Here is a 72,089-nt window from a genome sequence, read left to right on the forward strand (position 1 = left end):
CAATAATGCAAGGACCGACAAAATTCTGTAGAAGTGATAATATGGTGAGGGTGAGCAAAGAGTAACAAGACCATAAAATATTCTGATGATAAGATCAAATCAAAACAACAAACCCTTCACCGCTTAATCACTCGGTCACAGTTAATGTTCCCTAAAAGTAATAATTGCCAATGTTAAAATGAAGTTTGAAATCATTATGACAACAAATTTCCGAATTAAGGCAATAAATCAAGCCAATTGATTTTCAAAAAATTTCCATAAAGAACCTCCACATCGAAATAAACTCCACTAAAAACAATTTCAATCACTAAATAATTCGAAATATTAGTGGATAGGGCAAATTACTATATTTTGCTTATTTCGAACTTCAAACTTCTCAGCAAGATATATTCACCATAAAATAAATATGCATGTCTTAATTATGTCTAAAACAGAGTGTAACAATGCAATAAAATGCAATCACATGCAAAATAATATGTTGACGAGTGAGGTGTTATCTACGATGTTGGCAACATCTTCCAGCAACACTTCAGGATTCTCAAAAAATTTTATTTTCAGATAGCCATTAAATTCATTATTACAGAAGTGGTAGCCTGCACACTAAAGGAACGATCTTCAACGGACCCCTTTAGGTAGCTTTTTCCATTTGCTTCTGATTTTCAATCAAATTTGATGATTGCGATTATCTCTTTTAACCATTTTGTTATTTTGAGTTTCTGAATTTGCGAAATCACTTTTCACTTGGGACAGGATCATGGAATACACGAACATCCCTCCACTACTTCGTGATTTAGTCAGAACTCTTCTTCAATTAAATCTCATTAAACTGTAAAACAATTTGCAAAGAATCCTGAGTGAAAACTGGTCAATGATTACAAAGTATCAAAAACTTCACAAAACAGAGTGTATGCATGAATGCAACATGCCTAATGATCCTAAAGATGCACATGCATGAAAAGGTGTTGTCGCAGGGTGTTGACAACACTCCAGACAACATCTCAGTTCTGTCTATAATGCACACAAACTGAGAGACTTCCTTAGACTGGAAAATCTCTCGAAATCCAAAGCTTTGGTGAAAATATCATCTAATTGGTTATCAGTTCTAATAAACTCAATACAGATCATGCCTTTCTCGACCAAATCTCTAATGAAGTGATGTCAAATGTCAATGTGTTTGGTTCGAGAGTGTTGTACTGGATTTTTAGATATATAAATGATGCTTGAATTATCACAGTACACATTCAACTAAGCATGATATCTAGCCCAGTAGCACAAAAAACAAGATACTTCCAATTATGCTTCTATAGAGGGTGTTGTCAACACCTTCGACAACATCTTCCCTCGACAGTTTTTCACTTGACCTCATTGGTGTACGCATGTGTTTACAATTTTCATTCAAATACTTTTTCACAAGATTTCTAGCATACTGTATTTGACACACAAAGATTTCACCATGCATTTGTTTCACTTGCAACCCCAAGAAATAATTCAATTCACCAACTATACTCATCTCAAAAGTAGACGACATGCACTTCACAAATTCATCAACAAGTTTTTCACAAGAAGCACAAAAGATTATGTCATCCATATAAACTTGGCAAATAAGAATATTACCTTGAGACTTTTGCACAAACAATGTCTTAACAATCTCACCTCTTTTGAATCCAAGATTGAGCAAGTATTTGGTTAATTTTCCATACCATGCACGTGGTGCTTACTGTAATCCATACAGTGCCAAAATTTTTGGGTTCACTTTTTTTGACCCAAAGAACAAAAATCTTACCCATGAAAACGTGGAGCACATGCAAATTAGTCCAGCCATCTTTCGATAATCCACATTTTCTTTCCTTCGGGTTTGCATATCTCCATGCACATCTACAATGACCTCACTGTCTTCATCCTCATTTTCAGCAGTGGATTGTTCAATTTTTTTGTTTCTGAAAATTCTGTATGAGGTGTTGTCACAGGTGTTGTAACACCTTGGACAACATCTAAATTTTCAGAATTTTCAAACAGATCATAAACTTCATCTTCGACAGTTTTCTTCTTCAGATCTCCAAAGTCATCAAAAACAACATGAATAGACTTAAAAATTGTTCGAGTTCTTAAGTTAAACATCATGTAAGCTTGAATATCCAAAGAATAACCTAAGAACAAACCCTTGTCACTTTTATCATCAAACTTTGCAAAATGATCAATATCATTCAAAACGTAACATACACAGCCAAAAACATGAAAGTACTTAAGGTTCGGCCTCTTTCCCATGAGAGTTTCATAAGAAGTCATAGTAGAACCATTCCTCAAATATACTCTATTTGAAATGTGACGTGCTGTGATTAAGGCTTCTGCCCAAAAATATTTTGAGATATTTTCAGAACTTAACATCACTCTAGCCATCTCTTGCAAAGTTATATTCTTCTTTTCAACAAATTCATTCTGTTGTGGGGTTTTGAGAGCAAAAAATTCATGACAAATACCTTTCTTACCACATAAATTCTCAAAAGAAGAGTTTTCGAACTCCTTACCATAATCAGTACGAATTATGGTCACCTTCAAGTTGTGAAGATTCACAATCCTTGTGAGCAAATTCTTAAAAACATCAAATATATCTGATTTTTCTCTCATAAATCTTACCCAAGTATATAGTGAAAAATATCTACACAAACAACAAAATATTTCTTACCTCCACAGCTTTCCACATTCATTGGACCATTCGAGTCCATATGTACAAACTTAAGACAGAGTGTTTTCTCAGATGTTGGCAACATCTGGTGCAACACCTTGGTTTGCTTATTTTTGACATGCCTCACAAACAAATGAAATTCCAGATTTTAAGTTATTCATACCTCTAGCAGCATCAAACTTACTTAAATTCTTCAAAGTCTTGAAGTTTGCATGACCCAACTTTTGATTCCATAGGTTAAATTCATCTACCTTTGAATTTCTACATGCCATCTCCTCTCCAAGTTGATAGAAATTATCAAACGACCTCATACCTGTCATCAAACACATGTTAGAGCTATCAAAAACTTTGCATAATTTCTTATAAAATTGCACATGCAAGTTGTCATCACAAAGTTGACTAATGCTTAATAAATTTGAAGTTAATCCTTCAACATGAAGCACGTTGCAAAGCTTAGGCAGTCCAGCAACTTTAAGTGTGCCTTTTCCTGCAATATTTCCCTTTGAACCTCCTTCATAAGTCACTTTCCCACTCTTTTGTTCAACATAATGTGAGACCTCAATTCTAATCATCTAATATCAGGATAAACAATAATAAAGCATACAAGATTACAAGTAAATGAATTTTTTTTTTAAAACACATGCACGAACACCGTGCACACATCCGTGCACGGGTCCGTGCCTACAATTTCAAGAACACACGGACCCCGGGTCAAATCCGGAAGGGGGTCCGTGCAAAACATCAAAAATAGCCAATTCTCTGCCAGCCTACATGGACCCTTACACATGAAGGGCACGGGGTCCGTGCATGCACAAAAAAACCAAGATTCTGAAATGCGAGGAGGCACAGACCCTTACACAAAAGAGGCACGGGGTCCGTGCTCTGCTACACCAGAAAAACTTCAGCAATTACAGAGCCGAAATCAAGCAATACAACTCCCAAATTTTCATCAAAACAAAATCATGCATTAAATCACAATCTCTCCAAATAAGACATGAAGTTCTAGAGTTGATCAATGCTCAAAAGGATAGAACATGCATCGGTTCTAGCTATTACAATCCGAATACAAAACATAACAAGTTCGATTACATAATCGACTTCTAAAACACCAAGGCCTCACTCTATCAACTCGACCATCTAGCCATGCGATCTTTGACTCGGTCCTGCCCCACCTGTTGCCAAGCACACATACAAAGACAAGACAACAACCAGATAATCCGGTGAGAATAATATTCCCAATAAAAGAGACTAGCATATAATAACACATAAATATATCAAAACATGATATAAAATCAAATTCCACATATTCCTCAAGTAATTCATTCAATTGCGGAATTAAAATGATATGCATGACTTTAAAACTTCTGGATTATCAAACTCAGATAATCAAATGGAATTCTTCTTTCTTTCTTTCTTCGGTTTGGGATCCCAAGGTTAAAATATCCAACGATCACACCGAACTCCCCTTTCGAGGTGGACGAGGTATATTTTAATCCTCTAGACTTTAGGGCATTATAGTGAGTTAATCGACACTTGTAGTAAATCGCCTACCAATGCCACTCAGCTATAATCTCCAGATCGTCTAATTCAAAATGAATAATCAATCGTCTCAATATGAATTCATATTTAATCTCATGCATTCAAATATAAATTCAATCATAAATTCATATAAGCATATAAACATGCAAGTATGTGATTTCTTCTAGGACACTCGAATGAATCCGGATTCGAGTTAATCGTCCTATTCCATTTCAAAGTCATCTTATACCTTCTCGTCGTTTCAAACTCTTCAATCTGAAAATAACAAATCCTCCATCAATATCCAAACAAGTTCATCAATCGATAAAAGAAGACATCGATACTATACCGGCTCGACTCTTATACTTGTAGCGACCCGACCCGGATCCACTACCTAATCAGAGTTAAGAGCATAATTAAGCATGCATTAAATAAAATTGCTGCTGAAGACTAAACACAAGTAGATCGGCAGAATACAACCGGCTAATCAAACTCGATTTATACAACCCAATCGAATTACTTTAAAATCTACAGCTAATCCTGCTGTCTTCAAGGTCACTGGCTACTCCAGGCTCCTGGTGCTCAATCCTGCACCTATACCTGCCCCATCGAATAGGGTATCCAGATACAAAGAAAATACTGGACGTGAGCTCTAAGCTCAATACGAAAGCACGGATAAACATACAAATATGATGCATGCAAATGACCGGGTATCCATATCTGGGATAACTGTATACAAACTGCTCAAAGTGGCGCCTGGGATATAAGCTCATCACATCGGGGTAGCTAACCACTGTGTGCGACCACTCATTCCCGAATCTCGGACGCGGACCACGGAGTCCTTGAGGTATCAGTACCTAAGGGTACTCAATATCAAACGTCCTAACAGGGCTGAGCAACCCTAACTGGCTCATCTCGAAAGATATACAGATGTACAGGCAAAAGATGATATGCAAATTCCGCATAACAATAATAACATGCAAACACATAAATGCAACATATAAGCATGCATATCCGCTGGCAATCTCAGTCAGTACTTACGTACCTTTCTAAGGCAGTCCTAGTAGTCCCACTCTAGGTTCCAAGCCTATCATCAAGTCTACAATGCAAATACCCATGCATCATTCAATAAGCTCTAAAAGCCTTAACTAAGCTATTGCATACTCCTAAATAATTTAAGAAGATCATAGCTATACCTGCGTCCGTCGTCAGCCCACTGATGGCGACTATCCCGTAACTAGAGCACTCCCCTGCTGCAAATCCACAGCCTCGAACACGGCTTTACAACATGAGCACTGCTCTGCTACTATGTCAGACACTGTCTGACTATACTAAAACAAATATCCTACTCCAACTCTAGAATAAGAGTACCCAAAGCCTTAAAATAGGACCACGAGGGCGAAGGAGAGAATTCGGAATTGGCAAGAAATGAATGCCTCGGACCTTATATTTATAGGCATCGATCGGAACCTCCGATCCTCGATCGTAACTTCCGATTCTTGATCGGAACGTCCGATCCTGCCATCAGAGCTTCCGAACATCCTTATCTTCCACATGTCAAAATCTCACTGGTTGACTTCGGATAGGGGTGATCGGAGCTTCCGATCCTGTTCGGAGCTTCCGATCTACCACACGTCATGGATGACGTAATTCGATCGGAGCTTCCGATCACCTTCGGAGCATCCGATCCTAACTTCGGAGCTTCCGATCTGTCTGACCCACCGGACCATTTTTGATCATTTTGGGTCTATTTCCAGGCTCCATTAATCCATTTAGAAGTCTCCTTAATCACGTTTTTACTTAATATAACATGATCACACGATAATTACTCATTATCGTTAATTCTGGATATGGGCCACTACATTCCCACCACCTTAAAAGGATTTCGTCCTCGAAATCTAAGGTAAACCTCGGGACTATAGTATAAATCATTCGTCCAATTCATTAGTAGTTCCGGTTCAAAACATCTGGTCAAATAACCTTCGACAATACCAAACCTCGCTAAACCTGCAAGGTCTGTTCATTCACTGAACCACATCAGAACATAAACTCGATTTATAATTCGCACTGATTTCAAACTCGTACGCTTTTAACAATCACTCTGGAAATCACTGCCTTCTTATCAGCAATCCTACGAGAATCGAGTAACACTACTGACTATCGTCAGTTATCCATCGATAACCGAAACAACATGGCACCTTCGGTCCAAATTGCCGACTGTATCAGCCACACTGCCTACAAATCTTAGCGATGACACTTCTGCTAAGATCGTAACTAGCCATCAGCTATTCTCTAGACATGCACGAACTCCATCGCTGCCCACGATAAGACCAGATACAACACATTGTATTTCACTAGTGTAACGATAACATCGCATCCCTTGACGTTATCGCAAAGCTCTAAACAAATCGATCTAGATTCGACTCTCGGTCAAATCCTAGATATCCCTTTTTCAAGAACTCGTGTGGGTTACTTTTTATCACGAAGGATAAAATTTATCTTCCAAAACAGTACTTTATGCGAATAGAAATGGAAACTACCGGCCACCAGCTCGCAGAGAAATCGCACCACTGCACACGACTCTAACCATCTGAAACCCTCAGACTGATTGCAATAAACCTTGATCCGAATCTCGCTATCGTAGATAGCATCTACTCAATCGTATTAGTCATCCTTCCATGGATAACAACAAAATCCTGACAATTCCTGGCGTTATAGTACGTACTTTCAGTACTCACTTTTCTCAATGAATGTTTCCCAAAGAGTACCAACTAAGTAACCAGATGACAAAATCTTTATACACAATTTTTTGTCTAAATGTATCCTTAGAGGTCGTCGCCTCGAAATTCACTATCATCCTGCTGAAACTCCCAGATGGACCAACACCATCCTCAGCAGTAGTCTATATCAGATGCTTACTTCTATCTCGAAACTAGAAATAGTATCGATGAAAACGATTCCGGTTAATCCTGTTCCAGATAACCAAATCCTTGGCTCCCTAGCGGGGATAACCAAACGGATTCAACTAGATCCCGCACAAAATCTATCAATACTAGCGGCAATCCCGCTATCTCAACCTCTCAATGACACAGCATATCAGAACGCATTGGGATATCAGTGACAACAATCCTGCCAGACTCAGAAACACAAGTCTCAGCTGTTGTCTGATCCCATAAAACAACTAATTCAAACTTGCTAATGTTCATTGAACTCCATAAGCACTTGTCGAATCGCCTCTCAAGAACAAATCTCGAGAAATCTGCTGGAAGCATCCCAAGCAAAACACTCTGACCAACAGTCTTCAAAATTTGTCCACTGACAAACCTGAGACAATCACTGAATCATATTTCCGCAAACTGAATAATTCATTGCTAACACCAAGCAATGCTCAGATCAAAATCCGTCACTGGTAGCCGAAGCAACATTACCAACAACTACGATCACAAGAGCCAACTAATGACCACTTTCGTGATCCGCCGAATCCAAAAGTCTCGATTCCCGCATTCCTGGAGATCCCTTAGCGACTAAAGAATTTCCTAAATGCACGTGAATCGTTATATCAAAACATACCATAATTAAAGTACCATTTCCAGTAATTATTGATTCACTATATCCCATCTGTATCGATTGGAATAATCTGATCAATCAAATCGATATACTGTAGCTCTCGCCATGCCTGATGATATCAACCCTAATCAGACAATAACTGATCAATGAAACTCTCATGGCTCGATCAATATCGATGATCTCACTGCCACACGTCCGCATATCCCAAATACTTGGAATCAAAAGAATCACAGCTGATTCAATCACTCATCTTTGACAGAGTCAGACAACAGTTACAAGTAATCACTAGTGCTAAACCTGCACCAGTCTAGACATACTATCCACTGTCTATATTCATTCAAGATGATCATAAGGACTTGTTCAACCCAAGCCGCAATACAAGTCCGAAAGATTCCAACTATCGTTGAACATGCTTCTGATAACTATATTTCTTGCTAAGACTGCAACAAATCGAGACTGAGGTTACTTGTCGCGGTGTCCCATCTAAAATCACCACCAAGTGTACACTGGCATAAATCACGCTATCCTCACGCCTCAAATAGTCATGTACAATCCTTAGCATCGGATATAATCTATCACTGAAGGAAACCATCAATGCTGAAAACTACTCATCCTCGAGTCAAATGTTTCAGGAATTTCACAAACCCATCTCCTGGATAACCCTTATCACAAGAGTATCCAAATACCGACTAGATCCATTAGTCTAGCAGTATCCAATAGACTAAAACTGTCTGCTCAGAGTACGCACTCGTCAAGGAAAAATCCCTCCAAGGCTGGTCCTTATGACAAAAACTGCAAACCAACATCTCTGACGACAGTCAGACGATATCTAAACCGCTGATACTTAACCAGGCATCTAATCCAATGTCATATCCCGTCGTGACTATTACCAAAACTCTAGACTAGGTAGCCTTCCCACTGTCGATCCTGAAGCACGAGGGCTTCCAGGCATTCTCCGAAGTACGAAAGACTCCCAAAGTAACACTGGCATAGGGTCGCGCTCCATCATGTCTAGTCATGGTCATAGTCCACAACTCCCGGCATATACTCGACTTGGTATCCCGATAAAATCCCATCATCACGAAGTCTCAACCTATGAAGGTCAATCAGACTACTGTCCTAAGGAAACAACTTAGAAGAAAACTCAAAATTCCAAACAAGATCAATATTTCCATGCCCCCAGATGAATTACCTCATCAATGGAACTAACCCAGTCAAACGACTAATTAGGTCAGCCCTAGGAAAACACCTAGACTAACCCCATGTCAATCCGTTACCGCTGGCTTACTCAAAATCCATGAGCTATCCTAGTTGATTACCAATCAACCAATTCCAAGCCAAACTTTATAAAATTACTTGCAATCAATCACGAATTGCTGAATAAGTAACACACGTATCATTACTTCAAGTTATGTACAATTTCCTTTATTACAATCCCATGTAATACATACAGTATTCAAAATACAACAAAATGTACATCCAATAACTTGAACTGATACAGCCAAATTCTGATGATTCATTACAACTGAAATACTGTTTACAACTACAACAATACAGTATTTAAAATCATCGAACTTGTCTTCGTCCCTTGAGCATGAAGCTTTCAATCGACACACGCATCGATACAAGCATACTTCCGTCCAAGTCTCTCTACATGTCCTCCAGCGAAGAACTTCGGAGAAATGGCACGTGATAGCTAACCAGCTATGCTCTGCGTCAGTGCATGTCAGTCGACTTATTCTGCTCACGATCTACCATCAGCGTTCTTCTTGTATCCAAATCATGCTTTTGAACATGAAGTTTTTCGTATGCCTACCAAAAGCATCAATACAAGCATATCGGCAAAACCATGTTCTGCACGAGTTTACAGACCTTACGTTCGAAACCTGTCATGCCTTAGGCACTCAAGGTATTCCCTGGTAAAGGTCTATCTGACAATCTCTCCAACTAAGAGTGGAGAATCTTCAAGGACTGGAACCACATGTATTATTATACACCATTCATTCCAAAAAGCCCTCAGAGGTATCTGACGCTATATACTCGATCTTCCCTTCCAATCTTCCCTAGTTGAAATCCATATATTCTTCGATCAACATCCCAATGCATCGAATGATGAACCGTCCACAACAGTCAGTCTATCTATCGATATGCTACTACTGGTGTTCTCATCACTGCTGCATTCCTTATGGTAAAGACTTATGCCGCAAACCTCGGCAATGAAGAACCAAATCTTCTTTCGCTAGGCCTCAATCAATCCTACAAGGATAATCAAGAAGTCTTATGATCAATTTCCTAAGTCCCTTGCATGCAGCTCTGATACCATAAATGTAGCGACCTGGCCCGGATCCACTACCTAATCAGAGTTAAGAGCATAATTAAGCATGCATTAAATAAAATCGCTGCGGAAGACTAAACACAAGTAGACCGGCAGAATACAACCGGCTAATCAAACTCGATTTATACAACCCAATTGAATTACTTTAAAATCTACAGCTAATCCTGCTGTCTTCAAGGTCACTGGCTACTCCAGGCTCCTGGTGCTCAATCCTGCACCTATACCTGCCCCATCGAATAGGGTATCCAGATACACAGAAAATAGTGGACGTGAGCTCTAAGCTCAATAAGAAAGCACAGATAAACATACAAATATGATGCATGCAAATGACCGGGTATCCATATCTGGGATAACTGTATACAAACTGCTCAAACTGGCACCTCGGATATAAGCTCGTCACATCGGGGTAGCTAACCACTGTGTGCGACCACTCATTCCTGAATCCCGGACGCGGACCACGGAGTCCTCGAGGCATCAGTACCTAAGGGTACTCGATATCAAACGTCCTAACAGGGCTGAGCAACCCTAACTGGCTCATCTCGAAAGATATACAGATGTACAGGCACAAGATGATATGCACATGCCGCATAACAATAATAACATGCAAACACATAAATGCAGCATATAAGCATGCATATCCGCTGGCAATCTCAGTCAGTACTTACGTACCTTTCTAAGGCAGTCCTAGTAGTCCCACTCTAGGTTCCAAGCCTATCATCAAGTCTACAATGCAAATACACATGCATCATTCAATAAGCTCTAAAAGCCTTAACTAAGCTATTGCATACTCCTAAATAATTTAAGGAGACCATAGCTATACCTGCGTTCGTCGTCAGCCCACTGATGGCGACTATCCCGTAACTAGGGCACTCCCCTGCTGCAAATCCATAGCCTCGAACACGGCTCTACAACACGAGCACTGCTCTGCTACTATGTCAGACACTGTCTGACTATACTAAAACAAATATCCTACTCCAACTCTAGAATAAGAGTACCCAAAGCCTTAAAATAGGACCACGAGGGCGAAGGAGAGAATTCGTGTTACGCCTTAAACGCATATAAATCTCGAATTATGAGATTAATGTTTTTAATGCATTAACAAGTCTTATTTCTCTATGTTTTGATGATTAACAAAACTAGGTTAAAATGTTACTAATATTTACATTGAGCTTATTACAGAGTTAAAATTTTCAAAGATGAATTAATAATAAATTCATACTCAAAATCAGAAACAAAATTCGAAAAAGTTTACTACTACGGGATCGGAAGCTCCGATTGGAGATCGGAACCTCCGATCATGATCAGAAGCATCTTCGGAAGCTAAGGGTAGATCGGAAGCTCCGATCTTGGTTCGGAAGCTCCGATCTATTTCAGGGATTTTTTATATTGGTCGGAATGAGGAACGGAAGCTACGAAGGACAGGTTCGGAAGCTCCGATCGTGGTTCGGAAGGTCCGATCAGTTTCTATGTAAAATTATATTGTTCGGAAGCAGATCGGAGGCAACGAAGTGAAGCAGATCGGAAGCACCGAACAGGATCGGACGTTCCGATCCTGAACGGCCGCCTGATAATCTTGTCCGGAAGACTTTTGCCCGACACCATATTTATTGCGCCGATCGGAAGCTCCGAAGTGGATCGGACGTTCCGATCCAGTACACCCGCGTGTCTCAGAATTCAAATTTCGGAAGCTCCGATGCAGGGATCGGAAGTTCCGATCGATGTCAAAATTTCAGCTATAAAAAGAGGCATTCCGAGGCCATTCAAATCATCCCAACATCTTCAAGTCTCTCAATCCTCTCAAGCATCATTCAAGTCATTTGTTGAGAAATTTGTAGCCCCTTTTGAGTGTTCAAAATATATTCACATATCGAGTTGTATTCAGGGTTGTAATATCGAGGGTTGTTAGTTTGTGAGTTGGTTGCTCGGTTTTATAAACACTTGTGTGTGAAGCCAAGTGTATTTTACGAGTGTTGAGGCTATCCTTGGAGCCCTTAAGGCCAAGAGTGTTGAGTTGTATCGGCGCGGTGATCGTGTCAAGTTGTAAGGCTATCCTTGGAGCCATCAAGGCCAAGACGTTCGAAGTGCTAGTGGATCCTTGGTTAATCGACTTAACCAAGAAGGGGAGACGTAGACGATTTATCGTCGAACTTCCATAAACATCTCTTATCCCTTTTACTGCTTTATTTACATTACGCATTTATTTACCGCACTTATTATTTGATTGCTTAAGTCTTCCGCTTGCGTACTTGCATAATCGCTTTAAATTGCTAAAGTTGCCAATAGAACCTAAATCCCCCCCCCCCCCCCATTAGGTTCTAACAAGTGGTATCAGAGCCATTTGAAAATACTTTTCAAAACCTTTTTATGGCAAACCTAGCAAGTGATTATGCTCAAGGGCAATCTACTAATCGTCCTCCTCTTTTCAATGGCATAAACTACGGGTATTGGAAAAATCGTATGTCCCTATATATCCAATCCGTAGACTATGACCTATGGAAAGTGACGGTGAAAGGTCCCTATACACCTATGAAAATAGTTGATGGGGTTGAAATTCCTAAGGGAATGGATGACTTTTCAAAAGAGGATATGAAATTAATTTCGCAAAATGCTAAAGCTATGAATATCTTGCACTGTTCCTTAGATATGAACGAGTACAACCGGATATCGATGTGCTCATCTACTAAAGAGATATGGGACAAGCTAGAGATATGTCACGAAGGCACCAACCAAGTGAAAGAAACAAAGATCGACTTACTCCAACTCAAATACGAAACATTTGAGATGGAATCCAACGAAGATGTTGACACCATGTTCCGAAGGCTTACTCAAATCATCAATGAGTTAGCACAATTGGGAGAACAATATCCTACCAAGCAAGTTTGGAGGAGAGCTCTTCGTGCCCTACCAAAAGAATGGGATGCAAAGAGAACCGCCATCATCGAATCCAACAAAGGGGACACTGCCGCCTATGATCTTGATCAACTACATGGGACCCTAAAAACCCATGAGTTAGAAGTGTCCACAAGAAAAAAATCAAAGAAAGAAGATGTCAAGCACAAAGGGATATCCTTGACTACACAAGTCGAAGAAGATGACGATGATGACATGGCTCTCTTCGCAAGAAAATTCAAGAAATTCATGCGAGGAAACAAATTAAAAAAGGACAAGAAACCAGAGAAAGAAGTGACCTGCTACAACTGTCAACAACAAGGTCACTACGCCAATGAATGCCCACTCAAGAAGAAAGTGGACAAAGGAAAGAAGAAAGCCCTACTAGCTACCTGGAGTGATAGCGACGACGACGACGAGGAAGCAAACCTCTGCTTAATGGCTAAAAGTGATGACATCGTCTCTGACGACGATGACGAGGTACCTACTTACGATGAACTCTTACATGCTTATAAAGATATGTTTGATATGGTTAAGGTTCTTAGAAAAGAGAATAGAAATCTTAAAAAGGAATTAGAAACTAAGGAGCATGATAACCTTAGACTTAAGGATGACTTAGATCACTTAGAAAAATCTTTCGATAAATTCAATGTGAGTAGCAATAAATTAAACAACCTACTTAGCATGCAGAAATGTAGCTTTGATAAGGGAGGAATAGGCTATGGTAAGAAGTCTATAGACTTTGCTAGTCTAATAGCTAAGGCTAAGATGAGATCACCCCCTACTTGTTCTTATTGTTGCAAATCTGGTCATGTTAGACATAAATGCAGATCATTGAAATATCAATATATTCAAAAGAGCTATATGAAATGGAGGCCTAAGAGTACTTAACAACTCATTAGTCGACATTATGAGATCACAATCTAAGGGAGTTCAATATAGACCGGCTTAAAAATGCCTTGACTTGCGGCTGGTCTCCCTGTTGAACGTTGCTCTGTCCAAGGAAATAGGTTTTTAAAGTGGCCATATGCCCTACCTACTACTGGGAGCACTCTTAGAAAGTGGCGATGATGTTGCTATGAGAGACTGAACTCTTAGAAGTCTATTTTGTATCTCTCTTTTCTAACATTGTGGACCCAAAAGAACTAAAGGGTACCAAAATCAATTATTTTCAGGGAAACAAGAAAAATGCTCTCCCTAGCATATGGTATCTAGACAGTGGATGTTCTAGACATATGACGGGGAACAATGATCTTCTTCAATCAATCAAACCAAAGGAGAAGGGGACTGTCACCTTTGGAGACAACAGCAAAGGAGTAATTGAAGGCATCGGCTCAATAGGTATATCTAATTCTTGTCTAATTGATGATGTACTCCTAGTGAAAGGACTTAAGCATAATCTACTAAGCATAAGTCAATTGTGCGATAGAGGTTATGAAGTCAAATTCACTCCCCAACACTGCACTGTATCATTTATTAGTGACAAATCCATAAATTTCAAAGGATATAGAAGTGAGAACGTTTACAAGGTCTCTTTAAATAATTTATCTTTATCAAATATAAAAAGCCTTGTATCCGTGAATGTTGATGATAACATTCTTTGGCATAGACGATTGGGTCATGTTGGTCCTAGTACCATCGAAAAACTTTTAAAACTTGACTTAGTCGTTGGTATGCCAAAACTTGATTTGAAACTTGATTCTGTTTGTGATGCGTGTCAATTTGGCAAACATACAAGGGAATCTTTTAAAAGCAAAAATTTTGTATCCACTTCTATGCCCCTTGAACTTCTCCACCTAGATCTATGTGGTCCCTCGAGGAACGCTAGTTTAGGAGGAAAGCTTTATGCGTTTGTCATTGTAGATGATTTTTCACGTTACACGTGGACATTGTTTTTAGCTCACAAAAATGATGCCTTTGAGTATTTTAAAACTTTTGCTAAACGAGTTGAGAATGAGAAAAATCTTTCAATAAAACAGATCCGTAGTGACCACGGAACTGAATTTCAAAATGAGAATTTTTCAAACTTTTGTATAGAAAAAGGCATCGGTCACAATTTTTCTTGTCCTAGGACTCCTCAACAAAACGGGGTCGTTGAGAGGAAAAATAGGACACTAGTAGAGATTGCAAGGACCATGTTATGTGAGCATTCTCTACCAAAATATTTTTGGGCTGAAGCAATGAACACTGCCTGTTACATCATCAATCGCGTATCAATAAGGCCAATTCTCAAGAAAACTCCATACGAGTTATGGAGGGAGAGAAAGCCTAACATTTCATTCTTTCGGGCTTTTGGATCTAAGTGCTTCATTCACAACAATGGTAAGGACAACCTTGGCAAATTTGATGCCAAATCCGATAAAGGTATTTTTCTTGGGTATTCTACTACAAGTAAGGCTTATAGAGTATTCAATAAGCGCACCTTACTTGTTGAAGAATCAATGCATGTTATATTTGATGAATCTTTGTTAAATATTTCTCGCACTAACAATGATGATATAGAAATACTTGAAGAAGAGATGGTTTCCTCAAGCTTAAATGATATAGATGTTACAGTTGAGGAAACACCACTTCCTAAGGAATGGACACATCACAAAGATCATCCTAAAGATCTGATAATTGGAAGTCCATCAAAGGGAGTATCTACTCGCTCTTCTCTCAATAATATTTGTAATCATCTTGCTTTTGTTTCTCATGTTGAGCCAAAATGTGTTGATGATGCTTTACTTGATGATTCCTGGATTATTGCTATGCAAGATGAGTTAAATGAATTTAAACGCAATAATGTTTGGGATCTTGTTTCTAGGCCGCATGATAGACCTGTGATAGGTACTAAATGGGTGTTTAGAAATAAACTTGATGAGCATGGCACCATCACTAGGAACAAGGCTAGGCTCGTAGCTAAAGGATATAGTCAAGAAGAAGACATTGATTATGATGAGACTTATGCTCCTGTTGCCCGTCTTGAATCCATTCGTATGTTACTTGCTTTTGCATGCTCTAGAAATTTTAAATTATTTCAGATGGATGTTAAAAGTGCTTTCTTGAATGGTGATTTGAAAGAAGAGGTCTATATTGAACAACCTGATGGCTTTGTTGATAATTTGTTATCTGATCACGTATATAGACTCAACAAAGCTTTGTATGGATTGAAACAAGCTCCTCGAGCTTGGTATGAAAAACTCTCTTCTTTCCTTATTACCAATGGCTTTACTAGAGGAATTGTTGATATTACATTGTTTACTTTATCTAGAGATAATGATTTGCTTATTGTGCAAATTTATGTGGACGATATCATTTTCGGTTCTACAAACGAAGATCTTTGCCAAGAATTTTCTAAGCTTATGCAAGATCACTTTGAGATGAGCATGATGGGGGAACTTAACTATTTCCTCGGATTGCAAATCAAGCAGTGCAAGGATGGGTTCTTTGTGAACCAAAGCAAATACATAAAGGAGATTCTAAAGAAATTCGGGATGGAGAACACAAAATCATCATCCACACCGATGAGCACAGCAATCAGACTCGACAAGGATGAAAATGGTAAAACTGTAGATCAATCTTCCTTTCGTAGTATGATTGGCTCCTTATTATATGCTACTGCTAGTAGACCGGACATTATGTTTAGTGTTTGCTTGTGTGCACGATTTCAATCATGTCCAAAGGAATCACATTTGTTCGCCTTAAAACGCATTTTCAAATATCTTTCAAATACTCCAAATCTCGGCTTGTGGTATTCGAAAAATTCTTTCTTTGATTTAAAAGCTTATTGCGATGCCGACTTTGGTGGATATAAGGTGGATAGGAAAAGCACTAGTGGAACTTGTTTCTTTTTAGGAAACTGTTTAGTTTCTTGGTTTTCAAAGAAACAAAATTGTGTTGCGTTGTCAACGACCGAAGCCGAATATATGGCTGCTGGTAGTTGTTGTGCGCAAATTCTTTGGATGAAACATCAATTGCTCGACTATGGCGTCTTTTTTTCAAAAATCCCTATTTTCTGTGACAACACTAGCGCCATTTGTATTACAAAGAATCCGATTCAACATTCGCGCACCAAACATATTGACATTCGTCATCATTTTATTCGTGACCACATCGAACGAAATGAAGTTGAACTTCAATATGTTGACACTAAAAATCAAATTGCCGATATTTTTACAAAACCACTAGATGAAAATACTTTTATTCGTTTGCGTGGTGAACTTGGCATGATTGAATTGTAATCACTTGTAGGCATAAATTAAATTTAATGTCATATTAAGGGGGAGCTTAATATTAAATTCGAGCAAATTAATTTTGGATAATGCAAATCAATTGTATTTATTCAAAATTAAGAAGCTCACATTTTTATGTGAATTATTTGCTTAAATGTTAAATAAAATAAATTTTAAAAGAGTAGAAATCATGCATTCTTCCTATGGCAGATCGGAACCACCGCTCCAGATCGGAACCACCGATCCAGATCGGAACCACCGATCTGTATCCCGCCACTTTTCATCTTGCGCGGTAATTTTTCCCTCCTAGATGCGGATCAAAACCACCGATCACGATCGGAACGTCCGATCCCCATATAATCCGACTTTTCAAATTACTTTTCACCGTCTTATCTTTAATTACCGCCTCAGGATCGGAACGTCCGAAGCTTGTTCGGAGCTTCCGATCAACACGTGGCCTTACCTCAGTGGACCGCACGATCGGAACGAGCGATCCAGATCGGAGCTTCCGATCGTTCCATCCCCTATAAATATCAGATCGCTCATTCCGATTTCTTGCACCTAAAATTCTTCTCTTATCTCTATTTTATCCGATTCCAACATATTAAAATGCCTGTCAAACGCCGTCGCGATCAGGCGAGTTCTAGTCGTCCTATTATTGTCCGTGATCCTACCCAACCAGCTGTGTCTAGGCCCATACCTGATGATTATTTACATCGTCAGATTCATCCGGGTCGTATCTTAGATACTACTTACTTGGCCCAATCCCATCTCCTACTGTTGAACTTAATCAATGTTCAACATTGGGAATCCTTTTTTCAGCCATCTATCCCCGACCGAATCTTTCCTCCACTAATTCACGAGTTCTATGCCAACCTTGAACTCGAATTAGGGCATGGTGATATCACCATTGCCACCATCGTTCAAGGTAGGCATATCATTTTTTCTTCTGCTGATCTGTCCTCCTGGTTTGATCTTCCCAGGAATGGACCCGGTGAATACTTTTCCCAAACTTGGCCACAAAATGATCCAAACTTTGATCGTGATCTCTTTCTTTCTACTATTCTCGGTCGTCAAGTCACTGCTGCTGACGATCGAATCCATCTCAAGAGTCTTTGTCCTGATTTCCAAATCATTCAAAAACTCATCACCACATCCATAGTTCCCCGCAGTGGAGACCTCTCCACTTGCAAATATCTGGATTTGTATAATCTTTTTCATATCATCTCCTCTCGACCTTTTAACCTTCCGCGCCTTGTTATGCAGACTATGCATCACACGACAACGACGGCTAAAAAGGTTTCCTTTCCTTTTGCCCGGTTTATTAACCGGATTTTGAGTCGTTTTGATATTGATTTTGAGGGGATCCCTTCTCTTGAAATCCAGTCGAGTCATATCATCAACCATCAGTCAATTATCAGGATGGATTTATCTTGGAATCCTGTGTATTCTCGATGGGTTGATGATCCTAGTCGAGCTTTTTCTAGATTTTCTCCTATTTCTGATTTTCATCGAGACTTTTCCTCTCTTCCTCACTCTATCCAAACCAAAGGCTTTCCGACTGGTCCGCCCAACACTGATATTCCATCCTCTTCCAGTTTTGAGGCCTTTGCGTCTACCATTGGTGATCTTCCTTTCCAGGCTCCTGAGGTCCCTCCTACACCAATAAATCAATTTCCTAGCGACCGACTCTTCGAGGCTCTTCATCGCATTGAGACGAGTATGCACACTCATTTTACCGAGTTGACTGCTAGAGTTGCCTCTCTGGAGACTCGATTTGATGATTTCGCCGCTCGCTACCCTCCTCCGCAGCATGATGATGACTCTTAGATTTTTATTTTATTTGTATTTTTTTTTCTCTTCTTTCTTGCGTTGTATTAAAAATTTATTATTGTAAATGAAATTGTTGAGTATTTTTTATATGTTTCATTACTTTTTGTTTATCACAAAGGGGGAGAATTAATGGTTAAAATATTAATTAAGATAAAATTTGTTTATCTGATAAAATTTGTTTATCCGTTAAAATCTGTTGCTTAATAAAAATTGTTTATGATTATCGTATATTTTATCTCCTGTTTTTAACCAAGTTTTGTGATCATCAAAAAGGGGGAGATTGTTACGCCTTAAACGCATATAAATCTCGAATTATGAGATTAATGTTTTTAATGCATTAACAAGTCTTATATCTCTATGTTTTGATGATTAACAAAACTAGGTTAAAATGTTACTAATATTTACATTGAGCTTATTACAGAGTTAAAATTTTCAAAGATGAATTAATACTAAATTCATACTCAAAATCAGAAACAAAATTCGAAGAAGTTTACTACTACGGGATCGGAAGCTTCGATTGGAGATCGGAACCTCCGATCATGATCAGAAGCATCTTCGGAAGCTAAGGGTAGATCGGAAGCTCCGATCTTGGTTCGGAAGCTCCGATCTATTTCAGGGATTTTTTATATTGGTCGGAATGAGGAACGGAAGCTACAAAGAACAGGTTCGGAAGCTCCGATCGTGGTTCGGAAGGTCCGATCAGTTTCTATGTAAAATTATATTGTTCGGAAGCAGATCGGAGGCAACGAAGTGAAGCAGATCGGAAGCACCGAACAGGATCGGACGTTCCGATCCTGAACGGCCGCCTGATAATCTTGTCCGGAAGACTTTTGCCCGACACCATATTTATTGCGCCGATCGGAAGCTCCGAAGTGGATCGGACGTTCCGATCCAGTACACCCGCGTGTCTCAGAATTCAAATTTCGGAAGCTCCGATGCAGGGATCGGAAGTTCCGATCGATGTCAAAATTTCAGCTATAAAAGGAGGCATTCCGAGGCCATTCAAATCATCCCAACATCTTCAAGTCTCTCAATCCTCTCAAGCATCATTCAAGTCATTTGTTGAGAAATTTGTAGCCCCTTTTGAGTGTTCAAAATATATTCACATATCGAGTTGTATTCGGGGTTGTAATATCGAGGGTTGTTAGTTTGTGAGTTGGTTGCTCGGTTTTATAAACACTTGTGTGTGAAGCCAAGTGTATTTTACGAGTGTTGAGGCTATCCTTGGAGCCCTTAAGGCCAAGAGTGTTGAGTTGTATCGGCGCGGTGATCGTGTCAAGTTGTAAGGCTATGCTTGGAGCCATCAAGGCCAAGACGTTCGAAGTGCTAGTGGATCCTTGGTTAATCGACTTAACCAAGAAGGGGAGACGTAGACGATTTATCGTCGAACTTCCATAAACATCTCTTATCCCTTTTACTGCTTTATTTACATTACGCATTTATTTACCGCACTTATTATTTGATTGCTTAAGTCTTCCACTTGCGTACTTGCATAATCGCTTTAAATTGCTAAAGTTGCCAATAGAACCTAAATCCCCCCCCCCCCCCATTAGGTTCTAACAATTCGGAATTGGCAAGAAATGAATGCCTCGGACCTTATATTTATAGGCATCGATCGGAACCTCCGATCCTCGATCGGAACTTTCGATCCTTGATCGGAACGTCCGATCTTGCCATCGGAGCTTCCGAACATCCTTATCTGCCACATGTCAAAATCTCACTGGTTGACTTCGAATAGGGGTGATCGGAGCTTTCGATCCTGTTCGGAGCTTCCGATCAACCACACGTCATAGATGACGTAATTCGATCGGAGCTTCCGATCGTTCATTGGAGCTTCCGATCACCTTCGGAGCATCCGATCCTAACTTCGGAGCTTCCGATCTGTCTGACCCACCGGACCATTTCTGATCATTTTGGGTCTATTGCCAGGCTCCGTTAATCCATTTAGAAGTCTTCTTAATCACGTTTTTACTAAATATAACATGATCACACGATAATTACTCATTATCGTTAATTCTGGATATGGGCCACTACAAAACTGATCAAGACTGCAAGGCTCACAATCTTCAAGAACTTCAATTCAATCTATCAGAAGAAGTCATGGTGATCAAAATCGATATCAAACTCATATCAAACTCGTATAACTTAAAACATCAAAACGACGTTCAAACTTCAAACTGACGGCATAACGGCTATATACTGATCAAACCGGAAACGCAGACAGCAAGATAACAATCCAAAGAACTCATAATCAACCTCAAACCTCAATTCCAATACAATACCAACACATCACAAAAATAAGGTTTTCAAAAATAATAAGAAAAATCATAACAAATCCGATCGTCGTTAGATCTTCGAACCGTCTTAGATATACGATCACTACTAACTCATAATCATCCTCTGCGAATATCAATCAATTCTAAAGACATCCAAAAATTCAAACCTCTTAGAAATAAGAGAAACTTACTTCCAAACGGAGCACTCGATGTTGTGATCGTAGATATCAAGTCAGAATTCAATTCTATCGGACGGATTGAGCTATAATCGAAATCACAAAAGCTTGGGGAAGCTTTTGGTCGCTTCAATGGAGGAGTGAACGGTTTGGAGGTGATGAAGGGAAGAAGTGGAGACTTAGTCAAAATCTCTAACTTATAACAAAAAACATTTTTGCGTTTTAGTCCCTGAAATTTCCTAAAATTTCAAAATAGTCACTGATAAATAAAGAGTTCAATCTCGAATTCTGAAATCACTGATTAACTCAAATAACATCAATTAAGATAAAAACGGGGCGTTACACATAATCTGTGAGAAGCTTTCTAGAACATGTCATATGATGTGAGCTACCGCTATCAAAGTACCAAGCACCTGAAACATTAGTTTTCGAAGCAGTATAAATCATATAGCAATGAATATCAGCTTTTGGTACCCAAACCTGTCTTATAGTAGATCTGTTTCTGAAGATGTTGTGGAAAGGTGTTGGCAACACCTTAGGCAACACCTTCGGTGCAGATCTATATTTGTAGTCTTCTTGCAGCTTAAAACAGCATGGTTTGATATGACCGGGTCTATGACAGTAATGACAAACATACTTACCTTTCCTTCTGGGATTTACATGAGCAGTAGGTTGTGGCTTTGGTTTTGGAAGATCGGTTGATGTGACCTTTTTGGTTGATCTTTCTGAACAGCTACTTTTCTTGACAAACACCGGCCCTTTTGAGCATTCACCAATCTCAAATTTACTGTTCTCAAAACCTAGTCCAGCCTTATCATCTCTTTCCATCATGAGTAAAGAATCAAGCTTGGTTGTGCTTGAGTTGAATTTAGTCAGTGTAGCCTTAGCTTTCATGAGTTCATCCTTGTAGTAGCCCGTGCCCTAATGAGTAATTAAAGGATTAATGCTAATTAAATAAATTGGGGATTGGACGGATCGGAAGCTCCGAAGGGACGATCGAAAGCTCCGACCGGGATCGGAAGCTCCGATGAGGATCGGAGGCACCGATGATATTACGTCATCCATGACGCGTGGCTGGATCGGAAGCTCCGATCAGGATCGGACGTTCCGATCACCCCTATCCGAAGTCAACAAATGATATTTTGACACGTGGCAGATCAGGATCTTCGGAAGCTCCGATGGCAGGATCGGACATTCCGATCGAGGTTCGGACGTTCCGATCAAGGATCGGAAGTTCCGATCGTTGTCTATAAATAGAAGGCCGAGGCTTCATTTCTCCTTGCCAATTCCGGATTTCCTCTCTATTTCTAGTCATATTCGAGTTGTTCTAGCCTTCCTAGGCTTGAACCGGGAGTCGTCTAGACGTTCGATAGTCGTAGCGGAGTTGTGCCCAAGTTCTGGAGGCATCGACATCAAAGGGCTAACAACGGACGAAGGTATAGCTTTTGCTTCCTATAAATATTTAGGAGTATGCTATAGCTTAGTTAAGGCTTTTAGGGCGCTATAATGATAGTAGTATCATTTCGCTGTGTAGGCGGACTTTAGGCTTGGACTTAGAGCTGGTAGTGCCTACCTGGTATTTGAGGTATGAAAGTACTGTTCGAGATATCCTGACTGAGTATGCATGTATTATGTGACTGCATGATTTATATGCCATGATGTTATGCTGCATTCATTTGCATCTTGCTGTATCTCCTTCGAGATGTCTGTAGTAGGGTTGTACCCTATCCTGTTAGTGGATGGACTTCCATCGATTTGGGTCCGGCGTTTCCACGGTTATCTCGGTATGGGAGCCACCTCCTGAAGCGACGACACAGCGTGCTACATACCAGGGCCCGGTCTGTCTCTGTTATCTGATCCTTGACCTCGAGTCTATAGGGAGTTCACTTTGCATGCATGTATAATCATACTCTCGCACTGAGCGTTTTATGCTCACGTCTCGTACTCTGTATTTTCTGGACACCCTATTCCATGGGGCAGGTTTGCGATTGGACGAGGAGGGTGGATCCAGGAGGGGCTAGTCAGTGGTTGGCCAGCTGGAGCTTCGTCTAGGTTTTATTACTGTTTTTTGGGTTTATACAGCTATTCGATTTGGTTGTATAATATTGGATAATTACAGATTCCTTTACTTGGGATTGTATAATGTTATTGGTTTCCGCAGTTTTATTCTGATATCTGTTTTATTAAGTTAATTGCATGCATAAGTTCTGTTTAGTAGGTGATCCGGGTAAGGGTCACTACAATCCTTAACCTGACTTAATTTCAGATCCTTCTTACTCAGCATAACTTCAAGTCTTGATACATCAGCCTTCAAATCAGAATTTTCTCTTGAAAGAAAAGTGTTCTTCTTATTTCGTTCAACCCAGTCAGCATATAACTCTTCATATTGCATTCGCACATCTTCCAGAGACATTCTTTCATCGCCTGCATCAGAATTATTCACATTATCAGCAGTAAAAGAATTTAAACATACTGACCTTTGGGAGATGTTGCGGCCAGGTGTGGCAACACCTGCGGCAACACCTAAAGGATTGACTTGCATCAGCTTTTTTTTTTTTCCATCAATGCTGTCAGGATGTGTGGCTTTCTTCTTCATTCTGTTCTTTACCTTCTTCAGAATATTCACCACTCAAAGATGTGTTCATCCCTTTCTGAAACCTATTTGCACATTCATTGGCAAAATGACCATAGCCTTGACATTCATGACATTGCACCGTGTCAATCTTCTTTGCAGTAGGCTTTTTCTTTCCTTCCAGCATAAGTAGAGGCTTTTGAGGATCAGGAAACTTCCTTGATGATTGATCAGGCCATGCACAAAAACTTACTCTTCGTTATTAGATACTATTAATTTCGTACTGATTGTCCCATTTAATTTTATGTATATATATGAACATAATCAAACGATTCTAATTGAACCACATATCTTGTCCCTTTTTTATGCTATATGTATATAAAGTCTTACATAGAGGGTTACATGCCCTATTATATTAAGAAAAAGGTAATACTCATGTGAGATGGTTTTATTCGTGAGACGGGTCAATTCTATCCATATTTACAATAATAATTAATACTTTTGACATAAAATGTAATACTTTTTAATGGATAATTTATATAAGAGACCCGTCTCAAAAAAATGACACTTGAGACTGTCTCATAGAAGTTTTTGTCTTAAGAAAATATCTCAAATTTTTTTAATATTTTTTTTTCTTTTCAATCTACAATTCTTTGTCTTGCTCAAAAATCTTTTAACAAAAATATTATTATTTTTTATTACTTATAGAATTAATTTTACTAAGCTCAATAAAAATAATTATTTTATAAAATTTAAAATAAAATTATGAAAATATAATTATTTATTGAGTTCGATAAAAATAATAATTGTTTATTTTTTATAGTAAATATATTTTAAAAATTTTAAAATTAAACTTTCAAATTTACATCATATATATATAAGAGAGGTTTTATTATTATGTATTTAAATTAAAATATATTTATTATTATTATGTGTAATAATTAATTATTATGAGAAAAAACAAAATAAAAAATCAAATCATGTAGGTTTTGATGAATCGGGTTAGTTGAGTTCGAGTAGGTCGCTGTTGATTTATTTGGATTTGGTTAGAGAAATTTTTAAAATTTTACTTATTTATAGAATTAAGAAATATTTACTATATTTTTATATATTATATGTTTAAAACAAATTATTGTATATTGTATCATAGATTTTTAACATGTAATAATTATTTTATAAAACATTGATTTTTAAAAATAATTTTTATTTTGTGTATTAAGTATATTTTAAATTTTGTACCCTTGAACTTTAAAATTTAAATTATATAGAATTCTATAAGTGAGATTTTGTTATTATGTATTTAAATCAAAATATATTGATTATTATTATGTGTATTTAATTATTTTGTTAAAAATTTTAAAAAAATCAAATATTTCGGGTCTAACCTGAACACCAAAACCTCTACCTTAATCCGATAATTATCTGGTAAACTGGTGTCGGGTTTAATTTTGACGCCCTAAAACTGCACAATAAACAATAAAATAAAAAATAATAATAATTTTGTTAAGAGTATATTTGAACAAGACAAATATATAATTGTAGGTTGAAAATAAAGATATTTTAAAAGAATTTTGATATACTTTTCTAATTTAATATAGGACGTGTCACCGGTCACCCTCTTTATAAGACTCTACGTACACACAACATTATCCTTTTTTTTTTTGACAAGTTGGAAGTTGGTTATTATTTGGAAATGCTTTAAAAATGATTATAATCCTTTTGTTTTTTCGCAAAATTTTCATTTTTTTAAATAAAAAAACTCGTAATCATGTTTTAAAGTATTTTCAAACACTACTTTAATTTAGAGCTATGTATTAAAGCTAAATCCGAAACTCCTTTGTTATCAATTAGGGTCATAGATGTTACAAATAAAACTACATACCTCGTCGTATCTGTAACGTCGAATTTCCATATATACCTCATAGATAGGGATGGTAACGAGACGGGTTTGGGCAAACCCGAGACCCGCCCCGCCAACCCGTGGACCCGGCGGGTCCAATCCGGGTTAGACCCGTTGGACCCGCCAAATTAAATATAATTTAAATTTTATTAAATAAAAAAATTAAATAAGTTAAAAAATTAACAAATCATCATTAAATTTATTTTTTAAATTTATATTAATAATATTTAGGACAAAAAAATATTTTTACAAGTTAAAATATATCACTTTTTTTTTATTAATAATTAATAACAAAAGAAAAATCATAATAATATATTTTCATATTAAAAATATCATAATATATTAAAATTATTTAAATCCAAAAAATATTATAAACTCAAATTAGAGATAAAATATTGATTATGTAATATAAATAATATAATTATATATTATTAATATATATATGTATATTTTATATTTATATTAAAGTATATTTAATATATATATTTTTGGCGGGGGGGGGGCGGGGCGGGTACGGCCAAACCCGAGACCCACCCCGGACCCGCATGCGGGCCCGCTTGGCAGGGTCTAAACCCGCCCCGCCGGGTCGGGTTCAATGCGAAACCGGATTTAGAACCGAACCATTGTCATCTCTACTCATCGAGTACTGTTCCTGCATCCAAGCGCTTAAACATTAATCATAGTTCCAATTCCGTGTATAGGAAGGCCATGCATCTCTTAAGTACTTGAAGTGCGATTGCACAATTGATGAATTACAATATACTAGTATTCCACCCCGTGCATCATTATAATATACTAGTATTTCACCCGTGCGATGCACGGAGTATTATTTTATACAATTAATTATTCAAATTAGTGAGCAGTTGAATAAAAAATTAAAATACAAAAATGATCTTAATGCATTATAGACAATTAGAAAACCAAAAAATTATTCTATAAATTTTGAAAAACTTCCTTAAACACAACGTTTGTCGTTAAATTTTTTTGATTGCTGTCACGGTCATTATCACGGTCATTTCTTCTACAAAGGATACACTATTCGAGACAACGTTCAAAGGATGATGATGATCTTTTGCGCTGAAGTTGATTTCTGTATCATTGCAGTTGATTTCTTGGCTGACTGACACTGCGACTCGGTCTATCAACATTCTTGACAGAAGATAGAGGAAAATCTTCATCACTTATTACATCAACTATCTTAGAGAGATTTTTAGTTGAGCTGCTAGGCATTTGAGAAGAAATATTTATGTCGGTTAGACTCGTAATGCCTGAGTGGCAGCATCAAGGTCTAAGCCAAATTGAGCAAATGGATTAGCTGCAAAAACCAATATTTAAAAGAAATAAATATAATAATTTAGATTAGACAAATGTGAAAAAATTGTACTTTGTCGAATTAAAAAAAATAAAATTCATACCATTTGTGATCTCGTTTAAAGGAGATATTCATGTTGGCATAACCGTGTTAACTGAATCACGTAAATTAGATTGTTGTGGTATTGTCGCTCTCGGTTCCAGATTTTTTGTTTAAATATTTACAACATAAAACATTTAAATAAATAATCAATTATAATGATAATTCATGAGAAAAATGTTTCGACGAATACTTGTTCTTGTTTACATTTTTTTGGATTAATTTACGGGTTTAATAAACATTTGTGTCGTTATTATGTACAGATCGACCAAGAAAATACTTCATCGTTGGTTTCGAATTCTTTTCGGCATTCAAAAACATAAATCAGTGTACTTTTTCACGGATCCTCTTTTTTGACAACATATCTGTGGACTGTGATTACTTTAATATAATACGTTGAAAAATGTGTCTTATATAACTAATTTGTGTTATTTATAAATGTGTCTTATAGAACTAATTTGTGTTATTTATAATTGAAGTAATCAATCTGTTTGAAGTCATGATAAGATAAAGTTGGAATTAGATTGATTATTTGAATCTTAAAAGTCATAAGTTTTATATATGGATCCCATAGATTATGGGATTATATAGATAAGAATCCCAAATTTTTGAGATTTTCCTCAAATAATAAACATCTAATGACATATTATTGCTTGTATCGAAATGTAAACAATTTAATCTATTGTTGATCATGTGATAAACTAATTGAATGGCCATGATTTGTTTCAATTTTAGTTTGATTTTCCAAATAAAATATTTATTTGTCTATTTGGCATCAATCTTATTTTAAATTTATGCACAATTTTCTGTTTACCTTCTATTTTTTTTTTTTATAAAAAAAACCAAATAAATCAGTGTCTATTGAAGTATATCTTAGTTTTATCAGCAAACATAAGTGATGTCAATAAAAGTCGTTACGAATTGAATATGCCCTCTTATTAGTAGTTAAAATTTCATCATATCGAAAAAAAAACAATATGTGAGACTCTATTTTAAAATTCAAAACATTGTTCTCATTAAATGGTTGTGTTAGAAAAAATATATTATTTTTAAATTATTGTGTGTTCGTATTTTATTAGCATTTCATTTCATATATGCATAAAATACTACACTTTGAATACTTAAGCAAATTTATACGTGTAATTATGGTAGTATTAAATATAATATTTGATTATTTTTAAAATATTAAGCCGATGGTACTGTCAAAATAAAATAAAATGATTTAAATATTTTAAGTTGTGTCGTAAGATTTTTATTTAAAATTGTATATAAAAACCTTGTATAAATTTTGAGACATTATAGAATAAAAAAAATTATAAACCAATAAACCATAAATTCCGAAAATTTAAAATTCAACAATTAAACTTAAATCCTCTAATTAAAACAATAGTAGTAGAATTAAAATTAAAAATCCAAAACCCGTCTAAACTGGAAATCAAAATAGAACTCTCAGAAACCTTAATATCTAATAACAACTGGGAATAAATTTTCTCAATGCGAATAAATATATTTTAGTCCTTCTCTTGCTTGATTTTAGTTTTTAATTTTTTGTTGGGTGCTGTAGATGAGAACTTATCAATGAGTGTTCGTTTCAGCATAGAATCATTTTGAACATCATTTGAAATCACGGTCTTGCTAGTGGATTTTAAAGGAGTGAAGACTTCATCTTCCGACGAAAAAACCTAAAAATAATAAAAACAATTGATATTTTGTTTTATTATTATAAATTCATATAGAAGATATATTTGATTTTGTAATATTTACCTCAACATCTCCTGTTTCAGTATTATTCAATTTTGAAAACAAATCAGATTCTTGAAATAAATCAAGAATGTTAATAAATATTATATTAAAATTTAAATATATATTGACATTCAAGTAAAAAACAATATCATACATGACTTTCAAAAACTTCTCCACAATAGTTTTCCACAATAGTAGGGTATTCTGTTAATTTCATGACAATGTATGTTCCATTAAATCCGTGAATCTGGTTGGTTCTAATTTGAACTTTAAACAGAACCTTCCGATCAACTAAATGATCAACTTCTTTTGGTGTTTTTGAAGCATCCGTACCCTGAAATATTGTGTGGGTGATTAAAAGCTTACGTGTGTGTATATATATATATATATATATATATACACACTATATATATATATATTATAATTTACTATATATAAAATTAATAAATAAATTATAATATATTATTAAAACCATAGAATAAAAACCTGATTCTCCATCTCGGCATTAATTTCATGCGTTGTTTTTCCAAAAATTTGAATGCACTCTCTGTCCCAAATTAAGAAAATTTCATTTTCAGTGATGTCAACGAATCTTAAATGAATCTTAAACCTAGAAAACCAATGTTTTAAAAATATGTTTGTAAAATATATAAATTAAAATAAACTTATGAAATAAATGAGCATATATTAATAAATCAAACCCCATAACTGTATTTGTGATCGTCCCATGAATGTGTGAAACCTGTAGAATACGACACATGTAAAGTTTATATTTATATTTGTACTGTTTCAGCAAGAAAACAAACAATTGGTAAATTTTACCTCATCGTGGAAAACACATTCTACGCTGAAAATTTCGTTCTTCTTTGACTTGGGTTCATATCGATGAACCAAACGTAGCTTCATAACACATAAACTCATGGTTGGAGAAACCTTATGGATTACACTGAAGATGAGTGTCATTTATCAAAATCTTGGCGAAATATAACGTGAAATGAAAAAAAAAATCGTTTTGCAGTGTGATTATTTTCAAAGCAAATATTTAGCTTTATATTAAGCTATGGATTGATTATCATGTTTAAAAATTTTAAATTAAACATGATCTTGTATGGATTTTTGTTTGTTAAAAAATTAAAATTTTAAATATCTTGTTAAAAGGAGTTCTCAGATTTTTTTAAAAAAATATATTATCTTGGAAGTAGCACTGAAAATCATGCTGATTGTAATTTTTTTCCCAACAAAATATTTAGCTTTATATTAATCTATGGATAGATTACTGAATTTAACAAATTTAAATTCAACATGATCTTGAATTGGATTTTTGTTAGTTAAAAAATTAAAATTTTAAATATCACGTTAAAAGGATTTTTCAGATTTTTGTTTAAAATGTATTATCTTGGAATTTATTGAATTAGCACGTGAAATGGATCTGAAAATCATGCTGATTGTTTCTTAAGTAAATATTTAGTTTTATATTAATCCATGAATTGATTACTGAATTTAAGAAATTTAAATTCAACATGATCTTGAAATAAATTATTGATAGAAAGAAAAATTTAATATTTTTATCATCTTGTCAACAGCTGTGAGGTGAAAAAAATTTAAATTATTATTTTCTCAAATATAATCCTTAAATAAATTCAAAGTAATAGATCAAATTTATTCTTATCCAACAACAATTTTTTTACTTCAAAAGGCAAAAGTATCGGTTAAGAGGTGACAAAAATTTAATTTATTATTTTCTCAAAATATAATTTAAATAAATTTAAAGTAATAGATCAAATTTATTCTTATCCAGCAACAATTTTTCTACTTTAAAAGGCAAAAATTATCGGTTATTTATTATCTCATAATAATTTATGTTAATATTTTTTCAATGTAAAATTTTTGCAATATTTCTATATTTAGTAATCTGCTTTGGGCGGAAAAAATTATGTTTTCTCATTTTAGCATACTTTCTTGTTTTTATATATAAATAGATTTAATTCAAATTTGTAAAATTTATTATCTCAGCAGACAACATTCTAAAACATCGGACGTACGAGAAAGGACAAATACTCGATTTAAAGATCAGACATAAACTTCTTTACAAATAAGTTCGATAAATGTTCATGAAATTTTCGATTAAACATGCATGATTCTTTAAAAATAAAAGATTTATTAGCTTATTATTCAGAGATTTTATGTACCTTATAAACTTTCAAAAAAAAAAAAATAAAGGACTTGGCACAATTGCTTCCGAAAAACTATAACAGGGGTATCAATTCGGGTGGGTCGGGTGAGCGAAAATATTATTTTAAAATTTCTCAACCCGAACCCGATCCAAACCCGAATCAACCCAAAAATGTCGGTCCGGTTAATCCGACTAATCCGATCAATCCAAACTAACTCGATTTTATTTTTAAAAAATAAATAAATAAAAATTCAAAACACACAATAATAATATTTTACTTAATCACATAACAAAAAAATCTAAACGTATATATAATTTAAATTTGAAAGTCTAGTTGTATAAAATTTAAAATATACTCACTACCAAAAAAAGTATTTTAAAAAATCAAAATTATATAAAATAAACATTAAATGACGAAAATCTATTATACCAATAAAATTTTTTCAAACATATAACATATAAAAATATAAAGAATCTTTTTTAAAAATTTTATATAAAAATAATAATTAAAAAATTGGATAATCATGGTTCAACTCGAACGTCCCAAACCTGATTAAATTTTACGGGTTAGTTTTTGGGGTCAACTTGATTCGACCTGAACCTGATTAATTTTTTCGGATTAACTTTCGAATTAATCTGATTTAATCCAAACCCAAAAACCTCCAACTCTAACTTGATATTTTTCGTGTCGAGTTGACATGTTGATTTTTGGTATCCCAACTATAACAGTGCCGTAGACTAGAAATTAAAACTATTTGATTTTATGTATTCAATGCTCCATGATTGGTATTTTGTTACGTAACAGCACGTCTAATAATAAGCAGACGTCACGTTTAATTTGTCGTTTTTTTCTTAAAAAAATGGTCAAAAGAATTGGTTCAATTAATGTAATAAACTGCAGATCTTACGCCAAGAATAATTTCTTGAGTTGGGAAAACAAGAAGTCTACGTCTTATTTTTGTTTTTCATGTTTATGTTTTACTAGCATAATCGCATAAAATCATACAATATATTTAATATTGTATGTTATATATAAATATTATTTTTTCAATAATATTTAAATTTATTTTTTAACATTTATAAAATAATATAAAAATAAATTTAAATTTTTTTTATCAATTTATCTTATCTACAATGTTTAGTTGAGAAAAATATGAAAATTTGAAATATCAAAATTTCAAAAAAAAAATAAAAATAAAATTGTAATATTTATATTATATAAGGGCAATTTTGGAAATTTAAAAGATAGTGTCTAAGGGAGAGATTCTTTATATATAGGAAGAGATTAATGAAAAATATATGCGTTTTGCTTGTATTATAAAAAGAGTTTTTTAATTTTATGTAAAAATAGAGTGAGTGGAAGGTTTTTGCGAATTTAAGTAAATGATTTTTTTATAAAACAAAAGAACCTAAAGTCATAAGAAGTCTTTGAGAAAGATTATAAAGATACATCGTTACTTCTTGATTTAAAATATTAAAATTTAATAATTAAAATAACACAAGTGGTTTTGATGTTAATTAAGCTTAAAATAATCCTTACATGTTTTAAATGAAATATTATTGATGACATTTTAGTTCTATTAATCCTTACATCTCCACTTATTTCAATATAATTATATCATGTGGATCACTCACATTTTAATTTTATGGAAGTTGACATATCTGTTGATGATACAACAGTTAATATTTGACCATATCATAGGGAGAAAAATATTTCAGATGTAACATAGAATAATCCGACATATTTAACTTATCTCAATTATTTTTGAAATTGCATAACTTGATATGAAATGAATCTAAGATTTTGATCAAATTTATCCATTTTGATAATTCAAATTTTTTTTTTATAAAAATAAGCCCAAATTATATTAATGACTATAAGTCGCTAATTATATTAATTAAAGCAATTATCATCCTACAAGTTAATTCATAAATCTCAATAACAAACTCCAAACGTAGATTCTAATTGTTTAGAAAAACGGATCACTAAATTCCCACTTATAGGGCACTACTTTAGTGTTCTTTTTAATTAAGCATACTGGCACTAAAAAACAAAAGCACTATACTCCAAATTTAAGGGTTTACCACGAGCTTAGATGGAACCCGCGATTGAGGAACGTTTTAATTATTACAAATGAAATCATTAGTACTTAATTTATTAATGCAAGTATTTATTACCATTTATTTACATTAAATGTTGAAGATGTAAAAGCCAAGAAACAGATCCACGTGATCTCTTCATTTCTATTGTCATCTAGTGCAAATTCCTACCATCTCCCATGTTGTATTGGTCATGTCATTGTATATCATGATCATTGATCAATGTGTGTATTTCTATATGTGTCAATATATTTTTACTATCTTATAATATTTCGTACTTTTTTAAAACTTTTTTGGTATGTAATTGATGACATTATTTTAATATTACATTTAAACTCTCAAAAATGTTTTTGTCTTTTCATTTTTGTTGGATCAAAGAGAAAAAATGTTCAATATTAATATATTACCCCATTTCATCACCCACTATCTTCTCTCACTATCTTTATTAATCACGTTCATCACTTCATCTAAAAAAGATCTTTCTCTTTTCAAATCAAATATTTAAAATAAAATAAATATAGATATATAAATACATTAAATTTATATATTATATCACACGCAAAACGTGTGCTTGAATGCTAGTAATATATTATATATTCGCGAGTGTCACCTTATTAATGTTCACATAAATCACTTCTGTGATGTTCACATAAGTGAAGTTTATATTGAGTGTACGTCATGTCGAAATTGTACACTCAATCGATGGATGTTCACACAAGTGTCCACGGTGAGTAGACATCATATTAAACATACACATATAAATAAATAAATAAAGGCTGTTCCCTCTTACATCATGACTAACGTAATATGTTACTTTGTGATGTCACCCACCTTCACATTTCTTCCTAAAGCCCACTCTCCCATTAATTCAACAATAACGGGTCCAATGATTCCCCATTTTTTATACACTAACTTGTAGGATGTTTATTATTTGGGATTTTTTTTTTATAAAAAATCCCAAATAAAAATTACGTGTCTATTTTACAAGATTCTTGCTTTATTCATGACATACTAATTGCACTCTATACGTCGTGTGTGTGGTGCATATGCATATTATAATTTGATATATACGAGATATAATAATGTATCCAGATTTTTAAGGGAGAGAATAATATAATTTACTTTTTCCCATTTCGAAATTAAATATAAAAAATAATGCAAACTTGAAAACCACATTTTACATTATGCACAATCACAACTCAAGAACAAACCTAATAATCCAATGTAACGATCAAGAGGTGATTAATTGTGGATTTATTGTTTGTCATGACAATCAAATCCATCTCAAATTTCAAATTTTTCCTTCAAATACCTCTCAAATACAAACTCAATCCTGCATCTGATACCAGATCCGAAAATTTTCAATACAACAAAATCTTCTCGTAAAAAAAATCATAAAAAATATGATTATTATATATTTATATTTTTTTTTTACGTGGAAACCCGCAGCCGCTATCTTCGATGCGTACTGGGTAAACCTTCGAACTAACGCAATAGCCTGCAAATTACGTTAGCCAAGTAAACCACACTAGGCAAGCCATGTGTGACAAGCTAATCCAAAAAGACGTTGATAGGAAGAACCGAACTTCTGATCTCTGGTTAAGAGCTTATCTACTCCACCAACTTGGACATCCCACTTAGGGTCATTATTATATTTATTTTTAGAAAAAGGGTGGTGGCTTAACAAATACCTTTCCCCCAACGACCACTTGCCCCCAAGTTTCTCGTATATAAAATAACCCCCTTGTCATACATCTCTCCTCCACGTCCCCCCAAATAAAAATCTCCACGGCGGCGGCGGCGATGCAAGGCGTTAGGAATCCCTGGCCCCTATCAGACGGCGGCGTCCGGCTGGAGCTGACTCCGACCACCAGCTCCCCACTGGCCATCGACGTGTCAGAATCGACGGAGATGCGCATCCAACGCCTCATAACAGAGAACCCTCTGATCATCTTCAGCCGACCCTCTTGCTGCATGTGCCATGTGATGAAACATCTCCTCTCAACCATCGGAGTCTACCCCACCGTCATAGAGCTGGAAGAAGACGAGATCGCCGCCCTCACCACCCACCGGGACACCGCCGATGAAGCCGAAGCCGGCGGCGTTCCGGCCTTGTACATAGGCGGGTTGTTTGTTGGTGGGCTGGAGAGCTTGGTGGCTTTACATTTGAGCAATAATCTGGTCCCCAAGCTTGTTCAAGTTGGTGCTCTTAGAAATGAATTCTTGGTCAGCTCAGCTAGCTAGCTAGTCCACCCCACCCCCCAAATAAATTAAATATGCTTAATTAATTGCTACTACTACTACTACTCTCATAATTATATATATATAAAAAAAATAATTTTAATATTTCTATTTAATATAAAATATATAATTATTATGCTTGCTTTTAATTTGTTCTGCTAGCTTGTTGTGAAGTAGTATTTTCTTGTAGTACTGGGAATTGTAATTAGGATGAATTTTCAGTTGAATTATGAATTTATGATTGCATATGTAAAATTTGCTAGCTGCATCTTTTTTTTTAAAAATTTCTTAATTAATTTGCAAGAAGTAGCTAGTGGCTGTAATTTTCATGAGATTCAGTTATTAATTACTTGTGTTAATTCATTAACGGTAAATTCGGCGATTAATTAATATTGATTTTTTAAAAAAATGTTAATATTATCTAAATTTTTCGATAGATTTTTGCCAACACAAATTTTTGTTTTTTTTTTGTATATATGAATATTCCATCAATTGGAACTGAATATTCTTTGAGCTTGTTTTATAATTCTTGGACGAAATTATGATTCGAAGCCAAAATTTGGTTCGTAGATGCACAGGCACTTTATATGTTCATCATTGCAAACTACTTTTGACTGCGAAATAGTGAGGAATTTTTTAAAGTATTTTAATCTAGTCTTAACCATGGCTGGCATCCATGAGTTATTATACTCCATTAATTCATTGGTTTGACCTTTTTACAATCTTAAATTTATATTAACTTGGTGCCTTTAATCACAGTCAAATTACCATATATCAATTAAAAATTATTTCCTTTTTTTATTTTGTTTAAGGAAACTTCAACCTTAATACCCAATGAAAGAAAAAGAACATATATGATGCAAACATATTTTGTTGTCAATAAACCATATATGCTAGCTGCAACCCAAAGGTTGTAGCTAGCGGCTCTAGCTAACTGACTTGAAATTCTTTTTAGGCTGAAAGGGAATGGTTTTGAAATGACTCCAATAATTGAGAATTCAAAACAACACTTTGATTTGGTCAAAATATTATAACCTAAACTGATGATATATGATGGACTTGAGTTAAAGAGAATAGATTAGGACTTAACTCGACTTCAAAAGCCAGGATCAAGGGGAAAAAATTGTTCAAGTTTATACATACAACTTCAAGAATTTTATCCGGTCAATGTGCGACAACTAAAACTTGAATTATATAAATTTGAAAATCACCCCATATATAAGCTTGAATTATGCTGGATATGGAAAAATTGTTCCTATAGTGTAAGACTATCACCCTTATGTAGAATCCAACGGCCATGCATGTTACGCCAAGCATGTAGCCTAGCTCATGTATAAAAAAAAAAAAACTTGGTCCGATACGAGTCGTTGATATGCGGTTAGGACAATGCCCTACTGCAAGTGTCGAATATAGCGGAATTAGAGCATGCATGACTTTTTTTTTACTAGGTAAAATTGATGGGGTTTCCGAAAAATTAATTACATATGGAGTTTAATTTTGATACTCGGAAACCGGCGCGAGACGTGTGTGGCTTGTGTCCAAAAGAGACACAATATTCACTAGAGAAGACCATGTGTAAAGCTTTCACAGTAACAGTGTAGAAAAAGAAACATTACATCAAATGAATCAAACTCCAATCTACAGAATCTGGAGCGACAACAAAAAGGAAAGATGGAGAGAAAAAGAACCAAACTTTGGATTTCTACTGTCCGAAAATATAGATTCCCTCCACTCGTTAAGAAATTATATATAGTAGAAAAATATACTAACAAATATTGTGTGCGTGCGCGCGCGCGTGCGCTCAGGTAAACGTATTAGTAATTATAAGAGATTTCGATTTAGCCCTCTTTATAATAATTTAATTATTCAATGGGAAAAAGTGAACTTTAATGGGATGGTTGTTCATGATATGATTTTTTTAATAGTAATTTAAAGGTTGGTGAAGAGAAAAATTTGTACTTAAGCCAATGAATACATTACAAAATTATTAGATGTATACCAATTTAGGAAAAAGAAATTAAGCATGTAAAAATGCAATATGAACCCCACTTCACGTAAATGGGCCATTATAATGCATAATTTTGTATTTCCTTTTCCTTTAAGTTTGGAATAGACAAGTCCTATTGCGACAACAGCAACATCCACCACTCCTACTACTCCATGTTATTGCATCCACAGGCCACAACCCAAGATTCCAATACTAATATTTTTTTTTTGTGTGTGTGTGTGTATATATATATATATATACATATATATGGCATGGCCAGTATCAAATACTTATATATTAATTTCTTGAATAACCACAGGGAGCATAACTAAAGTCTAAAACGTTAAATAAAATCCTAAATTTCAAATTCGGTGTTGGGGGAAATTTCAACTTAGTATTATGTTACAACTCATGTCATATGTTGGATATTAAATTAATAAAAAAAAGTGTCTTAGAAACATATGGGATTACACCACTCAATAGATGTTTTTTTTATGGAACATCTTTTGGGTTTATAATTTAACATTGATATTTTAGTTGAGATTCAGTGTAGCGGAAGGAGCGACTTAAAAAATGGCTACAGTCAGTGTAGGTATTTAAAAAATTATAAGTCGGATTAAGATACATGAGACATGTACTAAATATTAAACTAATTAATAAAAGAGTTACTTATAAACCCATGAGATTATATATACTACCCAATAGCCAAACATTTTAGAATCGATGGAACACATATTGAGTTTATCATCTAACACATTACGAAAGTACATTCGATGGTTATAACAAAATCGATTAATTTCTCAATATTCACGATTCAAATAGTACTATTTATCAAGATAAAATTATAGATATATTTCTAGCAGTAATTAAGAAGGGAACTCCAAAATTCATTAAACACAATGTTTTGTGAGATGGGATCTTCTTCTTGATGTGATCAATGAAAAATATTAATTTTTATGTCAAAAATAATAATTTTCTCTCTACATAGAATAATTGGGATGGTCCGATTCTCATCATGCATACAATTAATCACACGATTAATTAATCAATCTTCATCCTCGTTGATTTAAAACAAGTAATTAACGAATGTGTGTGAGAGTGTTTGACATTGATTGTAATGGAATCATATATGGCAACCATTTATAGGAAAGAAGGCAAAATCAAACACTTAAAAGGCCCACATAGAATCTTTCACTGCTCAACACCAAGGAGAATCTACATCTCAATCTCTCAAGAGAGAAAAGCTAAGCTCGTAAGATGCATTCAAACACTTAATCATTAATTCAAAGTGAATAGTTCTGTATAGTAATATAATATATGTGTGTGTTATGATGTTCCACTTGCAATACTTTTTAAAATAATGGTGATATTTGGTTCACTATTTGGCCAAAGTTACACTAAAAAGCCCCTTTTTGATGCTTTAATTAATTTTTGTTCCCTTTCCTTTTGTCATTGCTGAAGTCATGTTTTCTTTGGCTTCTTTATGGGGTTTCCACTTTAGTTTTTTACTTTGTTCTTTTGTCTATTACCTTTTGGTTCGTTTTGCTTTGCATAGAGTTAATGCTTAAAAATGAGATCTTTAACCAATCACACTCTCTAGCCGCGTTTGTTTCCAGCTTTTCTACTGTTTCACTGACTGCAAAATATATGAATTGTTTTTGTGCCGTGGTAACCTCTCGAGGTGGGTTCTTTCTATATTTCATGTAAGACGTGCGTTCCAACATAACGAAGAATAGTGATCTCGATTATGCACGGATCACATGGCTCCAAGCATGATTGATATATCTGACATATATAACGTCTTTTGGAAAATAAAATTAAATTAAAAACAATTAATTTATTTCAATAGCTAGTGCTAAACTCTAACGACTTGCACACTCGACCCAAAACCAAAATTTACTGAACGAATTTTAAGATTTTCCCACATAATAATTTTAAAACATAATTTTGCATTTTTAATATTTCGACTTTTAAAACTATAATTTCTATCCTATTTCGGATGGGGAGAAAATTCATATTGTCGGAAAAATGGCATTATTAATATGCTTCAACAATTTATACGTTTATTTATGGGTCAAAATTCATAGTGTAGAATATTGCGTCTTTAATTTTATTTTAATAATGTTTGTTGTCGAGTAAATAAATGACCGAGTTTGGGTAAAAATTAAAGTAAATAAGCTTTGAGATCATAAATACCCCAAACATGTGGGATTAAATAAATCAATTGCAAATCCGTTGCCATGTCGTTGTAAAACACACACACACAACTCGTTCCCAACCACTAAAACCCGTTAGTGGGTTTTAGTGATACAAATTTTTTTTTTAAAAAACAACTAAAACCCGGTAGTGGTTTTAGTGGTCGGGGACGAGTTGGGCAGCTAAAAATTAATATATATATATATATATATATATATATGATAAATATAAGAGCAATGCTACATGTTCAACAAATTTTGTACAACAAATCTTATAACACAATGTAAAAATTAAATATATCAAAATCAAATTTTTGATTTTGATATATCCTAAATATATATAATTAATAACATGATATTTTTAAACATAATATTGGTACTAAAACAATTATTTTAGCATTATATCCTAAATATAATTAATTAATAACATGATCTTTTTAAAAATGAAACTTCAAATTTTTTTAATTCATAAACTAATTTAATTGGTATAATTTCTACCAACAATATTTATTTAATTGGTATTATTTCTACCAATAATTACAAATTTCCATTTAATATATGTAGATAAATAATTGTTTTAGTACCAATATGTATCTGTATATGAAATAATAATCTTTGGAAAACTTGGCATTATCTTTGATGTATGAAATCAATATATTTTCCTTTTTTCCCCAGAAAGCACATTTAGATTTCATAATATTAATCAATTATAGAGTTTTTTTTCCTTTAAAATTAGAACTAGTTCGATCGCTCTATCAGTAGGGACAATTTAGTGGTCGGGAACGAGTTGGGCAGGAATGGTTGGGCAGCTAAAAATTAATATATATATATATATATATATATATATATATATATGATAAATATAAGAGCAATGCTACATGTTCAACAAATTTTGTACAACAAATCTTACAACACAATGTAAAAATTAAACATATCAAAATCAAATTTTTGATTTTGATATATCCTAAATATATATAATTAATAACATGATATTTTTAAACATAATATTGGTACTAAAACAATTATTTTAGCATTATATCTTAATATAACTAATTAATAACATGATCTTTTTAAAAATGAAACTTCAAATTTTTTTAATTCATAAACTAATTTAATTGGTATAATTTCTACCAACAATATTTATTTAATTGGTATTATTTCTACCAAAAATTACAAATTTTCATTTAATATATGTAGATAAATAATTGTTTTAGTACCAATATGTATCTGTATATGAAATAATAATCTTTGGAAAACTTGGCATTATCTTTGATGTATGAAATCAATATATTTCCCTTTTTTTTCCCCAGAAATTACATTTAGATTTCATAATATTAATCGTTTATAGAGTTTTTTTTCCTTTAAAATTAGAACTAGTTCGATCGCTCTATCAGTAGGGACAATTATTGTACCTCAACAACTCTTTTCCAATAACTGCACTCCTTACAATCAATGGGAATCGAACTCATGAACTCAGCTCTGATACCAATTTTAGAACCGAACGCTTGTCGCTTTATCAAAAGCTATAGCTGGTGGTAATGATACAACTCAACTATTTTAAACCGCACAACAGCCAAACGATATAGTTCGATCGTTCTACCAGCAAAGACAAATTGTTCAACAAAAATTGTAATATATTATATATTTTTTCTAATATAAAATTGCGGTGTCGTTATATATATATATATATATATATATATATATATAAAATTTCAGTTGTTCAACCAATGATGCTCAATTCGTTTCCGACCACTAAAACCCGATACCGTGTTTTAGTTATGTGAAAAAAAACAACTAAACGAGTTGGAGAAATATTGTTGAGCAGCTGAAAATACTATATACATATAATAGGCATGCATTTCACACTGCTTATCTAATTTATACCTATATAAAAGAGTGAATAAAATGTCAAAGTTTTATAATTGTGAAATAACAATTTTGTCCTTTTATTTACACTATAAGTAAAACCATATAAAAATATATATGGTTATAAAAGTAAAAAACAACACTTTAGTTATAGGACATAAACGTACATCAATATTTATATTATATGTAAAATAGATTATTATGATAAGGTCAAAATTGACAAAGTGTGTGCAAATTAGACAAGGATTCAGTTTTAAAAAAGATTGAAATACCTACATTGTTTTTTTATTTTCTTGTAGATAAAGTGATCAATATTTATATTATATCTAAAATTTATTATTATGATAAAATCAAAATTGAAAAAGTATGTGCATATTAGATAATGATTCAGTTTTCAAAAAGATTGAACTACCAAAATACTTTGTTTTTTAAATACTATTTAGTTTTTTAACAGATTGAAAAACCAAATTTTTTATTTTTATATGTTTGTAGACTGAATAAACATATATTTTTAAAAAAATCTTATATATTTTAATTCATGTAAGGACCTATTGAGATAAATAATTATATCATGAGTTCATATTTAAATATATACAAATATTAGATTTGTAAAAGTTATTAATATATATATATATATATATATATATATATATATATATATGTTAATTAAATAATATTGTTGTTGAAATAAATCAATTCAAATAGAGTTAAGTTTTAATATAAAATAATAAATAAAAAAACACACCAACACACACATATCGTATCATATATATAAAAGTTGAAATTAAAAAATTTAACTAATTTTCCTTCACATAAAAGCTAAACCCATTTAAAAAAATAATGAGATGGCAAGTCTTGCAATTAAAAATATCAGATTTCTAACCATTATTTAAACATATATTTGAATTACACACCTATTTGAAATAAATAAATTAAAATTGAGTTAATTTTTAATTCAAAATCTAAATAAAGAACACACTAACGCATTTATAACTGTTGGGATCGGTTCAGAGGGTAGAGGGGGGGGGGGGGGTGAATACACTCTGAAACTTTTCTTCTTTCTTTTCAAAATGATCAAGTGAAGTTTAGTTCACTTAATCTGTTTTCTCAACTTCTAAAACGGTTTGAACAACTTAAATAGTGCGGAAATAGTTCAGAGGTTTTAGTGATGCAAAGTTTATAACACAATGTATGAGCAATATGTAAGATAAATAGCAGTAAAGACTAAGACACGATTTATGGAAGTTCGAAGGCTTAATCCTTCTACGTCTCCCCTTCTTCCACTTAGGAAGGAATTCACTAGAAGACTTTGGTTATTACAACGTCTTGAAATACACCAACTTCAGACTTAGGACTTATCCAATGCCTAATCCGAAACTCCTAGATTTACACAGATAAGATTCTCAGTTCTTATCAGACTGGTGGAAGTTTTCAGAGTAGCTTCAAGTCTCTTCAATAATGAGTACAGTCCGGTTGAGCTTCTCAAACTGCAGAGCGGTCGAGAGGCTTGGAAACCCTAGGATGATCCTTGAAGATCAGATATGTAAGCTGTAGGCGAGGGTTTATTTGAGCAGCAAGTGAATGATCTTGAAAGTGTGCTCAAGTATTGCTTCAGTATATCAGATGAGGACTTCTGATAGTATTCAAGTGATTGAGTTGATTGAGATTTTTCGTGTTTCTTGTCTTCTCTTTCACTTCTTTAGCAATCTTCCCTTTATATAGGTCAATCATCAACGTCTTTATTTTGAACGTTCTGATGCTGCATTGAATGCACACTTAATGCTTCATAAATGCATTGATGATTCTGCATGAAGATCGTACACTTCTTTAAATGCAGACAACTTCCAGGGTCCAAAACTGGTATAAACGGTCGAATGCTTTATCTGTAGCCATTCTGCGTTTTTGCCATTTTAGTGCAACCTGTTGTCTCGATGCAAGAGTCAACAGATCTTCTGATACGCCGGTTCTGCTTTTGATAAAGATTTTGCAATGAACGTCTTGTCACAAGTACTTGTCTTGAGATATCTTGATAAGCAGTTGGCATTCTACCGGTAGATAGATTTATCCTCTGCTGGTTTGAATAACCAGTCGATAGGCTTGTGACTGCAACCGGTCGAGAGACAAAGGCGGTTGACAAGCTTCCGATAGATAACTTGAAGGGTTTAGACGGTTGCGGTAGGAGTTGTAGTAGATTCCTGAAATACAAAAGATTGGCAGCACATTCCTATACAATGAGTTGTTGTTTGTTATCACCAAAATGTCGGATTCAACAATAACATATTTGTAAACATAAATATGAAAAAGTTAAATATTTTTCCTCATCATAAAGGGTAAAAAAATATAAATTATTTATGGAATGATCTTAAAATTAACGAATGAATATTTTTTACAAAATATCGAAATGAATAAATCGGTTATGGATTATATAACTTACAAATACCAGTTTAAAGGTAATTGTTTTATGTTTTAACATGTATTGAACATGATATATATAGAAAATTACAGAATCACTATTACTTATTTAAAAAAATATATAATAAATTACTTAAGACGTAAATTTACAAGATAAAAAAAGACAAATCCATGACATGAAGCATGTAGTAATTTCTCAAGATCAATAAAAAAACAATGAAAAAATCAAGTTGTAATAACTGAATAAATTCTATTAATATCGTGTCAACTTAAAATTACATTTGAACATTATATTTATAAGATCACATGAATTATTGAAATGTCTTATCTTAAATTATTAATGTAAATATAGAAAAAAAAATTATCATAAATGACGACACTGAAACTGCTATAGTTAACATTGTTAGAAAATGTTGCAAATATGTTTATGGTTGCAGTGTTAAATATTATATCGATTCGATCCATTAACAAGATATATAAATAATTTATTTATTTTTAATGAAACTATATAATGATTATAAATTATTATTAAAATCTGCTTTACGTATATGAAGACAAGTCGTTAAACATTTCGATATATCACAAGTATTTGGATACACCAAAATAAATAAGAATATGGATTTACTCTCAAAATATAAAAAAAACTGAAATAAAAGATTAAATGCAAACGTTTGTAATTAATGACATTTAAAATTCAATAAAAATTTTAGCAACGAAAATATTATAAGCAAAAGAAGATAATTAGATTTTGAAAAACAAAATTTTTTTTAAAAAGATGTCCAATAATTACATCAATCATTAACGATATTGACATACAAATAATAAAAGACGATTCATTCCAGAATGCAGTTGGAAACAATTAAATTATTGTTATTCTTACAAGTAAAAGTTTTTAGTAATAAAAAAGTATGTCCAACGAAAATATAAAATAATAACGATAGCAAAATAAAAATGATTGATGAAGAAAGAAATCATTCAAAATAATTCTATTAAGATGATGTGCATATTGATTATTTCATAGAGAAATAAAAAACGGATGTTAAATGGAAAAAAAAGTGAAAGAGAGAAAAATCTAAAATATATAAAAAAATTAATTGTACAATAATTTAAATTAAGGTTTCAAATATTGCATCATCTATATTACATTTGTTTTTCATAAATCAATAGTCACAAAATAAATAATCAACACCTAAAATAAGAAATTACAAAATAAATATTTAATTTAATTAACTTATCTCACTTATTAACAAATACAAAATAAATAATATTGCTTGAAAGTATACATGCATGCGATAGAAAATAAAGCGAATTCATGATACGAAACAAACCATAATTGCTCAAGATTAATCAAGAAAAAAAAATTCAAAACACTATCTCAAATAATTGCATAGTTTCAATATCAATATTGTGACAATGTAAAACTACATTAAATATTATATTTATGAGCTTAAATGAGTTATTGATAATATTTATTTTAAACTTTTAGTGTAGATATAAAATAATTATTACCATAAATAATAAAAATATTGAAAATCAAGGGTTACATTTTTTAAAATATTGCAAAATTTTTTATTAGTTGCAATTTTAAAGATTATATTGATTTCATAACTAATAATGTAATAGTTTTTTCTTCAAATAGTATATATTACCAATTATTATAAAATATACTTTATTTAAAGAACGACAACACTTCAATGGAAGAATGATAAGGATCGAGTCTAAACTTAACTTTATATTAAACCCACCCCGTAGAGACAAGTTTAAATTCATCTAAATGGGTTCACAAACAGGTCCGGGTGGGTCTTCATGTTTAACCAGACCCACCATAGAAATTTTTATTAATAAAATTACAAGAATATTAATTTTTTCATAGAGAAAAAATAATACATGATAAATGAAAAAAAAAATCGTGAAATAGATAAAAATTCAACATATAGAGGAAAAAATATTTATTAATAATTTAAATTAAGATTTAGAATGCATTATATATGTTGTTATTATTATTTTTACATAAATCAATACTCCTAAAACAAGTAATTAACACATAAATTAAAACATTATAAAATGAATATTTTATTTAATTTGATTAACATATCTTACTTATTTACAAATACATAATAAATTATATCAATTCAAAGCATGCATACATAAGAAGGAAAATAAAACAAATGTATGGTACCAAGCATGTCATACTTGCTCAATATTAATCAACAAAATGATCGAAACTCGAGTTAAATAATTGCATAAGAATCAATATCAATATTGTGTCTAATTAAAACGATATTAAACATTATATATATATATATATATATGCTAACATGAGTTATTGATAATATATTATTTTAAACTGTTATTATATATATATATATATATATATATATATATATATATATTTATATATACCATAAGTGAGAAACATTAAAACTGTAAACTTTTGGTAAAGTGACAAACGTTCGGTACTATAATTGTTATCAGAGCTAAGGATATGGGTTCGATTCTCATTGATTACAAGGAGTGCAATGAAGATTGTTGAGTGCAATAATTGTTCTTGTTGGGTAGAACAATCGAACCATGACACTTGGGATGCTAGATTATTTCGATTATAGTACTCCGGATTTTTTGTACACATATTAAGAAAAAGAATTGAAAAAACAAATTTCATACAAATTTCAAATTTTATTCCTTTAAATGTTTTTAAAAATTATTTCACAATTCACAAGTTTAGTTAATAGGGGTATATTAGTAAAAAAAATTATTAAATATGATATATGACTATATATTTTGGGGTAATTGGGATGGACGGAGTATTGTCTAATTAATTGAATAATAATTTAATTCAATTCAATTATTATAACTCATTTATATCAATAATAATTGTCTTAAATTTTAGGATAGCGTATATTAAAATTGGTGTCCTTTAATAGATTTGAGATTATGCATGATTCCAAGACTATAAAATAAAACTAATCACGGTACGAACATTTCTTATGATGATTATGATAACTATTGAACCAATTATAAATAAATTTTATGATATTAGGATAGAATGTTATTTTAAATTGAATGGTTGAATTTATAATTTTATTTGGTTATTATTATTGTTTGTTTTTATTTTTTATCTTTTAATTTGTATTTATTTTAATTTTTGATCTTTTTTATGACTGATAAACACGATGGATTATGGTAAAAAAATCAAAATAAAAATAACATATAAGTTAATTGAAAAAAAAATAAAAACAATATAGAAGCTCCATGACTATAAATTAAAATATACTGTAACATGACCAAAAACAAAAAAAAAATAAGTTATAAGACTGAAAATACAAATTCATCATTAATAGAACAAAAAATAAAACATAAATATAAATAAAAAGATCAAAATTGTATTTTTTCTTTATTTTTTATGATTTTTTTGTTGAAAAATGTATTTTTATTTATATTTTAATAATTTATAATAAAAATTATATTTAAAAAAATATAATTAGAGAGTTAAAATAGTAAATAACTTAATAGTTTAGTAATTTTTTAATATAATAATTTTGTAATTTAATGATTAAGTTATTTATTTATCATTAATTTTAGTTTGAATCATTATATTTTCAAATATCAATAATAAGACGAACATTTGAAAACTTGTTAATGATTATTCTATTATTTCAGTTGATTTTTATAATTAATAATTCAAATATGACTTTTATCACGAGGCCGTGAAAATCTAACTAAATATAATTATTATAAAAAATAATAAATATATATTATAAAAATAAAATGACATGCATCGCACATGCATTTTACTAGTTAATAATAAATGCTGGATTAACAACTAAATAAAACTAGTGAAATAATTGGTGCCAACTGACACCACACGTTAAAAAGTTGTAGATGGTCCAAATTCTTGCAGCATAAAGACAAGTGAAATGAATAATATCTATTTGTTTCGAGACTAGCCAATAAATATGAATTGTCCCAACTTTATTTTCAGTTTTCACATACGACGATAAACTCAGGCGATAGTGATACAATCATCTGAGCGAAATCATTTCGTTTGATGACTTTATTGTTTTTCCAAAAAAATCTCGTGAACTGAAGAGTGTTATAATAATGAACGCAAATAAATGACGTATATAGTTCATTTAATTAACATCAAAATCAGGTTCGTACTTGAGAGTTGAGATGAGGTTCAAGATCGAGGCTTGTTATAGCTAGCCTAGATCCATCTCAATAGATAGGGATGACAATAGGGCGAGTCGAGGACGAGATGCCTTTCCTATCACCGTCCCCGAATTCAAACTCAATCCACATTCCCGCCCCGATTTCCATTAATTTTTATCGGGGATTCTCCGTATCCATCCCCGCGGGAACCAAGTATATATATATATATATACATATATTATAAATAAATTTTATTATATATATATATAATTAGTAAATTTTATTATATAAAAATATAAAAATTATTATTAAATTTTATAATAAAATACCTAAATATTTTGGGTCACATTTTTTTATTATAATATTAACTTTTAAATTTAATAAAAATATTTTAAATACAAAATATTTCTATAAATCAAAATTATTATTTTAAAGAAAATACTATGTATCAAAAATTTATTAAGATTATATATTGTTTCTAAATTTATCAAAATAAATAATATATATATATTTAGACTAATATAAATACTTTATATGTGTATGTATAATGAATGAGATTTAAATAATATTTTTATGTCATAAAAAACAATGTTATCATAAACGGATGTATTATATATAATGTTTAAAAATATATATAAAAAATAATAATACTTTTAATTTTAATTTTTTAATAATATTATAGATTTAATAAAATTTGATAATTAAAATTGAAAGGAACATTATTCCTTGAATATTTCGGCCCTTAATATATGTGATATTATTAGATTTTTTGTCTAAAGCTTCGAATGATACTTCATATCCGAAACGTCCGAAAAACACGGAACACTAACCTAATCTCGTTTCAAGACCTAATTTTTGCTTTCTAGACAAGTTATAATATTTGGAAAATATTGTTTGTATATTTCGAATATCTTAAGAAATATATTTGCCATGATCAAATATATTTTGATAACGTAGATAATCGATATATTAAATATTAGATATTATCAAGATATGATTTTCTAGATTTGATATAGTCTTATTCCTACTTAAACTTGTTTCCTTATTCATTTAGGACTCTATCTAAGAAAACCTTCAAGACTTGGATGCTAATCTATAAATGGAGGTTTTCACGCACAAGTAAAACAAGACTTCAGACGTACAATTCTCTGCGCATAGATTGAAGAATTCCATAGAAGAATTCGAAGATTCTGAAGAAGTTTTACAACCATTGTTGTTGTTTGTCCCCGTGTTGCCGTTCGTGTTGAAGACATCAGAGACAACACTGTGAAAACTGTGTTGTTGAAAATCTTTTCGTGTCTCTTCAATTTTGGCTACGGGAGTTGCATCCGATTTCTTTTATACTCTGATTTAGTTTAGTATGCAAGTTTGATTTCTCAACTTGTTGAGAAATTTAGGATTTATTGACTTTTTGTAAATTCATTAGGATTATTTTGTAAGACTGGTCTTACGTTTACTTGTGATATTTAGCCATAAGGCCATAAGGCACCCACACGAGTTTTTATACTCGTGCAAAATTATTTACTTGTGTTTTATTTATGCTTTAATTTTTCACTGCAATGTGTTGTCTTTGGTATTACAAAACAAAGTACAACACTGCCTATTTCACATAACAAACCACGTACACCATTTTTTTTCACGTGGTATCAGAGCCACCACTTAACTTTACTAAGTGAGTTTCTGGTTTGTGTTACAGGTTTGTTATGGATACTCCGTACACAAATGCAATTCGTCCACCTCTTTTGGATGAGACAAATTATGGCCCTTGAAAATTGAAGATGAACATATACATTCAATCCATTGAGTCCAGGGCCTGACAACGTGTTCTTGATGGTTGGTCACCACCTATGAGAGATGATGATGTACCTGGACCAAAGCCAAGAGCACAATGGACAGCCGATGAAAATACTGCGGCTATTTATAATGCAAAAGCTCTTAATGCTATTTTTACTTCGTTGATATGAATATGTTTAATTTAATTGGTATATGTGTTTGTGCAAGGGATGCTTGGAAAAAACTTCAAACTCATTGTGAAGGCTCGACAATTGTAAAAAAGACAAGGATGCGTCTCATAACTTTAAATTTTGAGAAAATGAGAATGGAGGAATCAGAGACCATCATGGAATATAATGGAAGACTGAAGAGCCATGAAAATGAAGCATCTGTTATTGGTGATCCTATTTCGAACGAGAGACTTGTGTCCAAAGTGCTTCGTTCTCTCCCTAAAAAATTTCACACCAAAGTTTGTGCTATAGATGAATAAAAAGATACATCTATAATGTGTTTGGATGAGTTGATAAGTCCTCTTCGCACATATGAGATGGAGATGGAAGCAGAAGATGACACTAAAGGTAAGTTTATTGCTTTTCAAGTATCTAACGATATTTACAATGATTTTTCTGAAGTACATAAGAAGTGAAGGAATCTGATCTTGAAGAAGATTCTATTGCCTTGATTTCGAAGAAATTCACTGATTATCTCAAGGTAATGAAAGAAAATAAGGATGTGAAAGATGCAAAACCTTCGAAATTTCCTAAACTGCCTACTTCAGAGAAGCCTAAAAAACCAGCTACTACTCGAGGACCTCGTCAAAGTTATGAAGGTAAGATTCAGTTCTCAAGTAAAAATTTTGATAATGTTCAATGCAGGGAATGTAAGGGATATGAAAACTATGCATATGAGTGTGTCAATCGCCTTCGAAAAGATATGAATGTTTCTCTAAGTGATGATGATTCTGAAGGAGAACAAGAAAAGGCTGAACAAGCAGATCTCATACCTTTTACTGCCTTGTTGAAAAGTAAGAAAAATTTTCAGATTAATCCACTCGGCGTTGGCTCCGGTGTTGCAACACCTGGATGCAACACAGTTCAAAAATCTGTATGTTTTGTTGCTTCTAACCTTGATAATTCCAGTGATCATGAAGAACAGATAGCTGAAGCATATACTCTTGAAGGTATACAGACACTCTATGATGAGTTGTACTGTAAGGCCCGAAAATATTAAATTATTAATTATGGAATTTGAGAATTAAATTCCATATTTTGGGCAAATATTGATTTGAGAAGTTATGGAAATTATAGATTTAATTTCCGAGTCGAAAATATTTAATTTGAGAATTTACGGATTTTGAGATTTAAAATTCCGGGAATTCTTAAATTAAAAGATTAAATATTTGATTTGAATATTTATGGAATTTAATATTAAATTCCAAGGTTCGAGAATAAATATGATTTAATTCGAAGGTGAAACCCGAACAGAGACTGATTTGAAAATATCGAAATTTCAAGGGCTAAAGTGCAAAAGGCCAGGATTATTCAATTTAATCCAAATTTATTTAATTTTTATCCGAGTTATTTAATTTGAGAATATTTAGAGTTTTGATTTAAATTCTAATATTCTTAAATTATTTAGGATTGAAATTGAATTAAAAAGAGGGTCGAGGACTGAATTGTAATTTACGAAGTTTTAGGGACTAATTTGCAATTATGCCAATACATATCCGATTTTTAATCAGATTTATCAGCATCTTACGTGTATTCCAAATGTTGAATTCAGAATTCTGAACAGAGCAAGTCGAAGCCTTCTCTTTTCTTTGAATTTTCAATTTTCGAAGCCCCGTAACTTTTGATCCGATCGTCCGATTTCTATTCCGAAAAGTGTTCTGGAATCCTTGCAACAAGGAATTCGATTTGATGTAAGTATTGTGAGATTTCTTATATGTTTCGAAATCAGTATGTTGGAAAGATCAGACGTTGAGCATGAATCTTGATTTTTGATGGTTTATATCTTTCCGTATCGACGTCGAATCAGTTATATGAAGACGTATGAATTCTAATGAGTTTTCACAGCATGTATCTTGAATTTATACTTCTGGTATGCTGGGAATATGATGTTATTCAGCTGATATGTGATGATTATTGTTTATATGAATATTGAAATGAAGTTGATATCGATTTGGTTACCGATTTTGAATCGCTACGCCGTTGATTTGTGAATTTGATTGAGTTTGAGTATGGAGTGTCAAGCTGAACATGTTTGTAACTAGTGTTGATGGTTATATCATTTGATTACTTCATTTCAGCGGTGATAAGATGCGACGACTCGATATTGACGACTTTGAACCGAAGAAAGATTTGAAAAAGGTTTGAAATGATTTTGATTGAAGATCTATTGATGATTTTGAATCGATTTTGAATTGATTGAATAGACTGACGTTTGATATGAATGCCTTGATGCTAGGTTTCAGATTTGAAGCGTTCAAACCAGAGGAAATACGAAGGCATAATGACGACATCGCGAGTCAGGGATTTGAAACTCGAGAATGACGTTTCTTGAGTTGTCCCACCAAAATCACATACTTTTTTATGTTTCGATTTGATTTTGATGTTGTCGATCCATCTCAGGTAGTGGATCTTTGAGTTTGAGTCGATATGATTATGATACGATGATGATATGAATTGATTCTATGCCAAGATCTGAGCGATCTTATTTTCAAGTCTGAGACGACTTCGATAGATGGATATCCATGTCAAGATCGGTTACGAATCTTGATGGCAACGATGATATATGAATCAATTCTTAATCGAGATATGCGTTATTTACTCTATTGTTGAGTCGATTACGATTAGAGTTGATATGATTTATTTAATGCATTTATATGTCGATTATACTGGGAATGTTTTTTGACCGGAGTTTATCCGGTTGTTGCTTTGTTTTGTATATGTACATTGCAACAGATGGGGCAGGAGCTGGATTGAGAGGACATTGATAGCTCGGGAGCAAGATTTAGCAAGTGTGGACTCGGGTTTAAGCTGAAGAATGGTAGTTAGATAGCATCAAACTTGATAAAAAAACTTATAAACTTGAAGCTCACATTTGAGTCTTTGTGTAGCTTGCTTGATTAATGTCTATTATATTATTCGTTTGGTGTAAGAATCGCATGATTTGATTTTAGGGATTTAGTACATGTATGTATGTATGTTCCCAGATTGTATATCATGTTTGGAATCAGATTTATGGTTGATTCATGCCATGGTTCCAAGTTTTTGACAGCAAAAGATGCCAATGTGGAAGTTTTCTGGTCGTCTGGGCGCACCCGCGCTATCCCCAGGCGCACCCGCGCCCTGTTGAAGAAAATTTCTGCCACTCCGGGCGCACCCGCGCTCGTATGTGAAAAAAAAAATTATTTCTTGCTTACTTCTTTGCTGGATTGTTATTAATATCAATGACCAATACGAATGGAGATTAGCACCTGAGGTCCCCACATGTACTGTGATTGGATCAAGAGGAATCAGTTAAACACAACTCTCTCTAAAGACAATACAGAATTGAAAGCTGATGTGGCTAGACTGGAGGTTCTCATGAGTAAGAAAGATATGGAATTAGGGTTGCTGAATTCGGAACTTGAAAGAGCAAAATCAACACTTGCTAAATTTAATTCCAGTTCAAGCAAACTTGATTCTCTTTTGACTATGGGTAAAAATGATAAGTTTGGTCTTGGTTTTAAAGAAAGTGTTTTTGAAACTAGTGAATCTTCCAAATCACCAGTGTTTGTGAAAGAAGGTGATGATTCTTTGAACCTACCTTCAGTGGCTTCCCAAGATAAGAAACCTATACCACATAAGAATGTTCCTGTCCCAAATCCAAAACAATGGAAGCATCCTTTTGTGTCTCGTTACTGTCTCAAACCTGGGCATATCAGACCTTTTTGTCGTAAGCTTAAGAATGAATATATTTTGTGGGAATCTAAGCAGGTGTTGCCTCCCGTGTTGCACAACACCAAGAGCAACACTGGCAGAAAAGGACCCACTGTGAAGAAAGTTTGGGTACAAAAGTCTGATGTTAAAAGTTTTGTTATTTATACTTCCTTGAAAGCTAACACTGCAGGAAATTGGTACTTTGATAGTGGAAGCTCTCGGCACATGACAGGTTTGAAAGATCACCTCACAGACTATTTTTAAGAAGAATTGTTGGCAAAGGAACACTCAATGTGGAATGGTTTTCAAAGTTTTATAATGTGTTGCACGTTGAAGGACTTAATGCGAATTTAATTTCAATTAGTCAACTGTGTGATGATGACTTACATGTGAAGTTTGATAAGAATATTTGTGAAGTTTTTGATAATGCTAATCAATGTGTTATTACAGGTACAATATCAGTTGATAACTGCTACCAACTTGGTAAGGAATTGGCTTGTAGACACTCAAAGGTTGATGAGTTTAGTCTATGACACCAAAAGCTTGGAAATGTAAATTTCAAGACTTTAAATAATTTGAGTAAGTTTGAAGCTGTAAGAGGCCTTCCAAATTTAAAGTCTGGTATTCCATGTGTTTGCGGTGCATGCCAAAAAAGTAAGCAAACCCGTGTTTCGCACCCCGTGTTACAACACTGTGGGACAACACGGTGTCTTGAACTTTTACACATGGATTTGATGGGTCCAATGGAAGTTGAAAGTTATGGAGGTAAAAAATATTCTTTGGTATGTATTGATGATTTTTCTCGTTTTACATGGGTGAGATTTTTCTTAGAGAAAAATCAGACACTTTTGATGTTTTTAAGAAGCTGTTTATCAGGATTACTAACCTACATACTTTGACAGTAGCAAGGATTAGAACTGATCATGGAAATGAATTTGAGAACTCTTATTTTTTCTTTTTTGTGTGATAAGAAGGGAATTTCACAAGAGTTCTCCGCTCCAAAAACTCCTCAACAGAACGGAATTGCCGAAAGAAAGAATAGGACGTTGCAGGAGATGACTAGGGTGATGATGAGTTCAAAAAATATCTCCAAGAGATTTTGGGCAGAAGCATTAAACACAGCATGCTATATTTCTAATCGTGTTTATTTGAGAAGTGGTTCTTTGATGACTTCCTATCAAATAATCATGGGAAAGAGGCCAAATCTCAATTATTTTCATATTTTTGGTTGTGTGTGCTATGTTTTTGAATGATAGAAATCACCTAGCAAAATTTGATTCCAAGAGTGATAAGTGTTTGTTCCTTGGTTATTCCATTAATAATCGTGCATATAAGATGTATAACCTTAGGACCAGAACAATTATGGAATATATTAATGTTGTTTTTTATGATGGTGCAGATCTCAAAAGAAAAAACTGCTAAAGATGATATTGAAGGCTTGCTGGAAATTCATCTCAAAGAACACAATGTCGTCCCTGATGTTACAACACCAAACACAACACTGGTCCTTCCAAAAAATTTTCATGAAGAAAATTCTCATAATGATGAGGAAACTGAGGTATCTACTCAAAAGAACATTTCAAGCAAGATACAAAAGAATCATCCATCATCACATATTATTGGAGATGTTCATGGAACAAGGAAAACCCGAGCTGAGGACAAAGTTGACTACCGCAAGATGGTTGGGTTAGTATGCATGAGCTTCGTGTACTCACATGTCACAGGTAATGCAGTCTTGTTTTGTCTCCAATATTGAACCTAAGAATGTCAATGATGCTTTGAATGATTAATTTTGGGTAAATGTCATGCATGAGGAACTTGAGCAATTTGTTCGAAACGATGTGTGGTTTTTAGTTTCACATCCTGCTCATGGTAATGTCATTGGTACAAAATGGATTTTCAAAAATAAAATCGATGAATCAGGAAACATCATTAGGAACAAAGCAAGGTTGGTTGCTCAAGGATATACGCAGGTTGTGGGGGTTGATTTTGATGAGACCTTCGCTCCTGTTGCCCGCATTGAGTCAGTCCGACTATTGCTAGCCATTGCATGTCATATGTGTATAAAACTTTATCAAATGGATGTAAAAAGTGCGTTTTTGAATGACATTTTAAATGAATATGTGTATTTGAAGCAACCCAAAGGCTTTGAGGATCCACGCCACCTGGATCATGTTTACAAGTTGAAGAAGACACCTTTATGACTTGAAACAAGCTCCACGAGCTTGGTATGGTAGGTTGACCGAGTATTTGCTCGAAATTGTCTTCAAACGAGGTGAGGTTGATAAAACTCTTTTTATTCAAAAGGCCAAAGGTGATATTCTTATTTGTCAAGTTTATGTGGATGACATTATCTTTGGTGCATCTTCTCAAAAGCATGTTGATATTTTTGTTGAATGCATGTCTTCTACTTTTGAAATGAGTATGGTAGGAGAGTTAACTTACGTTCTTGGATTGCAAGTTAAGCAATCAAGTGATGGTATTTTTCTGTATCAAAGTAAGTATGCAAAAAATTTGGTGAAAAAGTTTTTCAAAGAGAATGTTAAGTACATGAAAACTCCAATGGGCTCGAGTGAAAAATTAGAAAAAGACAGTGTTGCAGCTGGTGTTGACAACACCATGTATCGCAGGATGATAGGGAGTCTTTTGTACTTAACAGCTAGTCGTCCTGATATCATGTTCCGTGTGTGTTTATGTGCTAGGTATCAATCTGATCCAAAGATAACTCATTTAAAAGTTGTTATGAGAATCTTGAAATATGTTTCGGGTACATTAGATTTGAGATTGTGGTATACGAGGGAAACCAACACTAACCTTGAGGTTTTAGTGATGATAATTGGGCTGATGATGTTAATGATAGAAAGAGCACTACGGGTGGGTGTTTTTATCTTGGCAATAATTTGGTTTCATGGTATAGTCGTAAGCAACATTGTGTGTCACTTTCGACTGCTGAATCTGAATATGTGGCAGCCGAAAGTTGTTGTTCCCAACTTCTTTGGATGAATCAAATGATTGAAGATTATGATTTTAAGAGTAAACCGCCATTGTGTATATTGATAATTCGAGTGTTGTTGATATATCAAAGAATCCAGTTCAATACTCACGCACAAAACACATTGAAATTTGTCACCACTTTATTCGAGATTTGGTAGAGAAAGATATGATTCGAATGGATTTTGTTGGAACCAATAACCAATTGGCAGACATTTTTACTAAAGCATTAGATTTTGAGAGATTCTAAACCCTCTTTCATGTGAAAGGTGGTTTCACAAATTCAGTGTTTAACTTTTTAATAAAGTTTATTGACCAATGTCATAAATACAAACTTTATCTAAGATCGTAAGAAAATGGAAAAAGCTACCTAATTGAGTCCAATGAAGACTGTTCTTTTAGTGTGCAGGCTACCACTTCTGAAATTTTTCTGAAAATCAAGGGTAATCAAGTGTGCAAGTTTCAAATACTTTTGAAAAACTTTGGTGTTGTTGATGATGTTGCAACACTAGAGGCAACACTATACTTGTGAACATATCATTTGCTTGTAATTGCATTTTTAATTTATGTTACACTCTGTTTAGGCATAAAATAGGTCATGCATATGCATTTTGTTAATAGAGATCTGTTTTTGGGTAAGACTTCAATTAGACAAAATTCGATGAATTACCCTATTTACTGAAAATTAAATTTTTGTGATTGATCTTTGTTTCAGAGGAGTTAAGCTGATGTGGAGTTAATTCTGGAAGATTTGGACTGAAATATGTATCTTGGATTATTGCTTTTTTTATGGAATTTTATCTCTTAATTTTGGTTTTTAAATTTTGGCTGTTAGAAAAGTTACCGTTAGTAACTTGGAGAGATAAGGATTCAGGGTAATTGTGAGTTTGTTAGGGAAAATGTTACCGTTTAAGATAGGATTCTTATATATTTGTTTTCCTCTTTATCAGGTTTTATCATCTCCTTGATTTTTTCAATTAACCCGATTGTTTTCTCTGCAAGGACCTCTATCTCACTCTCAAATTAGATTTTCAATGGTAGGTTTTGATCCTCAAGATATTAGAAGCGAGATGGGGCATTTGGATTCTGATGTTGCCGACGGTGTTGCAACACCAGAAGCACCTTCTTCATCGCCCTCACTGCCGATTGTTCCAGTTCCCATGGAACCTGTTCCTCTTGCCGTCCTTATGCCCGGTGAACCTGGGAACGCCATTGATCTCAAAAATCCGCTGGATTTTTTTGTTCTAAACTGAGTTCATCTCGCCCCACCGATGGCTCGCCGATCGAAGAGGGAAGCAGGGTGTAACCCTGATTTTACTCAATCCAATAGATTTTATAGAGGTCCTCGGATCTCCATGGCCGAAGAAGATCACAGTTCTGGTGATGATTCTGATGATGCAAATTACGAGTTCTTTGCTCGTACAAAACCCTCCGGATCCACTGCTGCATCTGCCTCCGCACAAAATGTTGACTCTGCTTCTAAGAGCACCAAAACAAGCTCTTCTGATGATGTTCCTCCTAAGGACATTCCTGCAGAATCGGCACCTCAAGAAACTGTTTTTTCTGATGAAGATTCCACTCTGGCACAAATCTTGGAGAGCCTCAAGCAAGGAAAGGCTATGCCCTCTGCCTCCACAAGTCATCAATCTGATGATGAACCTGATACTGAGATGATGGAGAAGTTTTTCGAGGGCAAAGCTCATCATGATTCTGATAATTCCTCCTCTTTTTCTTCTTCTGCCGATTCTAATGCTGAATATTCTGATAAAAGTGCTGATATAGAAGATGAAAAAGACTCTGGTGAGGTTTCTAGCATGGATGCTGATGACGAACCTCTGAAGAAAGAGGATATTTCAACTGCTGAAGCCAGTGTTGCAATTGGTGTTGTCAACACCACAGAAAACACTGTTGATGAGGAATATGATACCGATTTTGCTCATTCCCTCATGTTTTACTCTAGAGAAGTTGCTGCAGTTTGGCCTCTCTTCATTCATATCGGACTGCTGACTGAGAGGAACATTGATGTACGCTCCTATGATAGGTACAATCTAGTTGATTTTTTTGAAGCTTAGGAAGCTTTATTCTACTGTTGTTCCTGTGATACCCTATTGTAAGAGGGTCATCTTGGAATTCTACGCAAACCTGACCTCAAGCATTGAAGATCCAGAGTCCGCAAAGTATGGTTTGGTGTATCCTCGGGGTAGGTTGTTTGAGTTTACTCCAGCTATTATCAACTCTCTATACTCAACCCCCGATGTAGATGAAGAACACCATCCATATGTCAATGAAGTTATTTCTGTACTTACTGGTGGCTTGGTCAAAAGGTTTTCTGACCATTTTTCTGCAGCCAAGTTAACTTCATTTTATTCTGTCCTTCACAAGATAGCTGTGAGGAATTGGACGCCTTCATCAAACTCTACAATAATCACAAGGCCACAGACATTCATACTATATGCAATAGGGACTGATAGTCCTTTCAATTTTGGGAAGAAGGTATTTCGAACAGTGCTCCAGTTTGCTGATGGAGGACTCAAATATACAAAGCTATCATTCCTATCCTTGATATATGGCATTTTAGAGTCTCAGACATTCATACGCAATATCACAAAAGATCTCTCGGATCAACCTGAGATTTTGAAGTTAGCAGCTGGACTTCTCAAGGGAAATCGGGTTCTTGATTTACCCTGGACTTCCACTCCTACTCCTGCTGCTGATGTTGCACCCGATGTTTCCAACACAGGTGACAACACTGAAAAAACAGTGCCTACTTCTACTCCTCTGGAATTTACTACTGCCACTATTCAGCTGCTGATGACACGTGCTAAGGAGAAGATTGCTCAAGCTTAGGAAGACATTGCCTTCTATAGCATGGTCTTGGCTGATTGTCGAAGACAACTTGGCATTTCTGACCAAACAGGGGGAGATAGTGCACAAGCTGATGAAGCTGGTCCATCTGGGACTAAAAATGATGATGAGGAAGCTACTGATCAAGAGGGCTCACATAGTGATAGTGATCAGTTTAAGTTTTTGCTTCTTTCCCTATTTTTTACTTCGTTGTTTTGCTTCATTCTTTTTGTTATTATAACTATTTGTGTTTGCTCTAGTTATGTGCTTATTGTTCTAATATATTATAACTAGGCTAACACCTTCTAACCCTCTATGATTATGATTTATAGAATCTCTAACTCATGGTTCATGTTATCCTTCGTGTTGCCAACACGAGGGACACCACTTCAAGGGGGAGACTTACAATTCAGGGGGAGAATGATTTTTAAACTCAGGGGGAGTTTATGATTATTTTTACTTGTGTTATGTTTTGTCCAGAGAGCAAAAATGGGAAGATTGAAAGGAATATTATTTCTTGAATATTTCGGCCCTTAATATATGTGATATTATTAGATTTTATTTTCTAGACAAGTTATAATATTTGACAAATATTGTTTATATATTTTGAATATCTTATGAAATATATTTTTCATGATCAAATATATCTTTATAAGGTAGATAATCGATATATTAAGTATTCGATATTATCAAGATATGATTTTCTTGATTTGATAGAGTCTTATTCTACTTAAACGTGTTTTTTTATTCATATAGGACTCTATCTAAGAAAACCTTAAAGACTTGGATGCTAATCTATAAATGGAGGTTTTCACGCACAAGTAAAACAAGACTTCAGACGTACAATGCTCTGCGCATAGACTTAAGAATTCCATAAAAGAATTCGAAGATTCTGAAGAAGTTTTGCAACCATCGTTGTTGCTTGTCCCCGTGTTGTCGTTCGTGTTAAAGACATCATAGACAATACTGTGGGAACTGTGTTGTTGAATATCTTTTTGTGTCTCTTAAATTTAGGCTACGGGAGTTGCATCCGATTTTTTTTATACTCTGATTTAGTTTAGGATGCAAGTTTGATTTCTCAACTTGTTGAAAAATTAGGATTTATTGACTTTTTGTAAAATTACTAGGATTATTTTGCAATACTGATCTTACGTTTACTAGTGACATTTAGCCCTAAGTCACCCGCACGAGTTTTTATACTCGTGCAAAATTATTTACTTGTGTTTTATTTACGCTTTAATTTTTCGCTGCACTGTGTTGTCTTTGGTGTTACAACACTGCCTATTTCACATAACAAACCACGTACACCGTTTTTTTTTCAAAAATATTTGTATATTATTATTATTATTATTATTATTATTATTATTATTATTATTATTATTATTATTATTATCGTGGCGGTTCTGGGATGGGAAAAGTATCCCCATACCCGCCCCAATATGTTTCGGGGATTTTTTAAAAATCTTCGAACCCGAACCCATACCCGAAAATACTCCCCCAAACCCGCCCCGTTTCGGTTTTTTCCCCCGAAAAAAATTGTCATTCCTATCATTAGAGACCCACGATATATTTTTTTATATATATAATTCATGATCCATGTACATATACTTTTCAATTGTCATTTTGGCATTCGAATCGCTATGAGTTATTTTTTCCTTTAAAATTAAAATATTATTTCTTAAATAAAGATTAAAAAATTAAAAAAATAAAAATAAAAAATAACTGGAAACGTGAGAAGACAAACTGATATTAATAAAAAAAGAAAGAAAACAAGTGGGAAGTTATCTATTCCTACTTTCTCGGTTTCTCCAAATTACTATCTGTTTTTTATTATATTAATTATTTGTATTATAAGATTAAAGTAATATTTTTTTTATTGTTTTGTAGGTTTGATTGCTATATATAACCAGAAAAATGGACTAGGCATATAAAATTTGGCAATTGTACATTGAAGTTTCTATTTTTTATCTAAGTTATTTATTTTTTGTTTGACGATTTTTAATTGTGTTGAAGTAATATTTTGTTATTTAATTATATTTCTCTCAAAATATTTGTGTTTGTTCATCTCGCCCCTTATTTGATTTTTATGGTTTCGTCCCTGTACATGGAAAACAACTGATGTGACAATCACTGATTGGATGTACAAGATATCACGTCAGCTGTTGCTCATGTAGGTGCACATTGTGGTTGCTCATGATATCAAAACTATATATATATATATTAGATTTGATATTATGAGCATCCATGATGTGCACTTTTGTGTGCACCGCTGACGTGGCGGCATTCTCTACATTCAATAGGTGAATGTCACATAGCAGGTGCACACATAAGTGCAGATAATAAGTTCTCACCATATTAAAATTTTATATATATATATAGTATGCTTCATGATTGGTTTGAAAATTCTAAGAATGTTGCAGGTGCATTATATATATATATTAATTAGTGTCATTGTTTACGGAACCGGATCGGCCAGTTCAACTGAGAACCGGAGGCCTGACCAGTCCGGGCGTATGTCAAAACCCGGCAAAGTAGTTGAACCGGAAAAAACCGGATCAAACGTAAAACCGGTCAAAACCGGAAAACCAGTCGATTACTAATAACCGGTCGGTTATTATATTTAAAAAAAAAAAGAAAAAATGTCGTATCACTCCAGTCCAAATTCCAAATTCTGAATTGAAAATTTCAAATTTCAAATGCAATTTGAATTTTTTTTTAAAAAAAACCCATAAACAAATAAGAAAACAAACAAAGAAAGACCCATAAGCTTCCAAATTCCAAATTCAACTTGATAATAAAGAAATAAATAAACAAGAAAAAAACAAGAAAGACCGTATGCCAATAAATAGAAGAAACGATCTTTTCAAAAAAAAAAAAAGATAGGTTACAAAATCTGTCCAAATATGATCTCAATTTACCATTATCAACGAACGGAGGTGTATCTGCGGCGAAAATGGTGGCCTTGAAGTGCATACTTTAAGATCAAGATTCGAGAGAAAATAGGGGGGAAAAAAAGAAATAGAGAAGAAGAAGAGGACGAAGGCTGAAGCTAAGCTGGGAAGTTGAGACTGATAAATAAATAAACAAGTAGAAACCCTACCTTTATTTATTAAAATAAGATTTTGATGGTTTTTACTTTTTTTTAGATTACATAATGACATATTATAATTCATATAATATTCTATTTAATGTTATTTTTAATTGGATATTTGTTGAAATTTTCATTTTAAAATTTTAATAAAACCTATGAAGTAATTAATAATAAATATATTAACACTTTCTTTACAATATAAAATTATAATATTTATTTTTATTAATCCGGTTGAACCGTCCGATCGAACCGGTTGAACCGTTTTTTAGTGGTCAACCGGTTCGATCACTGGTCCGGTTATAAAAATATTGATTAGTGTATATTGGATTAACCAAATATAGGAGGTAATGCATTTTTTCAGTTCATTGTATGATTTTCCAGTTGAAATATCAGGCTTCGTCTGGACATATATTTATAAAACGTTTTTATATAAATGATTTTTTAAAAAAATTATAAAATATTTTAAAAATTATTTTAAGAATAAATATATTTGTGTTTGGGCATCTATTATATAAAAATATTTTAACATTTTAAAAGTAATGTGTTTTGAATTACATCATTGCTTTTCGTTTTAAAAACATCTCTCAATTGTTGTTTAAAAACTATATATATATATATATATATATATATATACTTAGAGAACACTTTTTCAAAAATATTTTTCAAAAATATTATCAAAACACACTTTAAGAGAGTGTTTGAGAGAGCTTTTAAGCTCTTAAAAACAGATTTTAAACTGTTTTAGAGCTTAAAAGTTGTACGGATCTGTTTGGTAATTTTTTTTAGAAACAACTTATAAGTTGTTAAAAAAAACTGTTTGACAGCTTATAAGCTATTTTTAAAAAAGTAAGGGGGAAGTAATTTTTTCAAAAAGATCTTATTTTAATATTCTATCTCTCTAAAATATCCTTAAATATTTTAATAAATCTCCATCATATCCTCCACAAAAATAAATATTAAATATTATTTTTTTAAAAAAAATTTCAAATCACATAAATTTTTCTAAAATAAAATATTATAACAATTTTATTTTTTAATATATGTTTATTCTAAAACTATTTTATATATGTATAACTTGAAACATTATTTTCATATATAATTATACCTTTTTGGTAATTTTGACGATAAAAAAATCTTATAATACCAAACACATCAACATCTATAAGTTATTTAAAATAAGTTTATCCAAACACTTTAACAGCTTATTTTTAAAATAAGTTCTAACAGCTTATAAGCTCGTAAAACAGTTTTTAAGCTCTAGGAGCTTATAAGCCCTTTTTAATAAGCTTAGCCAAACACTCTCTACGTTTTTTTTCACTTATAAAACAATAAAAAATATTTTTAAATTACATATCAAAACGGAACAAAAATTTAGTTTAAATGAACAAAATTACGATTGTTGTTCCAATTGAGTCTATAATCCAAATGTTTAATTTTAAAAAATCCTTGCGGAAAAGAATTCTCCTTAAGAAAAAAAACATAAAAGAAGAAAAAAAAAGACCTTAATTATAACACTAGTTATGACTTGAGAGGAGCTAAAATCTCATGTACTTCTGATTAAAATATTAAAGAGAAATTTGTTTTTTTGGTCCGATAGGTTTGTCACTTTGTGATTTTGGTTCTCTGTGTTTTCATATTTCACTTTTAGTCTGTTATCTTTATTTTTTTTGACAATTTTAGTTCTTTTTCTGATGTGGCGCTGATGTGATACCAACGCAGTGCTGATGTGAAGCTGACATGTATAGTGTTACGTAAGCATTTTTCGAAGAAAAATGACTGAAATTACCAAAAATCGAAACATGCTGGACTAAAACTGAAATATGAAAACATAGAGGACCTAAATCGCAAAGTGACAAATATATAAGACCAAAATTAGACCTGGCCAAGGGCCGGGTTGGGCCCGGACCCGGCCCGTGATCAACGGGCCGGTTAATCGGGTCAACGGGCCCGACCCGGGTCCGGGACTGGACCGGCCACTAGGCGGTCCGGTCCCGATTTTCCCTTAGGAAAACCGGCAACCCGGCGGGTCCAACCCGCCGGGTTGGATGGTTCCAACCCCCCGTCCAACCCGGCGGGTTGGACACGTGGCGCCCATCAGGGCGCCCAGATCCAACGGCCACTAGCAAGTGGCCGTTGGATCATTCAACGGCCACAATCTTGTGGTCGTTGTCGACCCGCCCGACCCGGCGGGTCGACCCGCTAATTTTTTTTTTTTTTTAAAAAAACCTACTTTTTATGATTTTATCTATAAATACCCCCAACCTCCTTTTATTTTGTTTACACAATTCTCTCTTCATTCTCTCTATTCTCAATTCCTTTTAATTTCTTGAATTATCAAAAATATCAAGTTTTGATTATTGGTTTATTGTCAATTGTTGATTTATTTTCATATTTATACAATTACAAATGTCCGGAGCGGGATCAAGTCGTAGGGGTGACAAAGGAAAATAAAAAAAAAAAGAGCATCATACCACCCGAGGTCGTGTATCCTTAATTCAATGTCGATGGATTTGATCTTGAATATTCCGATGATGAAATTCAAGAAATTCTACAAGAGGCGCAACAAAGACAACAAGTTGAACAACCACTACCACCACCACGTCATCATGCAAGTCAAGAAAGTATGAACGATCCGGCGGCCTATCAAAGACAAACTCGAGCGGTGCCTCGCCCGACATCCGATATCTTCACCAAACTCTTCGACAAGGTGACGCTTCCCTCCGGTGATTTGCAAGCCAAATGCAAATATTGTTCAAAATGTTACAAATTTAAACAAGGAGGTGGTTATGGAATTTTGACGCGGCATATCGAGAAAAATCATCCGATGGAAATTGGTATTGATCGTGGTCAAACTCAAATTCCGGCATTCTCTTCTCAATCGGGTAATGAATCTCAACTATTTAAATATAACGAAGCTAGATTTAGAGAAGAAACGGCTAAATTTTGTGCGGTTGAACAACTTTCTTTTAGTTTTAGCGATAAATTATCTTTTGAAAATTGGCTTTCTATAAGTTCAAATCCTTCTATTAGACGTATTCCAAGAAATAGTCTCAAACGTACAATGAAAAAGTTAGTCGTTGATCAAAAGAAAGAATTAATTAAGGAATTTTATAGTTTGAATAATAAAGTTTCTTTGTGTTCCGATATTTGGAGTGATCATTGGCAAAGCTGTTCATATATGTGTATTACATGTCATTGGATTGATAATAATTGGAACATTCAAAAAAGGTTGCTTGCATATAGATGTTTCAACGAATCACACACGGCACAAAATATTTTGCAACTTATATTTGTTATTTTAGAAGAATATGGTCTAACTACCAAAGTTTTTTCAATGTCTTTTGATAATGCTAGTGCAAATACTTCTAATATTAGTGAGCTTATTGAAATATGTAAACCATCACTAGGTGGCAAATTTTTTCATATTAGATGCACATGTCATATTTTAAATTTGTGTGTTCAAGATGGACTAAAAAGTTTAGGCATACATATTCAACCAATTAGGAACGCTATTCATTATTTATGGACGCATCCTCAAGTTATGAAGCAATGGAGAAAATTTTGTAGAGTAAATGGTATGAAGCCTAAGCGGTTTGCACGAGATGTTCCAACTCGTTGGAATTCAACATATAAATTGTTATTTTTCTCTTTTGAATATAAAAATTTATTATGTACATTTTTTCATCAATTTGTTCAAGCTCGTGATATTTATTTGTTTTCAAATCAATGGAACATATGCACTAGTATTTGTGAAATTTTAAAAGTTTTTAATGATGCTAGTGATCAATTATCCGGTGTTTATTATCCTACTTCACATTTAGTTTTAACACATTGTTGCAACATTGCTTGTATTTTTTATGAACATGTTAATTCTAATGATAGTGCTTTATCTCAATGTATTCTCGTCATGAAAGCAAAATGGAAAAAATATTTTTTGGTCATTCCTGAAATTTTTTTATGTGCTTTTGTTTTAGATCTTAGACTTAAATTAGATGGCTTAAGAGACATGTTAATATTATATTATGAATCTTTGGAGCCTATTGCGGAAACGATTCCTTCTATCTCATTGATTTTGTTTAATATTAAAACTCATTTACTTGATATTTATAATGAATATAACATCAAATATGGTGGACAAATTGTTTCACATGAAACACAATCCACTGCAACTAGTAATGTTTCTTCTAAACTTACTAAAGCATAACTTTTATTAAGGGAACGGACGAAACGTCCACGAGAATCCTCAAGTTCCAGTCAGGAACTTGAGAATTATTTACTACTTTTGATTTTAGTGATACATATGAGGAAAACTTCGACATTTTGAGATGGTGGTCGCAAAAAACACAAATATATCCAATTTTGGTTATAATGGCAAAAAAAATTCTAGTTTGTCCGGTTTTAACAGTTTCAGTGGAGCAAGCATTTAGTATTGGAGGAAATACATTGGACGAGAGACGTTCTAGCTTAAGGCCGGAAAACTTGGAAGTCCAATGTTTGCTCAATGATTGGTCAAAAGCCGCTACTCGAACACAACATATTCAAAGTGATGAATAAGACCAAGATGATACCGAAGGAACATCCGGAACTACGACGGGAGGAAATGCGAGTGAAGTAGAATAAAATGTAATAGATTTGTAATACTAAGTCATAAGATATTAAGATGTTGAAATTCTAATATATTGTTTATTTAATAAATGTAATAGATTTTCATTATGGAGATATGAAATATTTGATTGAGATTATTTAAAGAATATGTCTTATTAAAAATTTGTTTAAAAATTTAAAAAAAATTAAATTTCGAAGGTGCAGTGCCCCAGCACCCCAGCGCTGCCCCTTCGAATTTAATTCGAAGGTTTAGCGCCCCAGCGCCGCCAATTCAGCGCTGGGGCGCTGCAAATATATATATATTTTTTTAAAATGGCACGATTTGGCCCGGACCCTGAACCGACGATTAACCGAACCGGAACCGCCGATTCACCGATCCGGACCGGAACCGGCCATTGGCGGGCCGGTTAAGGGTTGGCTAAATGCCGACCCGGACCGTGGCCAGGTCTAACCAAAATTACAGTCTTTTTAATATCAAATTTAGGAAGAAATTTCAAGTTCGATATCTAATTCTAATAAATTTTCTCACTAAAAAAACAAAAGAAAGAAAGAAACATCACTAGAATATCTTAATTAAAACAATGATACTCGAGTAAGAAGCCGATTGAGTTCGTGAACCTGATAGTTCGCTTTTTACATATAAAAATATATAATATTTTCCTAACATTTTTATGAAAAATAATGAAAAATATCGATTAAATTGTTAAAAAAGAATTTAAAAAATATTAGATGTCTCATGTCGGTTGAATTAACTCCTAAAGAGTTGAATATATAGACTTGGACAATGATATTCCTCACTAAAGATATCAAAATGGGCTAGCGGAACGGGGCGACCCACAACCCAGGCAATCCCACTATTTAAGTGGGTTGGAAAAACACCTATAATATCCCGAGCTCTGTTTTATAAGATTAATTAGTAAAACAAGATTACTTGGTCATTATAAACGAAAAATAACTTAAACATCAACTCCGTAGCGTCCGAAAATGGTCCAGGAGGTCTGGAAACCCCAGTAGTTCGTATCCAACCGAACTACTTCGGAAGCACTGGGAGTGTTTGGATATTCCGAACCCGGTTGGGAGCTTCCGAACTCCAGCTGATAGGCACACAAATGAAGTGTCAAAAAGAGGTTGACGAGTGGTAAGATTGGACCATTCGAAAGAGATCGGATCGTTCGAACAATATCAGCCAATGGGGTGTCAAAATATTGTTGACACAGATTCATGCAAGATTGGAGCGTCCGAAGTGTGTGATCATATTATCCGAATATTATCAGAGCTATCGAAGACAAGTGTCTAGAGACGTGTCAAGACATGCAGGATCCGATCTCCCGATCTAGAGTTTGGAGCTTTAGAACTCTTTCTATAAATATGCCGAGTATTTCTCATTCGAAGTATGTGTTTCAGGTGTTTGGCGTGGGTTAGTATATATCCTAAGTGTTTCTAGTCGTATATTAAAGGGTTTGGCGATAGTGAGATGCTCGGGGAGTCGTAGCAAAGTTGTGCCTGAGGTTTTGGAGCATTCGACAATGGGCTGACGATAGATGCATGTATAGCACGAGATCCGTAATAGGATTTGGTAGTAACTAATAGCTTAGTTAAGGCTTTTAGTTAAGTAACAGTGATTCAGTATTCCCTTGATTATAGTCTTGGACCTTAAACCCAGTGTTTCTCGCTTGCTTGATTGAGGTACGGAGGTAATATCTTATATATACTGGTTGAGTACGCATGTTCTATGTGTTGAATCTTAAATGGAATGTTTTTATGTGTATATCTTATGTCTCGACTATTATGCTGGATACATATAATGTTGAGCTTGATAGCCATTACTGAGGCCGCTCAACTCTTTTTTATCCAAGTGGACGGTTGGACCCGTTAGTACAGGATCAGGTCCCCATTATCAATAGATTTATGGTGTGAGAGCCACCTCCTGGTGCAATGTCACAGAGTGTTATGTGTCATTATGTCATCTGATTGAGCAGAGTTCTTGATCTTGATCTTTCGTATCTCGTGCACTTGCATTCACATACTCATAGCACTTGTATACACATACCTTTGTATTGAACATTTTAATCGCTCACGTCTTCGATTTTTGTCTTGGACACCACATTCCACGGGACATGTCTTAGGTTTGATGGATCTAGAAGGTGCGGTGAGTGAGATGGTAGAAGCAACACTATCAGGAGTGACGATCGAGTTTTAGTATTATGAGTTTTGAAAATATTATTTAAAAATTTTTCAACGCGAACCCGAACCCGTATCCGGTTAACTTGATTAACCTGATCAACCCAAACCAATCTGGTTTTTTTAACAAAATAATTAAATAAAAATTCAAAACACACAATAATAATAGTAATATTTAATTTGAATGCATAATAACAAAATCTACATTTATATATAATTTAAATTTGAAATTCTAGTTGTAGAAAATTTAAAGTATTACTTATTACAAAAAATAAAAAAATATTTTAAAAAGTCAAAATTGTACAAAATAAATATTATATGACGAAAATCTATTGTATCAATATACAATAATTTTTTTTCAAACATACAACATATAAAAGTATAGCAAATTTTTCTTAATTTTATATAAAAATTAATAATAATAAAAATTTTGGGTCATCTCTTATCAATCCGATTTGACCCTAATTAACACAAAATTAAAACCCAAAACCCTAACTTGATATTTTTTTGATCGACTCGTGTCAGGTTGGCGGAATAGTTATTTTTGACACTCCTAACACCCGTTGATATCTAGCAAATTTAGGGACTGGACTTATACCCAATTAGTCCGTAATCTGAAAATAACAATAATAACTAATTATTTCTGATAGCTAGAGCTGCGTGACACCCAAATTCCAAATGAAACAAATAAGAATTTGAAAAGTTTGTGCGTAGATTTGTCAGGAAAAAATTATTTTAATTCATTCCTTTTTTTTTAATAAATAATACAATAAAAAATAACATATAGATGACAATTCTGCCCCTTCCGATATCTGTCCCTCCAGGTTTAATTAATTTCAAATGCAATTATATGGGCATGGCTTTCATGGAATCCAACCTGTAATTAATTAATGTTGTCCCAGAAAACATAACACCGTCAATATATTTAATTAACTTAAGTATGTTCATGAAGATCGAGAAATTTAAGACCTTTCATTTAAAGTGGTGATTATTTTTTAATTGCAAACCCTAAATCTTTAATTTGTCATTTATCTATTCTTGGTTTGTACGTATATTAGACAAGTAACTAAAGGGTACCAGGTTAGGTCTTTCAATTCTCAACAGAAACAATTGGTTTTCAGCTTTATCTATCTGTCTATCTGTATAATAAAAAATAAATATAAATGTAACCAAAAACATGAGTGCTTGAGATCCTATTAATATTACAGGCCACATGCACTGTATATATAGTAAGATGTCATATTTGATATCTGAATCCCTAGCATACCTTTCAGCCAAAAAGGAAATCAAGAAATGGGGTTGTTACTAACCAATGATATCCCCAGGATTAATATTCATGGTAAAAAAAACAAAATCAATATCATATCCTGTTCTTTCTTTCTTTCTTTTTTTAATGGATTTCTATACGTTCGTTTATATAATTAATTAAGTTTGAATTAAGTATATATATATTTGGTGATCAGATGGTGATAAGGAGGTGGTGGCCTTGTCCCCAAGTAGCTTATCTGCAGCAACAGTGAAATATAAATGTGAAATCTGCGGAAAGGAGTTCATAAGGGACCAGAACTTGCAATTGCACATGAGAGTTCACAATCTTCCATGGAAGCCAAAACCCATCAACAATCATCATGTGTCTTCGGAGAAGATGAAGAAGAAAGTGTATGTTTGCCCAGAGGCTGGCTGTGTGCATCATCACCCTTCAAGGGCTATGAGAGATCTCGCTGGAATCAGAAAGCACTTCTGCAGAAAGCATGGCGAAAAGAAATGGAAGTGCGCAAAGTGCTTCAAGAGTTATGGCGTCGAATATGACTGCAAAATTCATTCCAAGACTTGTGCCATCACATATTATAGGTGTGTTAATTGTGGAGTCGTTTTCCCCAGGTATATATATAAAACCTAGCTAGCTATTTACACTTCGATATATATTAATTAATATGCAATTAATAATCCTTCCTCATCATTTTAATTAATTCAATATTATGACTAATCTCGTTTTCGGTTTTAAATCTTTCCATCAAAACACAACTTTAAGAAAAATGCTAATTAACAATTTTCTGACTTTTAAATATATGACATGTTATGTGATTAATTTACAATTTGGGTTATGTTAAGTTTTGGAATTTGTTGACAATTATATGTTCTTTGTCTTTTAAACATATGTTAATTTTTCTTGAATATATAGATGAGTTCTTTATTATGGCCTATGCCATTCAATAGCCAAGAATACTAGTTATCTATATCAACGATACAATTCAAACATGAATTCTACTATGCTACATGTATAGACATCATATATTGGGGCGTAATGTAATAATTTAATGGATATTAATGCTACATGACATGACACTTAAAATTACATGATTATCCTTCATACATTTTTGAAAGATTTTTTTTCAAATCAAGTGGAGGGATAATCATGTGATTTTAAATGTTATGTG

At 33.4% G+C, this 72,089-nt stretch overlaps 1 protein-coding gene across 1 annotated transcript; it reads left to right on the forward strand.

Moving 5' to 3' along the window:
• The first annotated feature begins 35,117 nt into the window (after positions 1-35,117).
• Positions 35,118-35,873, forward strand: LOC140875817 (glutaredoxin-C6-like). Its single transcript, XM_073279612.1, has one exon. It carries the CDS (start codon positions 35,194-35,196, stop codon positions 35,632-35,634), a length of 441 nt encoding a protein of 146 aa, XP_073135713.1. The 5' UTR covers positions 35,118-35,193; the 3' UTR covers positions 35,635-35,873.
• The last annotated feature ends 36,216 nt before the right edge of the window (positions 35,874-72,089 follow it).

The sequence above is a fragment of the Henckelia pumila genome, chromosome 1 (genome assembly GCF_033568475.1).
Source record: "Henckelia pumila isolate YLH828 chromosome 1, ASM3356847v2, whole genome shotgun sequence".
Classification (NCBI taxonomy): domain Eukaryota; kingdom Viridiplantae; phylum Streptophyta; class Magnoliopsida; order Lamiales; family Gesneriaceae; genus Henckelia; species Henckelia pumila.

Bases quoted from the DNA above. Each gene is read 5' to 3' on its own strand.
- LOC140875817 (XM_073279612.1), top strand. From the start codon at position 35,194: ATGCAAGGCGTTAGGAATCCCTGGCCCCTATCAGACGGCGGCGTCCGG.